The following is a 60,948-nucleotide window of genomic DNA, read 5'->3' as shown; positions in this document are numbered from 1 at the left end:
GCCATTTCTGTGTGTGTGTGTGTGTGTGTGTGTGTGTGTGTGTGTGTGTGTGTGTGTGTGTGTGTGTGTGTGTGTGTGTGTGTGTGTGTGTTAGTGAGAGTGCATTAGAGGGCTCCTGGAGGGCCCGCAGGGCTGAGCCTCTGAGCCCAGCAGCTCTCTGTGGCAGAGCCCTCTCTCTCTCCGCCTCTCTAATTACGCCGCCCCGAGCCGGCTCTGCCCTTAGCCACAATCTGTGGAGGCATGAAATAAATACATGCTCTCCAACAATAAACAAGTGCCTTTTCAAAATGACAGCACCTCCTTGTTCTCACCCCCCACTGCTGCTCCAAGCTTTCATAGAGCTTTTTTGGCTTTCGTAATGTGCTCTCACACACAACATGCCTGGCAGGCATCCTTCTGTAGAAGCGACAGGGCATCTAAAGTCTTCAAGCTCAAATAGACGGGGACATTATTGTGTGCAACGGGTTTCTGTGATGTGGTAATTGAACATAAGGGCAATAGCATTAAGCGTGCTGGCGGTTTCTATTGTTTTGCAATCAACGAGATGAACCTTCTTTCTTTGTAACAAAAGGCAGCAGATCTTTAGTTTCAACATAAGTCCACAGATTTTGTGATTGTGGCTGTGGATTCCCCACAGTCCCTACAGGCCTTAGTCACAGTTACTCAACATCAAAAGATGATTATAAAAATTAAAAAAAGTCCACTGCAGAAACACAAAGGTGTGCATATCCTGTAGTTTGCATTCTGGACAAATGCAGCATTTCCTTCTAAGAGAACTGTGTATGTATGCACACACACATTCACACGCACAGTACACAATAAAATTGTCAGTTTTCATTTTTTTGTTGTTTGAAATTGTAACCAAATGAACCCGTAAGCCGGTCCACAACTAAATTTCCCACACGGCCCTTACAGGTCTATAACTCAGTGTACACAATTGAATTGAACCAAATGGTTGCATTTGTACTCTCAAGATATCACAGTACAGGTGGCACCAGGCCCCTGCAGTGAGAAATGTCTTCTCCGTCACGGTCGCTGCGTTCCCACACATTCTCTGCGCCGTTATCCCAAAGGGCTTGAGTGGTAACAGATTCCCTGATGCATCCTTAACGCCGGCCGCACAACTGTCTCACACAAAGTGATGACAGGGTTCCCATGTGCTCCACATCGGCCCCACATGCTTTGATGAACCTCTTCAATCACAGAAAGTGTCACAGCATCAGGAATGACTTAAAGCATTTAGGGCTGACCTCGAAATAAAATAAAAAAATCTTCTAAATCCTCCAGCTTTCTGAAATAAATATTTTCACGATTTTTCTAAAATAGCAGACCTACAAGCTCATAGCTCGCCAGCGAGTGTCGCGCTACTAGCTTGTAGATCTGATATTTTTCAATAGCTAAATTATAACATAATGTTTAAAACACCAAATGGGGTTCCCGCCCAAAATGGGTTAAAGCAGCCTCTCAATGCTTTATTACTGGTAGTTAAAAAATAAGCCTATACAAGTATACAATATCACATACAGACTTTCACATTGGTGCTGAAGTAGTTCAATGGTAACTATTAATAGAGGCAACACTGCCGCCTTGTGGAAAGAGAACCACATCCTGCTTTTGTTTTCTGTCTTTAGATAAATCACATAACTAAAATACTGAATGCAAACTGTATATTTTTGTCTGTAGGCTAGTACTAAGGCTAGAATGATAAGACAGTTTGTGTAATTCAAATAAATTTATTAAATACAAAAGACTCTTTGGCAGTGCAGCACAGAAAAACCGAATACACATATTTGGTAGATTAATAAAAAATAAACAGGTTGCAGCTCTCAAGTTAAACCAAAGGGTATATACGCAAAGTCATTAATTAAAAACGCATTTTCCTGTAATGTTTTTCTTTGAGTGTGAAAGAAAATATAATATAATATATATAAATGTACTAAAATTGCATGCCAAATAATTAACAATGAACCCAATGGAATATCTCAGCATTTCTTTCTTTCTTTTTTTTACAATAAAAAAAAGGCGATATTTTTTTTTAAAGAATAAAAACCAAGAACAACTTTGTAAGTCTTAAGAATACTATATAAATTGTAACACACTCTAAACCGAAGTTACCAACTCCAAGACACTTGAGATCTAGTCGAGTTTGTTTCATCAACAAGCGCCGTTGCTTTTTCCTCTCGTTTAGATTCTCTTTCACAACTTTGGCCCACACAACGAGGCAAACGGAGGAAGACCCACAGGAAAGCAGAACTGCAGCACGTGACAGTGTTTTCACTAAATCCTTAAGACATCACCATCTCTCTCTCCTTTAGCTCCAGTGAGCCTCAGGTCCAAGGCATAAAAACGAATAGCAACATGTGTCTCTTCATTAGCTAACCCGATAATGAGGAGAAAGTCTTTTGTTAGCTGACCCGACGTGATGAGAAAAAAATAAAAAGAGCTGAATACAGCTTCCAAGGTACATAGTTTAAGTCAATATAAATAGGACAATAAATATTTCCTCCATCATGTACATAGTTTGAGCTACAACGTACTGTAGTGTGGACTAAAAGGTGTAAAGATAGCCTCACGTGTTTCCAAGTGGAATCTTAACAGATCCAGGTCTGAGTTTTAATGCACTCTAGTGTTTCATAGTGTTATTGTGACCAAAACAAACAGCAATATTTGGTTCAGTGGAATACTGAAATGGAGGTCTCTAAACAAAAACACTGCTTTGAAAAATACGACGCTCGACACGCTACAAACATGGAGCCGTGTGCGCACGTCTTTATGTAAAGAAGGGTGCAATATGCGTGGCCACGTGATGACGTTAAAGGTTCACAGACACCACAGCCGTCAGCATGCTAGGGTCGACACCCTACAAAAGGAAAAAGTGTGCATGTGTGTGTTCCGGAGAGGGAGAAACAGTACTGACCACTATATTTACACACTTCTCTATAAGATTAACAGGTTGTACTGGGATGCCTTGCTGTGCGCAGGTCGCCCCAATAAAGGCATATATGTGATGCAAGTGTTTATAAAAGCATTAACTAATTAAGAAGATAATACCGTAGCTATTCTGCTGCGACACGCATCACGCTATCGTCTGCTCTAAGCCTCAGAGCAGGGTGCTAGTCGATGCTATAATGTAGAAGAAATTATATATAATTATTCATTAAGAAAAGCTTATTACTTATTGTCCATTTGTTATTGAAGCAATCTGAGCAGCACTCCAATCACTGAAAGCAGTACATGGATGTGTATCTAGTGTGTATAACTGTGTTATGTCTGACTACCTAACAGACAGGGAGTGTGCATATATCAAGTCCTCATGTACTAAACTAAATAACAGACTGAACCCATGCTTTGAGACAACAAAAAAGTTTACATTCCCTCCATAAAGTGTTTTGCGTGTCGGGCTGGGCAATATATCGATGTATTATATAGATATTGTTTGTGATACGAAACTAGATTGGATCAGATTTTAAACTTTAAAAAAATTGCCTAAAATAGCCCACCTACAAGCTCAGAAAGTGTCGCACCCCGGTGGCATTGTGAGCTCGTAGATGTGCATCAGCTACTTTTGACCATTTTTATACAAAAATAAAAAGGACATTTGCGCCCCAATAGGACATTATCATCACAATGATATCCGATTCCTCCTTACTGCCCAGCCCTATATACTGACCTCTCTGAGTCTCTTACAGTCTGGTGACTAAATGATAGTCCCTGTCTGACAGACATTGAGAGGGCTAAAATTGTCAAAGTGAGTCTTCAGGTTGGTCTTTGGTCTGTTGGCCTGATAGTATTGGGCACAGGTAAACAGACTGAGGAGCAGGCTAGGATGAGAGCCCTGTCTCAGCCACAAGTCCAATACATCCATGACTGGTCAAGCCCAGACCAAGACCCACAGATCTTATCCTGAGGACCCCTCTGTACATGGGGTCAGTTGTTCATTTCAAACAGTAAGCTCACAAATATTTGTCGCCAAATTAAAAAAGAAATAAAGAAGAAAAGAAATAAAGCTAGGTTATGCCACACTGTGACAATATCAACTAGGCCCAAATCCACAAATGATGCTCATTTCAAGGGAAGTTAGCACATTCCTTTGGAACACGTAGTAGATACACCAAGATGTGCTTGAGTCATAGTTTATATACAGATCTGATCCCCAGGATAATCACCAAGAGGTTTTGGCCTGGAAAATAAATACCCAACTCTTTCCATGTCAAGGCCAGAGCCTTAACTCTTTCAACAGAATTAAGGCCAGGTCAGGTTCACTTTCTCAGCGGAGGGGAAATCCAACAGTGAAGAGAGGTTGAGGCTGTAGGCCTGCGAGGTTACTTTGTATCCCTTAGAGCCTGAGTGTTTTTGATGTGGTCCTTGTTTGACTTGGTCCATTATGCCAAAAATAATCTGGTCCATTCAGTACCGCTTGTCTTGGCTCCAGTCCGTGCGCCCCAGTCTCCTTTGAACCCTCATGGCCTCAAGGCTGCCAGGGTTTCCTGTCCTTGCCCTTCTGATCAGGAATGTGCTTGTAGCGACACTTGTCCCCAAAATGGCACCCAGTGGTTCTCCAGAAGTAACACTCATCTCCGTTCACCGGGCCACGGCGCCTGGGTCTAAGCACAGAGGAGCGTTACAACTCACTTGCCTAACATCATCAGGGCAGCATTGAAAACACATCTCCAAAGTAAGAAGCTTCGTGTTTCCATCCGACGCGGCATCTGCGGGCATCAGCAGCACTTCTAAATGTAAGACCTTTTTTAACATCGGGTGCTAAAGATGAGTAATCTCGTTTTAAGGCGTTTTATATTGATGAAGTTAGAGATCGTGCTATGCTACTGTCTATCAGCGTCTGTGTTGCGCAACAACAAACCGGAAGTCAATGGTCCGTCAGTAGATTGGTTCCCCCCATTGACTCCAACGTTTGCCGAAATCTTCCCACCCCTTTATCTCTGAATCTGATCACAGATTTTGATTCTGATCAAAACAAGCTTTATTGGGATTTGGGAGCCGATCGCTGGTCGCGGTAAAATAATTCAAGCCTCGGGTGGTCCACGACCCTCCCGCGATAAGATTGCTCATTGAGCCAACTTCCAGTTAAGCCCCTGGTATTTTTTCCCTTGGAAAAAGGCTATAAGGCTCTAAAACTCTTACATCAAAATGAGCCATTGTTAATCCAGCAACCAGCAGCCATATTTAATACCTTGTGGTGAGAACTGAATGTGTCAGGCATATGCTGGAACATGTATTCAAGTTCATTCAACATTGAAAATACCATTAAAAACACTGAAAACTCGTTAAAAACATTGACAACAGCTGTCAGAAGCGGGTTTGAGCCCCATGAGGCATAACTAAGCGAGCAGTAGACTAACAGGAAATGGGGAAAGAGATAAAAGCCCTTTGAATTGAAATTGAATTGAGATGGAGGGGGGGTGACACGCAGCAAAGGTCGTGATCGGGAGTCGAACCCGCGACACGCTGTCAAGCCGGATTTCCAGCCTAGTTGCCCAGACGGTTACGCCAGTCGCCTGGGCCGAGATTGTACGGTTAGGTGTCATCTGCAATCCATAACAATAATTGCAATATTAATGCAATATGTATTCGTCTATGATATACTTTTGAATGCCTTAGACACCAAGAAATCGTTAGCAGTCAAAAAGCGTATGCAACCCCAGAGTGTAGGATGAGTCATCAACATTTATTTTTCCCTTGAGTATGACGTTAAGAGCAAAATGGCCACCGCGTTACAAAGGTGCGAGTCAAGTATCAAGTATGAAAGCCAGTAGCTTCAGCACCATGGAGAGGGGGGGGGGGGGGAGAGAGAGAGAGAGAGAGAGAGAGAGAGAGAGAAAGAGGTGCGATATCCTTACCCAGCAGCTGCCCCCATCTGCTGTGTGATGGACAGGCTGGTCTTCAGCGGGATGGGGAGGACCCTCTGGGTGCGACGGTCTGGATAACGCACCACCAGCCGTGTGTTCTCAATACTATAACCCTAGGAGTATTAACACAAGTTGCAATCACAAGGAAGTCAACCCTACAGGGTGAGAGTACAGTAAGGCACAGATTCTCAGCCTTTTTAACCACCTTATTTAATGAATTGAACAATGTGGACCCTCTTGTAAACAAGTGTAAGGCTTAATTGGGTCGTCCACTCACAGTTAACAGTCTTTGTATTGAGTTTGTGCCATAGACTGTAAAAAATATGGACAAAGCGTTCCGCGGGTCTAACATGAACGTAAAATGAAGCCTGTCAGTCCTTGCAATGGAAGTCGCCATCTTTCTAGATCCGTTTGGGCCCAGCTGGCCATTGGCTGGCCCAGACAACGAGGCGGGACTTCCCCCCTTCTTCTTCGTTGGTTTTTATTTTGACTCGAGTGGGTGGGGGATCCCGTTCATAGACTGTAACGGTAGCCACGCCCCTCAGAACATGCGCGACTTTATGGTCATTTTTTTAATACATGGGACCATAATTTTCCAAAAAGAATATTATGACATTAGAAATTAGACTTTAAACTAGTGACTGGAAGCAAAAAGAATTCATGACCATGTTTATTAAGGTAATACAGTCTAGGTGAAGTTGGGCCCAAATACATGGACTTCTATGGGGCTATGGGCTTTTTTGAGCCCAATGACAGCGCCACAACAGGCCATTATATGAACTTTCATTTCCTTAGTGGCTTCACAAAATATCTGTCTGACTGCCCCCCTGGTTTGTGCTTGAAATGTACTGTAATTCTGCAAACTGTTAATAAATATTTCAATCAATCAATCAAACCTCATTGCAGTCCCCAGACTAGGCCCACTCCTTTTCCCCCTCTGCACATTAATGTTCTTGAATCTTCACAAAAAATGGCCAATCTAGAAGCTACCACGTGACACGATTTGCATCTAGGGGACTCGTACTCTACACTGAAAAATCCAGTATGGGTCCATTTGGTCCATATCTATCAACCATCAGCTATAGATCCCCTGGAACCCCAGCCACTGCAGTAAAGGAACCAATCCAGTCACTCACATTAAGTTTCTCCATAGCGTGAGCTGCCATGTTGGCATTCTTGAAGTTGACAAAGGCACAGAAGCGCTCGTGCAGCACACGAATGCTCTCTATCTCCCCATACCTGCCAAACAAAACAAAGACAAATCAGATAATGAATTGCATTTTTTTCCTTTCGTGTATCGTCGTCATATGTCCAGCTCAGTGTCAGAAAGCCACGCCATTGTCTCTGGTCCCTCGTGGAAGAGACCAGCCTCTGAAGGAGGTCTGTACAGAGGACAGGTGGTGCATTCTACGAAAGCGTTAACGTAGATTGTGATTTGGACTCATGGCTGCAACAATCGATGATCTTCTTAGAGATTACTTTTTTGATTAATCGAATAATCAAGAAGCACTTTCTATATATATACGGTATATAAATTCAAGCAAGAAATGTTTTGAGAAAAAAAAAGGTTTGCATATTACGACATGCCCAAAATGGGGATTAATTATTATTAATAATAAATAAATAAATTCTCCTTTTTTATTTTTATTTTAACTGTTATGTTTCTTGGACTGGCTATTTGTAAGGTTTGTAATGTTGATGCAGCTTTGTACTGAACCTAGATCTTGTACGATTTTGAAAAAGAAAATACAATTTTGAATTATAAAAATAATAACACTATTTTATTCAATTATTTTGTATATGTATAACTGCTGCACCCCAAGTAGACATTCACAAATAGTTGACTGTAAGAGGCTCGTACATTTTAAAAAGGTCCCATAGATGCTTCTCAGTCAGTTCTGTTGTCACGTTTCCCACCCACAGAGACGGACATGGACTTCTGATGGAGAGAGAGAGCAGGAAAAGATAACGGTAAAACATTCGCTAATAATGTATTGTAATCAATTCTACAAAGAACAGAAGAGCAGTTGCATCCATAGTTACATAAAGCCTGTCAGTGAAGTCATTATATCCTAATTGGCTTCAGACTTTTACCGGACAAACATAAAAGGCAAGTGGTCACATACCCTGCCTGACCCGTGAACGAGTACGAGTCCTGGCTCCCAGCTGCAAAGAGACGATGCACACACACACACACACACACACACGCACGCACACACACATGCACACACACACACACACACACACACACACACACACACACACACACACACACACACACACACACACACACACACACACAGTGTTAAGTCATGCTTTACAATTCATCGTACGACAGATTGTCAAAAATAAGTGTCTACAAGCAACACATTGCGACCTGAAAAATGTACATCTTTACATAATTTGCCCAAAATAGGGACGTTAGGGTTCATGTGGTTACGTAGATACATGTCCGTGCACACATTGCTTTTTCTCGGTGCATGTGATGGGAGGAGACATCAGATGAGCAATCAAAACAAAGATTCCCCACACACAGGGAGGCTGAATTTATCCAAATTCACATTAAACCACAATGTTTTTAAACTAGCATTTGAAAAGGCAATTCAGCCTCGTGTGAATTGATTTTTTTTTTTAGTTAACTTGCCACACACACAGATACACATTGCAGAATTGAATTCCTTACTTCTCACTGTGATTTCTTTCATGTTAAATCTAAACATTACTGCCCTCCAGTGTTAAAAAGAGAAACTGCAGGTCCTCCTCACCTGCTAAGTGTAAGGTAAAGCCCAAACAACACCAATGATTCGCCATGCAACAACGTGCGACAGAATTTGTCCCAAAGTAACTGCAAACGATTGCTGTTAGGCTACTATACAAATATATGCGTTTCCAAAAACTGCACCATCTCAAATCATTGGTGTGGTTTGGGCTGTGTGTGTGTGTGTGTGTGTGTGTGTGTGTGTGTGTGTGTGTGTGTGTGTGTTGTACGCAAGTACTTACCCCTGGCAGTCTCTGGATAAGAAGCTAGAACAGCCTGTACAGTGGAGCCTTTCTCCAGTAGGACAACACTTTGCATCTCTTCAAAGCCAAACTCCTGGTGAAACAAGAACACATGCAGACAAATATTGAAAACAACAATTAGGCTATCAATCAAAATGTTGTTTGCTTATAAGTTACATCTTTCAGTTCCCATTTTTCATTTGTTTTTTTCTTTTACAATATATACAATTTCATACCCCCAAACATCTAGAATCCATAATTAGCATGCAGACCTTATGAGGAAAACGAAAAGAACCATTTTCTTTTACCATTAACTGCAGCACTTTGCAATTGAAGAGATCATTGACCGCTTCCTCGCAGTCCTTGTCCAGCTTCAGCACCTGCTCCATGGCCTTCTCTGCCTCACTGTATCTCTACCACACAAACACAATGATGGCCAGACCTTAATACCATCACATGCCCAGCCTTTATTTGCACAGGGTGAGGGGAGTGATAAAAGGGCAGAGCGTGATAACCGATATAACGGTAAGAAGCTGATACAGCAGTGACTGACTGATCACTGCAAGCTAAAGCATGCCCTGCATGCTGAGCAAACTATCGCCTCGTAGGCCTCAGTTGAATAACCTCAGGCAATGATGAATGGCCCCCAGTGATGATCACCACAGACAAAGCCTTATGGTCATTCCTTTGTGGCAGTAGCCATCAAACTCCACAGCCCTGTGAAGACTCCTACTTCACTCTGGCACATTCACAGTCACACACTTCTGAGATGTACTACTCAGATGCCTGTTAAGGATAATAACTGCTGTAAACAGTTTATTGTTGACCAAGGGTGTGTTCACACCGTCTGCCCGTTATGGGAAAAGAAAAAACGTCGTTGTGGATGGTTGGGCCAGCAACCTTGGGAAGCAAGTAATCATGATTGGTCAGCTGATTCTTTTTTTGTTTCGTTTTTTTAAATAAATAAAAAAGCGGCCCACGTCATATGCACTTTTTTAAAGACAAACTATTAATGTTTTAAAGTGGTCCACTGAGCAAAGAAATATATAAAATTATGTTGACCAGCGCTTTTGCTGATTTGTGACTTTTGGTCACTTCAAGTTCTCATACCGCACTGACGACAGAGGCTAGTAAAGGTGGAACTCCCTTTAACTGCATTGTTAAATATGCCATGCCCACCTTCATGCCCATGAGAGCACTGCCCTTGCGGAAGTGTCCTTTGGCCCAGTCCGGGGCCAGCTGGATGGAGCGCTCTGCGTCACCCAGGGCCTGGGGGTACTGATCCAAACAGCTGTAACAGTAGGAGCGATTCCCGAAAAACCTTGTTGGCAAGACACAAAGACAAAGTCACACGCCTGCTCCAGCGGCCGATGTGCCTGTGTGTGTTTGTCATAAACATGTCATGACCTGGGTGGTCATTGATGTTGATGTACCTGTAATCTTTGGGGTCATATTTGATGGCCTCTGTAAACATGCTGGCTGCCTGGGAGTACTGGCCCTCCTGCACCAGCTTTATCCCTTTTTCTGCACAACAAAAACACAAAAAAAGCATTTGAGCCAATCTATCGTTCACTTGCCAACAGAACGAATCTACATAAAGCACATTTATGGATTTGCCGTCATCATCAAGCGGTGCCGTCGCTACGATGAAGTAAATATTAAGCATAAAGCCTGATTTATACTTAGTTACAAGCCAGGGTCGTGCGCCGAAATGAGCAGATCTAATATGTTGTGAGCTTGTAAATCGGCAATTTAGTATAGCTAAATAAAGTATAATTAAGTATAACTCAGGCTTAACTTTGTCAGGTTGCCTATGGGGCTCAGTTCTCTTCTGTACTGTATGTTTGTATAAAGGGGAGGGGGCTGGGAGTTAACAGTTAAGACATCATTCCTCAACATTTTTGTTTCAATTTTAATCAATGACTTATTGGCTGGTAGTTTGTGTGCCCTCCTCACCTGTCAATGAGGCACTCCTCTTACTCACAGTGTCTGATCCATTCATCTGGAAGAGAATTGTGACCATTGTTATCAGCTCGTATTCACAGCCACACTAATGCCTTTCATACATTTCTTCTCTCTACATTATCCCACCTTGCCCAGATTTTACAAAAAACAATTGCCTAAACTCCTGTCTCAATGACAACTGAACAATGACAAATGAACCCGACTACATAGTTCAAAAACTGTACGAGTGCTCGGGATATCCAGCACATGCCGCCGTTTCGTTTTTCTAGGATATACAAGGATATACAAACTTGACGTCTTTCCATGACTCAAGCAGTTCATTGGCCTTAGGTAATGCAATGCATAAGGGCCAGGCTATACTGTACAACTGACATAAAAGTGGGACAATGAAGACAAGAATTCGAACAAGCATTTTTCATGCCTCCACAGTGCAGAGTCCATCTTTGCTTGTATTAGACTTTGCACCTCTGCTAGAGCAGCCAACAAGAGGACATGATTCAGCTTGAGGGATAACTCTTAGCTTCTGATTCAATAGGAAACACTAGTTACACATTTGTACAAAAGATCCTTTGTTCTTAGAGTGATCAACCGCCCAAACAGAAAATGTGATTTTCGCTTTTTTACTTGGTGTATCTGTCTGTAATTGTACAATTATTGTAGACAATGTTATGGCAACGATTGACCATTACAAATGTTTCATCTATCCCACAATATTAGATCAACATGTATTCACCTCTCTCCTCGCCTCATTCTCCTTGTTCTCTTTGGAGCGGCGACTTGAGCCTTTGGGTTTGATATGGCTAGCAGCATTAGCAAAGAAGGCACTGCTTATGTCCCACTCTGGTTCCTGAGGACACAGGGGAAAAAACACATCCTTATTCACTTTAAACCTGACCTCCCCATTTGAAAATGTCATTATATACATTACGTAGGTGAACATATAAATAAATAAATCTAAAACTTTTTCAAACTAAAATGGTGAAGCATAAACATGACATTGGCTGGGTTCTTGCATGGTTGATATACGTTCTCCCCCTCTGATCGAGCTGATATAGGCAAAATCGATCATAAATAAAATTGGTTTACCACTTTAACCCCCAGCGTCCATATTCCCGGGGGAATATTAGCCAAAAAATAGCTGATCTACAAGTTCACAATGCTTCATGCTGTGATGCATTGTGAGCTTTTACATCAGCTATTTTTGGCGAAGAGTTTGAGTAGACAGAAAAAGTGGTTAAAACACAGTTGTAACTCAAGTCCAGTTCTCTAAAGACTACAGGGGTTTAAGTGATTAAAGGGATAGTTCAGATGTTTGGACTTAGCTGTAGGAAATACCATTAAAATACTGGTTTGCAACGGTATTAATTGATTGCCCGAGTCCCGTGGTGGGTGGGAGTTCTGGTCTGGTTTAGGTGAATATCAAGTAGTTACGGTTATTTGGTGGTCAAATTTTGGGTCACTCATTAAAAATTAATTAATTCACAAAACTAGCATAATTTGTATTGTTGACTTATTTCTACCATATTAAACTTTGACCCCTCAGGACAAAAACATTCCATGTGACAGAACGGTGAAAGTTGAACGAACTTTGCGCTATAAGGTAGAAATAGGTCAACAACACATATTTGTGGATTTGTTTATTTTAAATGAGTGGCCCCCACCCCCAGTACCCCCCACCAAATGACCGGAACTACTTCATAGTCACCAAAACCAGACTAGAACTCCCACAACGGGACTCAGGCAATCAATTAATATGTGGTAACCACTATACTAATGGCAAGTATTTCCTACAGCTTTAAGTCCAAAAATGTGAACTAACCTTTTAAGAGGACATACAAACCTCTTCAGTGGGTCGTCTCGCTTGAGTCTTCTGTGGCCCTCTGGTAGCTGGGGGAGCTATGGCTGAAGCAGGGACATATTTCATGGCTGGTCGCTCAACCTTTTGGACCTCTTTCGCCGATTCCATGGCAGCTTCTGCCTCCGAGTCACTCCCATCCAGTTCAGAGTCCGCACCACCATCTTCATCGTCATCGCTATCGTCGTCATCTTCCTCCTGTTGTGCAGGCCCGTGTAATGAGAAGACATTCTGAGCAGAACCAGAGGAACGTGCTGCGGGTGTGTAGCACTGGGCCACAACATTATGGCTGACTTAAAGCAGCATTGTGTGGGTTCAAATCCCATTTGGGAGACCAAACATCTATTTTGCTTATGAGCTTCAGGCATAACTAAATTGTCAAACAGTAGTGGTCCCTTATCCCAAAACTTTTGTTTTTCAAAATAGTAAAAAGGGCAAATAGGTTTAGGGATACAGGGTAAGGCACTGGTGAAAATAGAGCCCTAGGTGTCCTACCCGACACCACGGTGGAGTTTTCTCAGTGGAAGAGTAGGGAGACCACCTCCAACCACTGCAGATGTACTAGTGATATTGTATTAACATACTCTACCATACAGACTAATATACTCTTTTAGTAGTACATCTCTCACAGTTTGTCTGTCTGTCAACTTCCTTCATTTGACAGTTGCGCAGGCTCAAGTTTAAAAGGGGAAGCCACAGGCGGAGAAAAAGACAGGACGTGATTTTAGCTAATCATCAGAAAAGCTTGAATAGGCCATGTTCTGCTATTGTTTAATTACCTGATCAGCATTCCCACTCGGTTTAACCTGCTCCTGCTTCTTACGTGCCCGCCGCCGCTGAAACAGCGCACACACACAAACACACACACACACACACACACACACACACACACACACACACACACACACACACACACACACACACACACACACACACACACACACACACACACACACACACACACACACACACAAAGATTATATTCTTTACCTCTGTTAAGTCGAATTGAAATAAATAAAATAAATAAATAAAATTATGAAGGCTGTAAGTGTGTGCGTGTGTGTGTTCACCTTTCTCTTTGCTCTGCGCCGCTCTGCTCGCCGTTTCACTTTCTCCTCCTCGCTCAGACCCTCCTCCCCATTCAGCGTGTCCTACAAACGCACACACACACTTTTATATTGTATATTCTCAGTGCCGTATGACAGCTCCTACACTAGTATGGTTACTGTAATTCATTCATATTGTAGAGAACGTTTACCTGTGACAGAGTGGCATCATGTACAGGTTGATGGGTAGCAGCGCCGCAGTCCATCTCCTCCTGTTGCTGGACAGGGGGGCCTGTTGGATAAAACACACACCATGTTTGAGTGCACAAATGGAACCAAATGGACCAATTGGTTAAATTTAACTACCAGTTAACTACCAATCATTAAGCTGGACACCACCGAGGCTCCACCAGTCATTTCCTGAAAAGATTGTATACAATGTAAGGACCCCAGCAACATTTGAGAAAATATGGGATTCCTTTGTCTATATTACCAACATATCGGGTCACCGGAAGTTACAGACCACAGGAATGAGCCCAGGGTACCGGCCCAGTTCCGGCGAGCCGCCCCGTGTCCGAAACGGTCGAGAAATGACAGAGTTACCGTGTGGGGGTCCCTCTACTATACTGTACTGTCACACCCAAAATCACGTAATGGCTGCTAAAAACTCAGCTTCCCATCATGCACCTATGCACAGCACAGTGTGAAGCTCAACAGCGACACTTTGTCACCTGTTGGTACTCTAAACAGACATACGTATATACGCGTATATACAAAGGAACACACATTGGTGGGCAAGAATTAAGCTATGCAATAGTGAAACTTGACAATTCAAACATTACATTTGGTCAGCTGTCTGCTCAATTACACAAGTATTTAGTTGTGCAACCAACACATCTCCCCATGGGGATTTAATTGTGGCTCACATTGAGACAATAAAACCACAAGAAAACATTACAAATACCATAAGAACATATTGGCAATGATAAACATTGTGAGTGACTACTTTAAGAAATTATATTATCAATAATTGTAATTAATTGTAAATATTATTATTATTGGACAGACAGACAGACAGACAGACAGACAGACAGACAGACAGACAGACAGACAAACAGACAGACAGACAGTAGTTGGAGGGGCTAGCACCACTAAAACAAATAAGAGAATATTCAAGAAAGAAAGCAAATGAGATTCAAAGCTTGACCAATACATCTCAAATGCTGTATCCTAGCATTCTAATCTTAACCACTTAAAGGCTCATGGCATGAAGTGGCTAAGAGACTATGTCTCCTGAAAGTTAGAAGCTCACAACGCATCATACGCGCAGAGAGCTTAAATATCTGCTAGCACGCAGAATAGGGATGGTTGAAGTGGTTAAAGAGGAACAGATTACAACCTAGTTCCTGTAATGGGAAATGAAAGTAGAATGGATCAGGATTGGAATGAGATGTGATAGGTACATGCGATCCGCGATAGAGCAGGCTACTCCTCTACCTAGAACGCAAACCCTTTCACTGGTCGCCAGCTGAATCAGATGATCACAAAGGAACCGTATCTCCCTACAAAAGAGGCAGCGCCGTGAACAGAAAGTAGGCTACAGCTTAAGAAAGGGCTGTTCTATTCAATACAGCATGTCCTTGAAGTGAACATGTAGCCCCTACTCGGGCAGTAACATCAACCTCTGAAAGTCCAATTCTGTGTATTGTAGTTACGTATGCCTAAGTACTTAACCACATGAACCTCTAGTGTACCTATTTTGGGGTGAACATAGCTAAAATATAGACGATCTACAAGCTCACGCCGCTACGTAGGGCAAAGAGGTTTGATATAGAGGGGGAAAAGGAGCAGACAAAGTAGAGAGCCCTGGGGGACCCTGGTCAACTAATGTGCTGTTGTCCACCCATTGACTACAACCTGAGAGAAAACACAGAATTTTCTAGATGAACGATACATTGAATTACCGGTATACAAAACTGTACTTCATCTGAAGGAGGTGAATTACAGTAAAGCTAAAAGCTCTTCCGGCCTAGCCTACATCCATGAGTAGATGACAAACTTCAAACAGGGTAGAAACATGCAGACAGGAAATACTACCAATTGACTGTTTGTATTGGCAAAGACCACCTCTATTCATAATTTTTCGTTTTCATTCTCTATTGATTTATTGAATCACAAACATATCATGTCATATGATCCATAATTGGGTGGGGCCAGGAAAAGATGATGTAATGGTTCCTTCCTTGCAAAAGCACCGTCTGAAGAACAACACAAATGCACAAAGAACAGAAACTACCGTACTTGGGTCAGACAAACTCTAACTCTATGCCACTCTTTGGTCTAAAAGAAAGGGGGATGCGTTTACTTTTTCCACTGCCGTAAGACTGAGGTCCAGTCTGACTATCTCAGATCTGAATTAAGCTATATCCAGTGGTGTAAAGTAGCTAAGTACATTTACTTAAGTATTTCCAATTTCCAATACTTTTACTCCACTACATCTTGGATCGAGATAGTGTACTTAGTAGATTTAGATTATTATTACAAAACATACATTACCCACTTCAGCCCCATTACATTTCGGCCATTTGAAAATAGACTGAGTGGTGCAACTCCCCTCTCTCTCTCTCTCTCTCTCTCTCTCATTAGCAGGCAACAGTACAGCACTATCTCTCTCTCTTTGTTTCTGGCACAACAGTGCCATTTTTGCCCCTACTGGTACTCTAAACATAGTAACAGTCACATAGTCCCATAGGGACATTGCTGTTCCTTGGAGTGGCTGCACCACTCAAAAATTTAAACTTTAAACGGGACATTCTGCATAAGGAGTACTTCTTCCACCACTGGCTATATCAGAACACACCGCGCCTTGTCTCAGCCATTTCAACAGCTGAATATGGACATAAAAAACAATCAGCGTCCTCTGGTCTGGGCGGGTGTGTTTGTAGCAGGGAGACGGAACCAGAACACTGCAGCTGACTTAAGCTCCCTCGTGTGATGGTAGCCCAATGAAAAAAGGGATCCGAACCATAGCAGTTTGGGGAGTGGCTTTGCTATAGGTCAATTCAATGAACATTAAGGTTACAGTGGGCAAGCAGGAAGCATAATAGTGTCAAGTTTCTTTCTCCTCAGCCAGAGATTTCCAGATGAGGACAAAGTGACACATTCGTACTCTCAGCCCGTGACTCATCTCACAAGACAATGATGGGGTAATAATCACAGCTCTCCTGTCTGTGGCCCAATGCAATGTGTAGGCCTATGTGTGAAAGCCACTTCCGTTTCGTTCTCTCACCTCGTCTGCTTCAGTCTAGAAATACAGTAATGATGGCATGCAAAAAAGACGCTGAAATAATGACTCAAAAGGAACAGCGGTACTCCACAAACATGAATGAATGGAAGATGAGCACGATTTTCATTCATTTAAATCTTCACGTCAACAATAGGGCTGAGCAGTTGAGACGAATAACAGTCTAAGTCCACACTAATTATCCATAATGTATAAATGATGGATAAGGGGTCAGGACAACTAGGCCTCTTCATCTAAAATGTTTCACAATTATGTACCCCAATTGTAAAATTTAGCTGACAAAACAAGATGTCTCCTCACTGTAACATTGTACAACTCTTCTCTCCATCCATCAGGATCACAGAAACACTAATATCAGAGGCCATTACATGCCATAATTGCTCTAAAAGCTCACAAAGCTTTGTGATGTGAGCCTGTAGATTGAATATTTTTGCTATTTTGCAGTGATAATTTTGTTTACTAAGACTAAGACTAAAGACTAAGTCGACAAATGTTTTCAGAAGACTAAATAGGACTAAGACTAAATGATGTGTTATTCAAGAGATTAAGACCAAATGAAAATATTGTGGGAAAAAATGAACATTGAACACTGCTATTTTGAAAACAGTTAAGCAAAATATGCTTTAGTCATTATCGTGTAGCCTAGTCAACACTCAACATTGCACCCGACCCCACCGTTCTACCTCACTTTCTTGCTGGGGGCCACAGCTGTAGACTTGAGTAAATACAGTGGCTGCTGTCCCCCCTGGCAACAAGATAAGAGTCTCCAATCTTATTGACAGGGGAAGGAATTTCAGCTGTCCTTGCCTGGCCCACTACTTGAATGTCTCGGAGACACAAGTGCTTCAAAAAGCAATCAAGACTTTTCTTACATCTTCATCACAATGGAATGCGTCTGATGATCCATGATCTGTGGACAAAAGAATCTTTGTCCCCTTACTACTCCCCTTCAGAACTATGGCTAAATTAGTGTTGGGCTGAAAGGTGAAACCTTTCCAGAGGAATGCAAAATACAGCAACATACAGTATCACCAGACCCCATACTGTACCTCCTCCTCTGCTACAGTCCCCCTCGAAGGAGAACATGTCTACATTAAACATGTTATGAATCTCATAGCTGAGTGTTCATGTTCAGTGTACTGCAAAAACTAGTGCTTTCATGCACAACTAGTTAAGCAACCTTTTAGTCACTAAAAGGATGTTTAACTAGTGCATGAAAGCACTAAATAATATGCACTAAAATGTGTGCATATTACAGGCTAATAACTGACAAATAAACGCTGGTCATTTAAAAACAAAGTATTGCAATGCAAGCAAGGTGGAATTTTGAGCATGCTCCCAAGCCTTTACAAAGGCATCAGACATCAAGGAATCGTAGCGGTGTCTTGGAAACATCAAAGTTTAGGGAGGGGGCCTGAAAGGAGTTCTACAAGCTGCCTGGAAGGAACCACCGAGTGAGGAAATTATGCTGCAACTTGTCCTCTACTAGCCTATTATGTCTAATAGTCAAAAAGTGACACTACAAGAATATCAGTCTATTAGAAGAAACTCATTCCTGTAAATATTTAACATTCAACATGGTAACAGTCAGGTACGCAAACACATGAATGAATCGCAGCCATTGATGTGGATTTAAGAATGAGTCATTTAGAATATAACCTGTTCCACGGTCTCTATCTATGGATGTAAACATGAAGCTATGCCCCTATCGACCAATCTGTGTCTCTCAAATAATGACAAATTTAAAGCTGTGCAATCCAGAACTGATTTGAATGATAACTAGCACATCTGCAGTGGTTACTTAGAGGTGGTCTCCATACTCTTTCATTGAAATGAAGACCCTGGCTACTGTAGGATTACTAGGATACCTTCTGGTTGGCAAGTAGTTTTGCCTGAAGCTCATACATCCAATATCTCTCCTGGACAAGAGGGATTCCCTCTTGGGAGAGCAGTAGACGTTTTCTCTCCAGGGTTCAAATCCCGGGTCGGACATGAAACTCAACAGACCGCAAAGCAGCTATGGGGCACGTTTGGTGTGAAAATGCTTTTGCAACCATTTAATAATAGCCTGGCCAATTTCCCACACTCTTATTGTGGGGCTGAGATAATTCAACAGTACAGTCATACAGAGTTGTACAACAGTACAGATTTGGGGTTTTATACAATTATTTCCCCCCATTCAAAATATGTTTAGTTGTCTACAAAGTAAAATTGTCCATTTCACCGATAGTATAAAAACCTGTATGACATAGGGGTTTATTTGTTACATTTGTACACTATCAGTGAAATTAACACTGACAATTTTACTTTGTAGACAACTATGTTATACTGTAATGGGTCTGTCTAGTGTCTACTCAACATGGGTGTATTCATCCAGTGAGATTCAGATTCAGCGTAGAGGCTGAGGAGTGGGGACCATGGGTGGGGTTCCAGGGGGTCCCCAGTTAAATGACTGACAGTTAATCTTCTTCACCATTATTACATTAAGTAAATACAACTAGAGAACGTACAAGAATGTCTATTTTGATGTTATCTCGACCAGCAGACTACACAGACGGGAATGGAATTCTGGACCAAATGAGACAGCCAGGCCATATCGAACAATCAAACTGTCGTTTGGAAGTAAACAATCTGATCGACCGGTGGCCTAATAATGTAGCCTATATCAAATTATGGGTCCTTGATAGCCTACGATTTCTCTCGTAGATGTATTTATCGATTCTGACTACGAGAGTCTAAATCTTAGGCTAGGTCCTTGAAATGAAAAGGGTTGACAATCACTGGAATCAGTATGACTGGTCTAACTCGTTGCAGTGTAACTCTGAGAGTGTAACAAATGTCACCAAAATACCAAATGGACAGGGTCTATTTGGTTACATTACACTCTGGGTCATTAGTTTAACTGATCCAACTTGAGCATGGTGTAGTTTTTTTCTTTTTAGTTCGCAGCAATGTAGTTCAACGGAGTTTGCATTGTTTCACCAAATATGAAGTAAACTTTGAAAGCAACGTTCCGCTCCATCAGAACAGAACCCAGGGTGTCGAGGCCTGTATTATCAGTGACACGGGAACAGTTACTGTAGTCTACTCTGTAGTCTGTACCAACAACTTTCTTTCTTTTTTGGAACTGGTGAAAGTATCTCAACTTGTGAAAAAAGTGGGGAAGAAGTTTCTTTCCTTACCGCTCCCCAGTCCCAAGAGCCGGCAAATGTCTCTGGTGAATTTCATGAGTGCAACCATCCATCCAGCATTGTTGTCTCAAAGGTAACAAGTTAAAAAATGTGTACGTTTTTTATTATCTAAAAAATGGGGACCTTCGTGAATCGATTTCGGCCGCATCGAATCTGCGGGAATCTTTCGGTAGGTTATGCTTCCTCCTGAGCGACGACGTCACTGACGTTACCACTCTGCCGTCCCATAGCCCGGAGGGACTGCCGCGCTGCGATTGGCTATTTGGTTGCGTTGGCAAGTGATTGCATAAATGTTTATTTTATTAATAAAGTAAGTACCGGTATTAAGTACAAAAAAAAGTTAAGTAAAAATATTGTTATTCTTCGATTGGGACAAACATTTTACTTGAGTCTTCAAACATGGTGTTAATTATGAAGATGAAGATCTGATTCCATTTTGGTTTTTATTTATCATTAAAGAAATAGTTGAACAAAGTTACAAAGGAACATTCCCATAATCATGCTGTGATATGTACATTGTTGGTCTCGTTTCAGATCATCTTTTGTTATGTTGAATTCATTCATTCATAAAAAGTATCAAATATTAAGACAATTATCAGTTCTAAAAGTAAACGCTTTATTCTAAACTTAATTCCCTTTGTTATGACATATTTGTTAGATTGTTTTATATCAATGAGCCATGACTGTAACTGGGGTCACACAAGGATTTAGTGCAGCAGTAATTCCACCAGTCATGGTATTATATCAATGATAATACTGGCTTCATGGATGAGGTTTTTAGACGGAGGAATTCTCTGAAGCCTAGCAGGAGTGTTAATGATTTTTTTTCTTCACGCTTGTCAGATGTTTATTTAAAGTTTAAACAGAGTCATTTACCCATCAGGGTTGTTGTGACAGTCAGAGAAACATTTTAATCCTCCACATAATGTTTAAATCAGTGCACCTGCCGCTGACGTCCACAACAGGGGTCATCGCCATGCTGGCTTGTGGTGGACATTTTTGTCAAAAAGTCTATTTTTGCCATGGACATACAAATGAGTGGACAATAATATTATCAGAAACACATAAAGACCTAGCAGCCCTGAATGAGCATTACAGGACTGTAACTCTGAGAGTGTACATTGGTTCCATTTTGTACACTCTCAAGAGTTATGGTGGTCCTTGAAAATAAAAGAAGTTTGAGAAACCAGTCAAACCACTGTACTAGACTAGTGGACTCCTAATGTGCCATAGTGTCATAGTAGTTTATGTAGACATAGCACTATAAAGTATACATGCATAGTTTCATTATATAGATATTCCACTGTTACGTTCTTAGCTTACGTATGATTCTTGAATCTTGATAACTACTTTTTTATGTATGTGATTGCCATGCTTTTTGTTCTTGCTTAATGTAAGTCAAGGCCCTCTGGATTAAGAGCGTCTGCTAAATGCCTAAATTGTATATTCAAATATGCATATTCAGAAGAAAACCTGGAGACTGACATTCAGTAATGCGGTCTGGTGATCAAAATAAGAACATTATAATGTTATGTAAAAACAAAATCTAGAAGTTGCCATGCACGGACAAGGACAAGTCTCGCCACGGAGACATTTGTCCGTGTACGGACATGTTGTTGTCCACAAACGGCAGGTGGAGGTGATGTGATGATGATGATGTGTGATGAGGTCTCATCGTCGTTTCAGGTCAGCTATGGCAGTGAGGGCAGCGTTCCAGCCCGAGGAGCCCATCACTCCACCACCTAAGAGCAGGGGTGGAACACGTACTGGCATTATTTACTTAACCCATTTTAGGGCGGGAAGCATTGGTGTTTTAGCTATTGAAAAATAGCAGATCTACAAGCTCATAGCGTGCCACTTGTAGGTCTGCTATTTCTTTTTAAATCGACTGACAGAAACATAGCTTTTTCAGAAAACTGTCTGATCTCAGGTCAGAATGGGTTAAGTATCAATATTGCAATGTAGAAAGGTATATGAAGTAAAAGGAATTAAAATTTGACTTGAGTAAAAGTACAAAATTATCATATTAAGTACCAAAAGTTTTCAAATGTATAAAAATCTTTTGAAACTGATCTACAATATCTACAGTATGTACAGTATTCAAAAATGTACATTTTTTGATGCTGCTATATAAATATTTGAAGTTTTTCAGCAAACTTAGGTCAGGATTTAGAAGCCGTTTTTAGAATTGGCCTCAGTCCAAAATGGGTTAAGTACATGTACTTATAGTTACTTTTTAGTTAACCCATTCTGACCGGGCACCCATTTTGGTGTTGGCATCATGTTATGCTTTAGCTATTGAAAAATAGCAGATCTACAAGCTCATAGCGCGCCACCGAGTGGCGCGCTATGAGCTTGTAGGTCTGCTATTTTTGAAAAATCGAAGAGCGACTGACATTTTTAGAATCTGATCTCGGGTCAGAATGGGTTAATCAGACCAGTGTGTGTCCCGTGGAAACCTCGTATGAATCTGATCTCAGGTCAGAATGGGTTAAGAGATCATTAAACAAACACTGAGCTATGTCTTTCCTCAGCCATATCCCACCAGGTACATATGAGTGTGACCAACCCAGAGCTCCACTATATGAAACATGGGGCTGTTTAAAAATATTTAAGACAAACCTGGATGACTGCCACTCCCACAGAGGTATAAACCTTTAATTGGTGAACGATAATCTGACAAAGAAGGCAAAGGTCGTGCAAGGTAAAGCTGGTCCAATGACATTGATCCATGAAAGATATTCTGTAAAGATATAAAAAGAAAGAAAAGAAAAGAAGAAAACATACATCAACATTTATGTTTAGGTAATGCTTACATATTTCCTTTTCTTGTATTCCTTTCTCTGTGGTTAATAAGCTGTCTTGAAGTTATTCAAGACAGTTACTCCAGCTGTTGTATAAATGTGTGTCATAAAGATCTGAGCAATAAGCAGTAGCTCAGACCGTACATCAACCGGTTGAGTGACTTTGCATAGCGGATAAGAACATTGATTGTGATTGACGATGTGTTGTAGTAAAACGAGTCTGTAACCATTAACAGCTTTAACAGCCCTGATGTTACTGCTATGTGAAATGCAAAAGAAGGAAGATCCAGGTCCAGGATATAAATGACTTCCTTTTTCAGACAATAGTAGGGTGTGATGGTAGGCAAATCAGCTGCACAGTGCACACCAACCTTTAAATCCCTGCTCAGTGTCACCGTGAATACATACCCCTCCTGTAAGGCCAAAGATTCTCTCCAGATCAGGGGGAGCCAGGATGTCCCTGCCTACAACAGACGCTTTGAAACCAGGAGCGTACTGTTCCACCCAGTCAAACGCTAAAGAGACAGACACACAAAAACATGCAATGTTCATTATGACAATGACCAATGAGAACAACATTTTAAAACCATGTTTCCTATACTAACACAGATGATGAAGCACAGCGTTTATACAGGGACACGTGAGTCGCATGCCTAAAGCTGTAGTCGGCTTCAGTCAGTCATTCCTATTTTCATTCACATCTCAGCTGATCATTACGTCACACATTCATACTCCAATCAGAATTTACGCGCAAGCATAGCGGTCCCCTTAAATACGGCTTGCATTCACTTCACCCCTGCTTGTCTTGCTGCCGCCTCGCATCCACTGAGCTTAGCGCCTCCTCCACCCCAGCCTCCACCTTTTGATCAGAGCCTGGCATAGGCTGTTCAAATGTCAATGTCTGATTTAAGTCATGTCAACATATTGCTTATGTATCCCTATGGGGGTTTTGTTATCGTTCCCTGATTTAGCTTAGCATGCTTGCTTCAACAAAATTCAGGGATCATCTCTCCAAAACTGTTTACTGTACATGTTTTTATTTTTGATTACTACTCGCTTATACAGTATATTTGTCTGTCATTAAATGTTTCAATTAATTTAATACACGGGACCCCAAAGGGGTCTTTGGCTCAATCCTTTTAGCATTGTGTTTGTATTAAAGTTTAATACAAAGTACAAACACAATGCTAAAAGGATTTAAACTGTACTTTTTGTGCTTTTTTTCTTTTGCAAACTGTTATTAAAGTAATCAATCAATCAAACTAAATGATAACACAGCAGTGCAGTGAAATCATTGCTGTTTGACTGTGTGGTTAAGCTCTGTCTATTTTCTGTGTCTCACCAACGTCAGCATAAGCCTCCCGGTCCTGGTCCGTCCACTCCCTGCCTTCCACACGGTATGGGGTGTACTGGGTGAACAGTGACACTACATGACAACCAGGGGGAGCCAAAGTAGGATCCAATACAGAGGGGATGGTCATCTCAAGCATGGGCCTAAAAAATAGAACATAATGGAGTTGAGGCTGAGTGGTGCGTGCGTGCGTGCATTCGTGCGTGTGTGCGTGCGTGCGTGTGTACCTTGCTGAGGGGCGTCCATTTACAGCGTCGGTGTATGCCGTCTCCAGGACCTCCACATTCTCACAGTTCAGGTGGATGGAGCACTGATGATGAGGGCCAGGCTTCCCGTCAGGAGTGGGAGATGATAGAAAGTTGGGAAGCTTGTCCACAGCCACTGTGTTTGCATTAGGATTACTTATTTATACTGTATGTATTTATTGTTTTTGCCATAGCATTTCTTTTGCCATAGCGATTCTGACCATAGCAAAAACAATAAAGAGTTACTACAGGGGTGTTTCCAAATATTTGTGTAATAGGAATAGTAGATCTACAAATAGCAGATCTACATCTCTATTTTCGGTTTGGTCGAGGAGTACAGAGCCAACGGTCAAAGTATTGAGGGTTTAAGTGTCTGTTGCTGTCAAACAGGTCTATGAAATCTATGATTTTTTAAAGATCTGCGACACAATTTTATACAATATGTAGTTGTAGGGGGTCCCGTTTCATCTCTCTCTCTCAGCTAGGGGGTCCTTGGCTTGAAAAATGTTGAAGACCCCTGATTTAACAGACACAGTGGGGTTAAGGGAAATGGACTGTTTACCATTGATCTTGGTGACAGGAGAGGTGTAATCAATCTGATCAACAGCTCTGATGAAATCAGCAGACAGGGAACCCTACAATGACCAAAATGATTACAAAACACATTAAACACCTATCAGTTCACATTACAGTGTTGGCCTCCTTTTTGTCAAAATGCATTATATATTTATTATATATTGTCAATATAAACACAAAGATGCATCTCTGATTAAAGTTGCATTCAAAAATACATATGCCCAATATGTGTGCTATAATGTGTTTATCGTATAGGTCAGGGGTTACATGTCTAATACATGATACATCCCGGTCAGTTTATGGGCCATAATGTTCGTAATCCTTTTTTTTGTTTCTTAAATCTATTTTAAACTGTGTTTTAAGCATAACCAAATTTCATTCTGCTATGCATCCCTGATGTACAGATATTAAAGACAACAAAGGAAACTTGAACTAAAATATAGTCAAGCATTTCACATGTAAAGATTGCTATATAAATAAAGCATAATTATTAATCATTCATTAGCGCATTGTACACTTTTCTACCTGTGGCGCAAGCTTCTTAAAGGTGACATATGGTGTAGCGTTGGACAGAACCACTTTACTGTGAATCTCCGTGCCATCTTTCATCACCACGCCCTTAGCAGCACCGTCTGAGCCAACCAGCACCTGCTCCACCTCCTGAAGAATGGATGTAGAACACAAAAGACCACATTGCTATTGGATAAAATACACCCAATTCGCTGCTGTACATAATGGTTCACTTAGAATTAATTGTGTGTATTGTAAATATGAGTCATCACCATATTGACATGTAGAGTCCAGTGATAAACATGCCGTCTTCACTTGGACGCTATAATTTACTGAGGACTGATGGAGCTAGATCAGGGTTCCCCAATTAATTAATTAATTTGAGGGGGTTCCAGGTGGTCCCCAGCTAAATGATGGAGAGTTGGTAACCAAATGGGCCCTTGTAGATCTTTAACTCTTGAGAGTGTAAAATGAATTCATTTTCAGGGCAAGACCCCATTTGAAATGATATGGAGGGGCTCTAGCAGTTTGATTCTCATTTTTATTTGAATTATGCCCAGTTTGACATGCATAGGCTACTGACCCCCATTTAATTTATATCTGGGACCTCAATTTATTATAACTTTAATTTATTTATTTTGATATTGTAAAATCAATGTCAACTTAACTCTGATTGAGTACAAATGGAACCGGACCTGTTATGGTCCAATTGGTTCCATTTGTACACTCTCCACTTGTACACTCTCTACAAGTGCCAAAAGCCCTTGAATATGATTAAGGATTACTGTCATTATGGTAATCTCACACTTCATATCACACACACCATACCTGTAACTTTCATTAGCCCTATTGGGGAACCCTGAGCTAGATGGAGCTTTAAAACATGGTGCAATAACCTTCACCTGAAGCTCAATGTCAGCTAAGCCAATTAAAGGTATTTAATTGTCCCATTGTCCAAAAACTGTTTGTACATAACCTTATGATGTTATTTTGGACATAAAATGTCGCTACTATGATTTTACCCTATTAGACAGTTATGTTGAAATACTAATAATGTGTTTTGTGAGTTCACGGTGACCCTGACCACCAAATTCCATTCAGTTCATTCTTGAGTCCAAGTGGACGTTTGTGCCAGATTTGAAGAAAGACATTCCTGAGATAACGTGTTCATGATACTGGGACGTATGGTTGGACAACAGCTGTCGGTGGAGCCATAAAGACATCATCATGAACACCAATAAATGAAAGCAGCAATGGACGTCTAGAAATGGAGACAGAATCACCTCACCTGTTCAGTGAAGATGTGCGCACCATGGGAGCGCGCAGAGCTGGCAATAGCCTTCGACACACCTCCCATGCCCCCCTCCACATAACCCCATGACCCTTGCTCCTTCTCCAGCTCCCCCATCACATGGTGCAGAAGAACATACCTTCAAGTCAAGAACATTACACTTAAAACTGATGATTTGAACAGATCACATGGTGTGTGTGTGTTAGGCATGTGGAAAATAATCGATACGTATCGATACATCGATTATGACGTGCGCGATGCGAGTGAATCGGTTCATTCACTGTGTGTCGGTAGAATTGACGGGTGAAATCTCGATGGATCGTTCGCGGAGTGCTTGTATCGGTAAAATCCGTGGTTGCACTGTTTTTTCATGGTAAATTTCACCCTATCCTGTGTTTCCGAGGCGCATTCAACGTACCATCAGAAAGGAAGAAAAAAAAAGGTCTCTCGCGAGTCGCAGCGCAGACACAGGGCGCGTTCGGAAATAGCGCACTGAGCCCACTGTGCAATGCAAACTAATAGGAGAGTGTGCTCCGGTGTGGTATTTCCGAACGTGCCCAGTCAGTGAACAGACGTACGACGGTGCAGAGGGTGCTTCCCGCAGAGGAGACACGTTGAGAACAGACAGACTCAGACTATAATAGCACCCGCGACTAACAGAAGTGAGCCCCACGCATTAAACAAGAAGCACCACCTTTACTCTTTAGCTTTATAAAATAGCTGTCCGAGTGTCCGAGTAGCTTTGTCCGTCGATCAGTTGACTTTTCACTGTAGCGCTGCGTGCTGGACTGCTGGTAATGAGCCACACTCCACAGCTGTGCTTGCTGATTATCCGACGCAAATCTGCGTCGCGATCATTATCAATTTGTAATTAAAGAAAGCTTCTGCAGTCTGCACACACGTGTACAACAACAACAACGCCACAGCAACTTTCCACTGTCCAGCTTTCCCCTGCTGTTCTCTGGGATAGAAGCCTTATTTATATTCTGCAGCAAGACGGTGTCGCACGCCTACAATTGCAGATCCACAAGCTCACAGCGGGGCGTGGATGAGACGCGTTGTGAGCTTGTACATCTGCTATGTATTTATAACGTTAATAATACATGCAGGCCAGGGTCTTCAATGTTTTTCAGGTCAAGCCAAGGACCACTTAGCTGAGAGTGAGAGATCAAGTAGGGACCCCCATATAGGCAATTATATTATAAAACTGTTGCAGATTAAACTAGACATAGACTTGTTTGACAGCACTACAAGTGTGACCTGTAATTTTTGTTTTGTTTATTTGTTTCTTTTCTATTTATATGTTGGTAACATTAATTGATGAACGATAGGCTATTACATTTTAATCTCTTGAAACCTCTATACTCAAAACCTCAAATTGACCTTTGAGATATAATAATTATACTATAGCCTATGATTATTAGTAATCTAACAATTCCACAATAACCAGCAGAGAGCAGACCCTTTGTTTACTTACAGAATTCTATAAGTTGGGTTGTTTGAGATGCAGAGCTATAATACTAACCTACAGTAAAACAATAAATTGCTTTGAATTTAAATGTAATGCATTTTTACATGTTTTGGGAAATTAATAGAGCTTTAATATAAATCCTTTCTATTGTGATGAATCGCCATCAAATCGTATCGGTAGAGGGGTGAATCGCATCGTATCGCATTGATTTGAACTAAATGGTTATCGCATCGCATCGCATCGGGAAGAGGGAGAATCGTATCGCATCGTATCGCCAGGGGATTCCATGTATCTCTAATGTATCGTATCGCTGGCAGTGCATCGAGATGCGTATCGAATCGTGAGATGAGACGAGATTCACATGCCTAGTGTGTGTGTGTGTGTGTGTGTGTGTGTGTGTGTGTGTGTGTGTGTGTGTGTGTGTGTGTGTGTGTGTGTGTGTGTGTGTGTGTGTGTGTGTGTGTGTGTGTGTGCGTGTGTGTGTGTGTGTGTGTGTGTGTGTGTGTGTGCGTGCGTGCGTGAGCGAGTGCGGCTGCATGCGTGTGTGTGTACTGTATGCTTGATGTTTGTCTTACCCACTACCAGGATTGTTAGGACTGGTCATAGCTCCTATGACAGCATCAGTAGCCAATGTTGCGATGAGTGGTTCGGACTCAAACCAGCGATTCAGGATCTGAAGATGTAGGTCAGGCAGGCTCAGTGGTCTTGAAGCAATCGTTATGAAGTTTTAATCAAAGCTAAATCATAATGTCAGGAATAGCAAACCTTCATTGCTGGTGCAGTCACAATCTCATAGAAGTCAGGAATACTCTTTCCCAGTTTCAGACCTGTCAATAAGATATACCGGTAGTTATTTAGAGTTAAATGAACAGTTCAATTATTACGGTAAATACATGTTCCATCTGTAGTGGACTGAATGCAACTATCTGGGTGATGGCCCTATATATGTCAAACAAACATGGGGGGGGTCGCTGAAACAACATTTTTTCACATGGGGGTCGGCGGCCGATTACCATACATATCATTTCTGTGGTCCTTGACATGAAATAGTTTGATAACCACTGACATAGAAACATGGGTTTTCAGAAAACTGTCAGGATTTAAAGGCATTTGTAGAATCGATCTGTTTTTCTTCTTCTCATATCATTATTTATTTATTTACTTATTTAAATGACTACTAATCGCTCCACAGCCTGGGAGTGCCTGTTGCGCAACATTGATGTTGTGCAACAGTGGGACGTCATCGAAATATTTTCTAAGTGGTTGAGTTTGGAAGTGCTCGTTTGATAACACTCAACAGCCCTGCGTACCACCCGTTTTGAATTTGCACATAATGCAGGAGGCAGCAGGATGATGCTTTACTGAAAAAGAGTGCTTCCAAACTCCAATGGCAACATGGCCACTGTCTGCATATAGTCAATCAGAGTCAACATACCACATTTAACCACAGGCATCAGAGTCTTGGCTGCGGCCAGCCTCTTCCTCAGTGGTCCTGTGTTGATGATCCCTGGGATATCGACAGGAGGGGCATCCAGGAGAGGGTGGATGGCCCCTGCTAGTTTATCCAGGTATGAAACAAATCTCGGAAATGCCTGCGTAGAGGTCAAAGATCATTAGTGTATCGGTTGGGGTGACACACCTTTGTGTGAGAGAAAAGAAGACAGGCTAAGATATTGATGGAGAGGAAAGATTCTCGCTGAAGCGAGTTGAACTGGAAGACTAAAATTGAAGCTGATAAATGCACTCTGTCCTGATTGGATGAAATTGGCTACCCATGTACATGTACACCCAACCAGTGTAATTCTGAATTATTAAAAGAGCTGGAGAGACATGGGGAGACCCTACTGAACAAACACTTTATGGCAATTATGTCTGAGTATAGAGCTTTAAAAATCACACACGTGTGAAGTGAGGGGCGCTAATATATTAAAGTCTAACTCATGTTGATGTAAAACCATTGATGTAATGGTGATGTAAAACAAACGGTGCCAACACAAACTCAACACAAATTCTCTTCATTGTTAATGGCATTTAATGTTTGTGTTAGGGACAAGATGACGTACATTTTCCCATCATTGTCAATGGCGTTTTTAAAACAAACATTGAACTAAAAACAAACATTAAACCTGTATATAGGTGTATATATGTTTAACCAAAAATACCAATTATAGTACATTTAAATTGACTGTAATTGTCATTAGTTTCTAGTTCGAATAGCAGTTCAAGTCAGCCACTTGAGGGCACCAGTGTACAACATCACACTGCAGTGCACATGCAGCTCGCTTGGTCTTCAACCAGCCAAAATTCTCACATGTCTCCCCCCTCCATTGGCTCCCGGTCGCTGCCCACACAGAATACAAAACTCTGATGCTGGCATTCAAAGCAACCAAAGGTATGGCTCCCCCATATCTTGCAAGTCAGATCGAACCCTAGTACAAACACTCCTGCGCACACAGCCAACTCAAAAACGCTAAAAACGCCGGGACAATGCTCCCAAACTCTTCTCCCTTCTGGCTCCAAAACTATGGAATGCACTTCCCATTACAATCAGAACAGCAGCCTCACTCCCAATCTTCCACGTAGTCTGAAAACCCGACTCCATCATGGCCCGTAGCACTTGCCCTAGCCCCGACGACCTTACAGGCATATGCGAAGGCTCAACTTATGTAACTTAGATAGCATTTTATGTAGACTTATAGCATTTTATGTAGACATAGCACTATAATAGCATTTTATGTAGACATAGCACTATAAAGTATATATGCATAGTTTCATTATAGATATTCCACTGTTACGTTCTTAGCTTATGTTTGATTCATGATAACTACTTTTTTTGTATGTGATGTATTGCCATGCTTTTTGTTCTTGCTTAATGTAAGTCGCTCTGGATTAAGAGCTTCTGCTAAATGCCTAAATTGTAAATTCCTAAATTGTAAATTGCAGTGTAGGCTACTGTAGCAGTGCATCGATGAATGACCTAGGAGTGATCTCCGAGTAGGACCATCAGTGGACTACTACTAGGTATACATTTCCTTCAGTACGGCCAAAATGTCTTTCAGGTAGGCTATACTAAAAGTGACCAATGATTATGCACACTGTACCTCAGCATCCTTCTGTGAGAACTTGCCAATCTCCCTCTGGTTCATGGCCAGGTCTGCACCCAGGGTGAGAGACCTGGGTGGAGCGCCTCCCACCCCCTCCTCCAACATGGGGGTGAAAGCATGGGGGTTCCTCGTGTACACCTTGAGTCCATGTTTCTAAAGCACCCAAATAAATAAAGGCAAATCCAAAGGCAACATTATTGTATATTGTACACAGCTTTTTGATTTGATGCAAATGTATGAATTAAAAATATAACACTTTGGACACATTTACCTTGAGCTCTAAGTCTGCGTAGATGTGGGGTCTCAATAAACTGAGCAAATATGAACATCTGGAGAAGTGGAAACCTGCATATAGGACATTTAATATAATTCATTTTTGCTTAAAAGTTATGTATGATTTTTACCATATCCACCACCAAGTCAAGTACAAGACAACACACTGCCCAGGTCCTGGGCCTGGTGAGAGAAGGAGGGGTATGCTGTTCGAAAGACCCGAAACCCCGATGACCTTGGGGTACATCACTGAGGATACGTCCCAGGTGCATCCATGCGATGTTTTATTTATATAAGGAATAATGGTAAATGTATCCACTCACTACTGTGTATTTTTAAAAGGAACACACTCACACACCACTTGTCTAAATAGATTAAAAAAGTGTAATCACCTCTGCCATTTTGGCCGCATGATCATTTCTCAATACACTGAGAATGGATCATGAGACCAAAAGAAGTGATCTTGTGTGTGTGGCTGTGTGCTGTACCAGGCTCTATGCACACAGAATAACTCTTCCTATTTAAGGCCCCTTCCCTACTTCCTTCACTGGAAACACTCTGCTACACCAGACAGTGGGTCTCAAAACATGTCCTTGAGTGGGTCCTTGATATGCGCCCGTAGCCTGCCCTATGGGACCTACTGTATGGGACATAGGTGAGCAGAGTGTGTACAGTAACTTTTGGTTCCATTTGTACACTCTCAGAGTTATGTCCTTGAAGTTAGAAAAGTTTGAGAACCACTGTGCTACACTAAATAGTCTTGCGTGGCCATATAGACGGTTGCCTCCTGCAATTTTCAAATGCTTTCGTCATTCGGAAATTGTGGAATAGTTGTCTGCAGCTACGCGAGACTGTACACTAAATGTAACAAAGCGTTAATAAGTAGCCTATTGGTAAGACCTGTGAAGGAAAGTTGGGAAAGGGCCCAAGTTATTTCCAAAATGGTTGATGCGTGTAGAGCTTAAAACCTATTGAAATGTTACTTCATCATCCAGACCCTGGTTGAACCACATGATGAGCCCCAACAACAGGAAATCATCATACCTGGAAAGATCTCTTCTGTCACAGCTGCACCTCCCAGCACATGTCTGCGCTCCAACACTGCTGTTTCCAAACCTCCCATTTGGAGATAGGCAGCCTGCAAACCAACAAATGCGCGCGCGCACGCGCGCACACACACACACACACACACACACACACACACACACACACACACACAGCCATGCATATTATAGAAAGGAAAGGAGTTCACAGATATGTTGGGATATTGTTGGAATATAAACAGATGTCATTACTCACTGCCACCAGTCCATTGTGACCTGGAATTTAAAGATAATTGTTAATTATTGTTCAATCTGAAAATCCCATCGTCAAATATTCGGGAAAACAGCGACCCTGTTGTTCCTCGAAATTTGACTGTTGTTCCTCGAAATTTGAGTTAACGTGAGTCTACTCTGTCTTGAGAGACTACTTATTATTTGTTACTGACATGTGTAATATTACTGTAACATCGAGGTTAAAGTCCGTTTAGGAGGGAAATGTATAATATGAGTATATTAATTGGCAAACTACAGATGTACCTACCGTATATTCTCCAATGGCTATGGACAAAGCAATCTAATCAATGATTAATAATGTATTAGGCTATATTATGGAAGGTCTGTAGGACAGGACAGGTCAGCTTGCTTTGTGCAAGCAAGCTGGTGACTTTTATAGCCTGCTGTAAGGTCGGGGAGTCCAAAGTTGACTCAGAGTCATAACGGATTACGGACAACATATACTGCAGACTACAACTACATATTATATTGATATTATAGCCCATTCAAACATCAACAGTCATTCAGTGATTTCAGGCAAAGATGATGCAAAGTCACTATAGGCTATTCACCAGCCATCACAATTGTAGCCGTGATAGTTACAATACAAACGGAAAATATAGTACATTATAGTAGACTACTCCTGTTAGCGTTTTAGGCTGCTTTTCTTTCCATTTTCACTGACCTACCTCCTCCGATGATCAGTGCATCGTATTGTGCTTTGATCGCAGAGTGGCAGGCTCTCGTCACTGATGTCACCAGAGTTAGAGCAGTCCGTCGACCTCGTCCCTTACAGATCGCCGCAGCCATAGCAAAAACTTTGACGAGAACAAAACCCCTCCCACTTTCTTACTCCCAGGCCGGGTTCAGCGGGGGTCAAGCTGATCTATCGTCCGTTTTTGAACGATAACAAGACATTAACATTAACACAGATATCATTCAATATACTTTTACTCAGTGGTGGAAAAAAGTTCTCACATTTACTTGAGTGTAAAAGTATACGCCGGCAATATAGAAATAATAGGCCTTCAAAATGTACTTGCGTAAAAGTACAAAAGTATTGGCATCGAAATGTACTTAAGCCTATACCAAAAGTAAAAGTATAGCCTACTCGTTGTACAGAATGTCCCATTTCAAAAATAGCCGATCTGACTACAAATATAAGCTCATAAAGCGTCGCATCTATTTTCAAATGGCCACAGTATAGGGCTGAAGTGGTTAAATAATGTAGGCTGTGAACCTCAACTCAAATTAGCATCCGCCTACCTACTCCTAGCCTCGTTCCCACAGACCCACAGTCATCTGGCGAAGAGAAAGTGGTGAACCGTGAACGCACATGCGCAGCGAACCTAGTCTTAACACTATCGTTTCTGATTGGTGGAGCTGCGCGTTATAACCATGGTAGCGCCGCAGCGCGTTATTTAAGTTGGGCCAGTCAGGCTGTTTCCACACGCCCCGTTCACACTGTAAAAAAGGTTTTAGCACAAGTCGTGGGTGGGCGATCTCAACTTGACCGTGACGTAGCCCTGAGGCGCCGCGTTGCCATGGTTTGTCAACAAGACACGTCACGCTGTGAGGCGCCGCGTTGCCATGGTTTGTCAACAAGACACGTCACGCTGTGAGGCGCCGCGTTCGCGTTGCCATGGTTTGTCAACAAGACACGTCACGCTGTGAGGCGCCGCGTTGCCATGGTTTGTCAACAAGACACGTCACGCTGTGAGGCGCCGCGTTGCCATGGTTTGTCAACAAGACACGTCACGCTGTGAGGCGCCGCGTTGCCATGGTTTGTCAACAAGACACGTCACGCTGTGAGGCGCCGCGTTGCCATGGTTTGTCAACAAGACACGTCACGTTAAACTGCCATGCAGTTTTTTAAACGTGACGTGTCTTGTTGATGGAGTTCGATGTTACCATGGTTTCCACTTAGTTTTTGTTGATTTTGATTCACTTAAAAAGGCAAGTGACAGGATACCATAACTCATTGTGAAATCAGCAGCTGTATGTTAGAGTTTTACACTAGCACCGTAACCTAACCTACAAAGTGAGCAGAATGATCAAATCAAAATCCCACAAGTTGGAGAACAGCAGAGATTATCCTTCTGGTTCCAGTGAAGAAGGGGAGACAGGAGAAACAGCAGGGTTCCTGAGACGGGTGAAAAAACGTTTGTTCAAAGTGCAGAACAGCCCCGATCCAGTAACGCTACTGCGTTTCTCCAGAGTGGAGGACATCATCAGCACAGACACCCATGGTTCCAGTGAGGTGGAGGAGGGCAGAAGAACGACAGCAGGCTACCAAGTGAACAGATCGATGATCAAATCAAAATCGTACAAGTTGGAGAACAGCACAGATCATCCTTCTCCTGGTTCCAGTGAAGATGGGGGGACAGGAGAAACAAGGGGATTCCTAAGAAGGCTGAAAAAACGTTTGTTCAAAGTGCAGAACAGCCCCGATCCTGGCGATCCAGTAACGCTACTGCGTTTCTCCAGAGTGGAGGACATCAGCACAGACACCCATGGGTCCTGTGACTACAAAGTGAACAGCAGGAAGGAGAAGAAGAGTTTCTTTGGAGCATCAAAGAGTACAAGCGGTTCTTCACTCATCATCAGCGCTCCAATGCAATCACCTCAAGCCCAGGATGAACCTTTTGCTGAAGATGGCTTCAGCAAAATCTGCACTCCACCACCATCTGATACTGAGCAGCCATCCACTGCCACCAACATCATCACAACTGAATCATCCATCCAGGTTGTAGCATTAGTTCATGCTACTGAGCATCCATCGTCCACCGCCATCAGCATCATCATCACACCTGAATCCAGTGAGGGAAAGCCAGCAGTAGTTCAAACAGACCATTGGGAAGAGGGTGCTGATGGAAAAGACAAACTGATTGAAAGTCTCCTCACGCAAGAAGAGATGAACGAGATGACGGCGACAACAAAGAACAACAAAAAGGTCCTGAAAATGGAAGGAGAGAAGAATGGGGTGTTCAAGAAGAGAACAACATGCCCCAAGTCTCTGCCCAGAATGGTGGATGAACCCTGGGCTGGAGATGCAGGGACCTTCACTTCAGAAGATGATTCAAACCTCATCAGCACACCACCTCAGGCCCAGCTTGAACCTGGGCCTGAGGATGAACCTGCTCCAACTCTATCATCGTCACCTCAGTCACAGGATGGACCTCATGCTGCTGAAGATGCAGGGACCTTCAGCACCTCAGAGGGAACTCCTAAAAAGAAGAAGAAAACCTGGAATGTAGTGAAGGAAAGAATCAGGGACACTGTTGCTAGATGCATCATCACACCTGAATCCAGCAAGGTGAGGCCAGAATCAACACATTCAGACGAATGGTACGAGGCTTTACTAGAGATACGACAGATACTACAACTAGATGAGTTGGAACGCCAAGCATCTCAACAAGCCCAGGAGAATGGATCTCCTTCACCACCTCAGTCACAAGTGGAGGTACCCTGGTTGGCGGAACCCTGGTTTGTCCAAATTCATCAAAAGTTGGTCAAAGTTGGTCAAAGCATCTATGACGCTCAAGATATGGCATTTTTGGGCCTTTTTGAAGATTTTTTAACCGTAAAAGACTACCTATGCAGAAAAACAGCAACAAACGAACCGCATCTTTCAGAGTCTGTAATAGAAGCATGAGAATGCTCCGACCCGTGGGCGCCTACTGGCACAAGAAAAACTGACTAGCATCTCTCCCAGCCTGGTATCCTATCCCAACAAGTCTCATGTTTTCATGTGTCTTTATACCTCTCTCCCAAGCCAGGCACCCAGGGGTCCCATGGACAAGAAACAATAGGTGTGGCAATGTGTAGCTCTGTGTACACACTGTTTGTACCCCCTCCAACTGTATATATTTTCTCCATTTTCAACAGTTTTTATATTTTGACCCTTGCTTTGACAATGTAAATGTATGTTTTCTCGTGCTAATAAAGCTTCTTTGAGTTTAATTCAACTGAATTTAATTGCTGTATTGTGTATACAGGTGGGGGGTGTGCCCCCTGAAAGGACGTCAGGCAAATGACAACTTGTGATATATGCATACATTCAAGAAATGGTAGATCAATAAATGACAGAAATTGCAATAACACTCCCTCCTCTTGGCACCTTTTGCATACATGAAAATTGGTAGATTAGTAAGATAAACAAAAAGAAAATTGCAACATAATAGGCCTACAAGAATACACAAACATATTACATATCCATACGTTATTGCGCACAATGTAAACAAATAGCCTATAACCGATAATCAAAATTGAAACATACAGTACATGTTAATGTGATAATGTGCCTGTGTTTTTCTATATATGCTTGTTTTGCTTATTTTAAGCACTTTACAGTGACATAAAGTGTGTGTCACATGTGTGTCACACCCCCCCCCCCCCCCCCCCCCCCACACACACACACACACACTGGTGGAGTAACAATGTTCTGATTTGAATCTATACAGGTTTTAAGCCCAGTCCTTGCAGGCAGTCCTCTGACCCTTACTAAACAAAAGCAGCAGCATTTTATCAAAATCTGTTTAAAACCTTATGGAGGAATTTGACAAATATATGAAACATTTATTCATTCTCGAAAAGAGCACTGAGGTAAGGTTTACCCTCATTTGCAATCTTTAAGATTTTGAATTTGTGTTTTATACAGTCTATATAAAACACAGAAACGACAAAAGACCACAACAGAAAATGAGTAAGTAAAAAAGAAAACTATTACATAGTGAGGTCCCTAGAGATTTAAGAGCAGGTTATTACATTTTCCCTATGTTTGCCTAATTTAAGACTAAAGGCTTACATTGTGAGCTTTTTCAATCATTCCTCCAGGAGTTATCTAAAGCATAAGGTTGCATTTCCTATAAGTGGGGATTGAATTCACACAACCTTTGACAAGAATCTTCGAATGCACAGAGCCATAACCTGTGCTAAATGCAGTGTGTGTTCACTTTGAGTAATTTTAAGCAATAGACAGACAGGTACCATGGAAGTATATAAAAGAATCACACCTGTGTGAAGTGAGTGGTGCAACTCTGTGTGGGGCCCCCGGAAGTTCCAGACCCACAGGACCACAGCCAGGGTGCCGGCCCGGTTCCGGCGAGCCGCCCCACGTCCAAACCGTTTTGCCCCACGTCCAAAAAGTTCAGACAGGCTGAAAGTCAATAAGTCAATTCACTAGTTGGAATGAACACACCATTGTGGAAGGTTTAAAGATTTTATTGAATTAATTAATGAATGATGAGGAGGAGAGTGGGGGGAGCGGGGCGTGGGTTCCGGGGGGGTAACCTGGAGTCTTTGGGGAGGGGGTCGTGTGGCGGTCAGCCCGCGGTACACGTGGAGGCGTGATCCCCCCGTGGGAACTGCGAGGAAGGGAGGAGGTGAGGAGAGAGGGAGGAGGAGATGGAGCAGTGGAGATGCTGCTGGTCCTGTGGTGGTGATGGGGATGGTGGCGGGATAGGAAAAGCATAGAGGATGCTGGGTTGTATTGGGCGGGTATAAGTAGGCTCAGGTAGATTGGCGTGGAGGGCGGAGGATGGCGTGAAGGTATGGTCAAGGTGTGTTCCTCCGCCTCCTGAACATCTGTTGTTCCAACTCCATTTATTTTCTTATGACAACTAATCTTTTGGGTCTCAAGACAAAAGGTTTAGGAACCAGTGCTCTCACAACACTAACTGAGATCCAATGCTCTACCTGAGATCATATACTACCTATTTAAACTAGGAAGTGTATGGCCTGGTCAGCCTGCAATGACATGCATAAGATCAGGTCATCCCAGCTTAGTAAGAGGTTCAGGACGTTAAGCAGATTCTACTCTATGGCTTGAGACATGGACACTTTCAAAGAAATTAGAGAAACGGCTGGATGGCACCTTCTGAGACACCTGCCTAATGAGAGCGCAAAATCTCTCTTGAAGAGCCACCCAACGACTTCTCTAATATACGGCAACCTTCCCTGTGTTTATTCACTAGTACGATCCAGTAGAACAGTTTGCCAGCCACTGCTACAGAGCTGATCATGAGGTTATCTATCTTCCCTTCTTCTCTGGAATCCTGCCTCAAAGCAGACCAGAGGTAGAAAACTGCCGTTCCCTGATGTCATCGCGAGGGACACATGCATCAGTAAGCAGGAACTGGGATGGCAATGAAGGACCGGGACGTCTGGCATGGCATCGTGAAATCCATGAAAAAATAATTATGATGTTACTATGTATTGTAGTTGATGTGCTGTTCACCAGCTATTACCCATGCACAGGCTCCTGTCCTGGATTTACTGCACCAGGAGAATAACTTAGAGGTAGTCATTGGGAAATATGACTTCCTCCTCTGTGGTAATCCACACATCATCATGGCCACAACTAAACTAAACAAACCATGACACTGTATTTGTATATCATACTGGTACTGGTTCTAACATACAGCCACTCATTCACAATAGATGTTGTTGGATTGTTGATTCATGTGATCAACGGTAGCTACTTAATTGAGCCTGTCAGTGACGGTGACCAACCGCCATGAGAAGTGATCCATACCTACTGTATATAAAAGGTATAGACATAGTAGGCTAAATCACCCTACTTAACGTATTGCCAAGGATATCATAACCAGTGGATCTTCATAACACACAAATGGCCCATAAGGTTTGATCACATCCTCTTCCGTTTGACACAGAAGCACAACTAATGTCCAGTCTATACATGTTGTTGTTTATGTCCATTCCTATGTACCTGAGCTAAGCTGGGGATAGAACTGGGGCAAACTGGGCTAAAGCAGTGGTTCTCAAACTTTTTAATTTCAAGGACCCTCAGTTTGATATTCATTAGATTAGACCAGTGGCTTTCAACCTTTTTCATATCAAGGTTTTATATATATCAAATTATATATTTGTCATTTGAGCCACGGACCACCCTGTGACGACATTTAGGCTCTCAGACACAAAACTAAAGAATATTTTGTTATCGTTGGATATCACCTGGGCGTGGCGTGTTTTGGATCTGAATTGTGTAGACTTCTTGTAAATTAACAGTAATGTACGTTCGTAGATGATTCTTTCATCATTGAGAGCGTAAAATGAAATGGTTTCATTTTACACTTTCAAGAGTTAAAGATCTATGAGGGTCTATTTGGTTACCAACTCTCCATCATTCAGATGAGGACCACATGGAACCCCCTAAAGGACCACTGGTTGAAAACCACTGGATTGGACCATGCCATAAGACAGTGTACTACGAATGTTCCATTCTTACACTGTCAGAGTTACAGTCCAATAGTATAAGGGTCCACTTGGTTCCCAACTTCAGTATCAATCATTATGCCTTTGAAACCCCCTCAAGGACCACTGGGCGTTCCCGTACACGTACAGTACATACCCTACTTTGAGAACCACTGGGCTAAAGAATGATGGGAGAGCTACAGTACAGCCAGGTAGTAAGCCGTAGCAATGGCACAGGCAGGGTGGGGTGGGGGCAGGGTTACGCTAGCAGTGATGCCAGTGCTGGCTTTGCTCTGTTGTGGCTATCTTGCAGGACGGAGTGTGCAGCTGCACGTGTGGAAGACCTGCTATCTTCTTTTCCTCACTTGTCTTGTCATCAAACAGTCTATGTTGTCCGGACCTGGGCGTGGCGTGTTTTGGATCTAAAGCGACAGAATATTAGGAAAGGATCACTCATCAGTGAAGGAATGTGGTAGGAACAACATGAAAACAGGTCACTGTGTGCGTGGGTGGGTAAACATTACTTGGCTGTTTTCTCAGAGCTCTGTCTGGTTTGAGATGCACTTCTAAATTGACCCTCCAATCTGCAGTAGATTCCCCCTGCAGGCTGCAGACAAACGAGAGAGACACACACACACACACACACACACACACACACACACACACACACACACACACACAATGCATCATTAGAAAATGCTAATTCCTACCCCTGTGCAGTTTGAGACCACCACACGTTTTCATATGAATAAAATTACTAGTGTAAATATCACTTCTTAAAATCATTTGTAATATACACATATACAGTGTATATATACTGTACAGTATTTATCTGGTGATATTGTTTTGGTGATTGATCATGAAAACAATAAAGATCGAACCTCCTTATTATCTTTAGATTTACTCTGGTCTTGATCTCCAAACCTCATCTTGGTCAGGTGATCAGTGATTTCCACCATGCGACGCTGGTCTGAGACACGTAGGGAGCAGAGAAGAGAGACAAAGAAAAGAAGAAAAAAAAGATTGTTGTGTAATTATATGTATTGTGGAGTCTGTCAGGTCTCGCCTCAGGGGGAGGGGCGCGTTCCCATGGCAACCAGGCACGCCCACGGCCGTGTCATAGATTTAGTGTACTATCCCAGAGCAATTCTAAATCAGCTGCGGCTCATTCCGGCCGCCGCCCGGGTTAGCAATTAACGACAGCCGCAGCCTGTCAGCCGCGCCCTTTATAAACAACCTGCGCACCTACCAGTATCAGATCCCTGCTACACACAGACGCGCACGCAGCATATGCCGTCCACTCGGCGTTGGATGGTAAGTCCACACTTCTCTCACTTATGGACCCTCCCGTGTGAACTATGCTTATTGTTTGATCGCTTGTACCAGCACTCAATGTACTCTTATATTTCCACATAATCAGGCTTGTAGGAGTGGGGCTGGAAGCACACGCAGGAGCGTGTGCCCCCCATAGACAAGTATACACGGAGAGCCGCATGCATACTGGAGACCCACCTGGCTCGTATCGGGGACGAGTGCGGAAGACGGGACCCCCGTATGGAAACGGCAGCCCCACAGCTCCATAAGGTCGCAGTAAGACAAACCGTTCACTATCTATCACCCGTGTTATTAAGAAGAGGCACTCATAGTGGCAAATGAGCAGCTAAGGATAATAACGAAGATTGTGAATGAAGGAAGTCACCCTGTCGATGCTAAATGAAGACTGTGAATGAAGAGTGTCACCGTGGTGTTGTACACTGAAGATTGTTGAAGGAAGATAACCCCGTAGAGACTAATGGAAGCTAGCAGGCTCTAGATAAAGTGTCACGTACACCCTGTGAAAGAAGACAGGCCCGTGTTATGTTTATTTCACCCTTTGAAGAGACTTTAAGTTGGCTTGCGCCGCCAGGCCCGGTGAAAGAAGACCGTTAGAAACTAGAGCGCTTACTTTATGTTAACCCCCTGACTGCCGTTGTCGTACCGACACGGCCACCCAGTAGATAGAGAGAAATAAGAATATAAATGCTTGTGTATCTTCCTGTTGGCCGAGCCTAAGGGGCCCTCCGTACCATACTCGCCCGGTACCATACCAAGTACTTTTACTCTAATTACTCACCACCCCGTATCCGAGTACTTCTACTCTAAAGTACTCTTCTGTGCCTTGTGGATAGAGAAAGATACGCACCCCCCTTACCTACCTCCGGGGAAGCCTCCTGGCCTCCTCTGGAACCTGGAAAAGAAGAAGAGAAAGAGTTATACAAAGGTCTAGTTGGTAGACTGCCTAGACCGGGTGTCTCAGGCCCCAACTTTGTACTTACCTTGTGCTCTGACCGTATGCTAACATCCCCTCTCATCCTCTGCAGTGACGACTCCCGCCTCGGAACCGGGACCTCATGCAAAGAATATTACTGTCTGAGTTCTGTTTGTGAAAACTGACGTTGTTTGAACCTGTTGGAGAAATAAAGCAAGGGGCGCCATCGTGTGTCTAACCCCTGAAACTGCACTCTGAGTTGTATTTCCCACCCGACCTCCCACATATGGTGGAGAATGTGGGTATTCATCTGATCTCAACCACCGCCTAAACATGGCCAGCCTCGAATTGGCCGCCCTTCTCCGAAGTCAGACTGAACTACAGAACGCTGTGCGTGAAGTTGTCCGCAGGCTAGACCGACACGGTGATGTCCCTAGGACCCCCAACGCCGTCCTCTCCAAGCAGACCCCCGAGGATGACATCGAGGCGTACCTCGAACTCTTCGAACGCACCGCCGACCGCGAGCAGTGGCCCGCCGCCGACTGGGCCGGCATACTGGCGCCCTACCTCTCGGGAGAGGCTCAACGCGCATGTCGGGACCTTCCCGCCAGAGACGCTCGAGACTACGAGACGCTGAAGGCCGCCATCTTGTCCACCCTCGGCTACAGCCTGCCCGCCCGGGCCCAGCGGTACCACATGTGGGCCTATCAGCAGGCCCAGCCCCCTCGCGCTCAGGTCGCCGACCTCTACCGCCTGACGCAGAGCTGGCTGACCACGGGCGGAGAGACCCCGTGGATTGAGAGATTAGTCATAGACCGGTGTGTCCGTGCCCTGCCATCCGACGCCAAGAAATATGTTGCCCGAGTCAGCCCCACATCCGTGGACGCCCTGATCGCCCTCCTGGAGAACCACCACGTCTGCTCGGATATGCTCCGCCAGACCAAGAGCGACGCCGTCCCCAAGACAGACGACCGCCGAGACCGACGCCGACCAGCCCCGCCGACCCCGCCGGCCCCGGTCCGGCCCCGTGCCTCCGGCCCCCCCGACCGCAGCCCGCGGATCCGCAGGTGCTACGTCTGTAATCGGGAGGACCACCTGTCCTGGGCCTGCCCAGAGCGGCCCCCCGGCCCCGATGTCTCCATGCCCTCCGCGGACAGCATGAGAGGCCCCCGACCCTGTCTCCACACCGGAAGCAAGAGCCGACGACAGACCACCCTCCGGATCGGGACGGACTGTCCCCGGTTGGAGAAGTATTGGAACCCGGGACGACGAGGGCCCTCCAGGACGCGGCGCCGCCGACGCCGCCGAGGTAGCCCACCCCTCGTCGCCTGCCCCGCCTTCCGTGGAGACGGGACCTCGTCCACAAGCAGCGGAGGAGGAAGTCCCCAGCCAGAACCCTGGCCTGAAGAGGCGGAGGCGTCCGACGCCGACGAGACGCCGGCCCGCGGTGAAGACCCCTCCCTGGAGTTCCCCAGAGTAGACGCGCCGCCCCCCCGGCGGCAAGGAACGTTCGCCACCACTCAGTGGGCCGACCCCAACCTGGCTGGCGCCAGGCGGAATGTCGTGGCCGTCGACGGGAAGCTGAACCCGGGGACAACCGGGTCGACCGGATCAAGTTCCACAGGATCCAGTTCTGACTCTGGAGGGTCATCCTGGGGGAGCAAGTTTGGCACTGGTGGGGGATCCTCCAGCACGTCTACCGGCAACACAGGCAGGACGGGGTCGTCCAGCGCAAGCTTCGGGTCGGCCTTTGGCTCCGCGAGTAAAACGGGGACCAGCTCGAGTGGACTCGGCCTGAGCAAAGGGTCCTCTAGCTTCGGGTCGTCTAGTTTCGGATCCAACAAAGCGACCGCGGGGTCTACCGGATCCAGCTCAAACTCAGACTCAACCGGGCTAGGGTCGAGTAAGCCCACTTCGAGCTTGAGTAGCTTCGGTAGCAAGTCTAGTTCTAGTCTAAGCTCGAGTAGTTCGTCGAGCCTGGGCTCGACGGGAACAGTGAAGAAGACAGGCTTTAGTAGTAGTAGTAGAAACAGAGAGCGCCGGTGGGAGCACAGGCCCGGGAACAAAATGAACCACGTGGACGCGCTCTCAAGACTCTACGAAGGTGAGGAAAGTAGTCAAGCTCCTTGCAGTAGCAAGAAACTTAGGGGGGGAGTGTGTGGAGTCTGTCAGGTCTCGCCTCAGGGGGAGGGGCGCGTTCCCATGGCAACCAGGCACGCCCACGGCCGTGTCATAGATTTAGTGTACTATCCCAGAGCAATTCTAAATCAGCTGCGGCTCATTCCGGCCGCCGCCCGGGTTAGCAATTAACGACAGCCGCAGCCTGTCAGCCGCGCCCTTTATAAACAACCTGCGCACCTACCAGTATCAGATCCCTGCTACACACAGACGCGCACGCAGCATATGCCGTCCACTCGGCGTTGGATGGTAAGTCCACACTTCTCTCACTTATGGACCCTCCCGTGTGAACTATGCTTATTGTTTGATCGCTTGTACCAGCACTCAATGTACTCTTATATTTCCACATAATCAGGCTTGTAGGAGTGGGGCTGGAAGCACACGCAGGAGCGTGTGCCCCCCATAGACAAGTATACACGGAGAGCCGCATGCATACTGGAGACCCACCTGGCTCGTATCGGGGACGAGTGCGGAAGACGGGACCCCCGTATGGAAACGGCAGCCCCACAGCTCCATAAGGTCGCAGTAAGACAAACCGTTCACTATCTATCACCCGTGTTATTAAGAAGAGGCACTCATAGTGGCAAATGAGCAGCTAAGGATAATAACGAAGATTGTGAATGAAGGAAGTCACCCTGTCGATGCTAAATGAAGACTGTGAATGAAGAGTGTCACCGTGGTGTTGTACACTGAAGATTGTTGAAGGAAGATAACCCCGTAGAGACTAATGGAAGCTAGCAGGCTCTAGATAAAGTGTCACGTACACCCTGTGAAAGAAGACAGGCCCGTGTTATGTTTATTTCACCCTTTGAAGAGACTTTAAGTTGGCTTGCGCCGCCAGGCCCGGTGAAAGAAGACCGTTAGAAACTAGAGCGCTTACTTTATGTTAACCCCCTGACTGCCGTTGTCGTACCGACACGGCCACCCAGTAGATAGAGAGAAATAAGAATATAAATGCTTGTGTATCTTCCTGTTGGCCGAGCCTAAGGGGCCCTCCGTACCATACTCGCCCGGTACCATACCAAGTACTTTTACTCTAATTACTCACCACCCCGTATCCGAGTACTTCTACTCTAAAGTACTCTTCTGTGCCTTGTGGATAGAGAAAGATACGCACCCCCCTTACCTACCTCCGGGGAAGCCTCCTGGCCTCCTCTGGAACCTGGAAAAGAAGAAGAGAAAGAGTTATACAAAGGTCTAGTTGGTAGACTGCCTAGACCGGGTGTCTCAGGCCCCAACTTTGTACTTACCTTGTGCTCTGACCGTATGCTAACATCCCCTCTCATCCTCTGCAGTGACGACTCCCGCCTCGGAACCGGGACCTCATGCAAAGAATATTACTGTCTGAGTTCTGTTTGTGAAAACTGACGTTGTTTGAACCTGTTGGAGAAATAAAGCAAGGGGCGCCATCGTGTGTCTAACCCCTGAAACTGCACTCTGAGTTGTATTTCCCACCCGACCTCCCACAGTATAAAAACATTGTACACAATGGTGTCGACTCAGTTTTACTTTTGACTTTGATTCAATTCAACTCAAGCTAAATTCATGTTAACACATGAATATAGTAATACAAATATCCACACCGTGGCATAGCTGTGTAAAGCATAAGACAAAGGCTGGACGTGTTTTAAATTATTTCCATGGCGGTCCTTGATAAGAGAACAAACAATACCTTCTTCCCTCTGAATATCCTGGTTGTATCTCAGCGCACGAGAACTGTCCCATTTGCTCTTCTGAAGGCTCACTCTACAAAAACACAGACCACAACCATCAGGGTATGGGTAACACATACGCAACACGTTAAACACTATGCTTGTAGATCTGCTATTTTTCTATTTGAGGTATATAAACTAAGTCACTCGATATCTGTATATCACTCATCCAAGAAGGAATCCCTGCCTGGCCAGGGATTCTATAGGAAGTACAGTGTCCTATAAACCTTTAGGAAGTGATAGTTTACTCAGAGTAACTCACGTGAAAGGCGTGTTGTCCCTTGACAGTGCCTGTGAACATGGATAATATATATATTTCTTTAAACTCTGAAACCACAGCAGAAAGTACAAAGGTAAAGTATGTACCAATACTCTACCACTAGAGTGAGTCAGACTAGATTATACAGTGTTCTACCATATGACAAAACAAAGAAAATAAATAATGCATTTTGGCGTGTGAAAGGAACAGAGGGACTCACTCTGTCTGTCTTTTCTTTGCGTAGAACATTCGGTGAGGACACTTGCCTTTTCAGTGGCCTGTTGGCCCTCTTTGCTTTCTTCGCAGCTGGAAAACAAATATACAAATACACTTGTTACTGTTAAAGGACCACTTCAGTCATTTTCAAACTATCTTCATATATATGGTCCTCATTAATGCGCATAAAAATATGGTACCATTTTTGTCTACCCCGTCTGTGTCTCGGAGGACAACTGTGGACAGTTCAGAAACCTGCCTACCAGTGGCATTGTTTCGCAGGTTTCTCTTTTTCATATATGTTTGTATTAATAATTAGCAATGTTCCATTATAGCATTCTAACTTTCCAGGAATAGAAAGCCTGCAGTTTCCATTAGCTTGGATTCCCCATGGATGATGATGGCAGGCGGGTTTCTGAACTGTCCACAGCCCAGAAATAAAAAATGGTGCCATATTATCATAAACATTAGTGAGGACCAATTATATGAAGATAGGTTGAAAATGGGTGAAGTCTTCCTTCAATGAGCATGGACTGGACTGCTCCATCTTACATGGCCTTTTCCTCCATCTAGTGGCTAAATAGAGCAAATCCACCCAAATGTTCTGAAAACTAAATTTTAACTCCTGAAATTTTATTCACATGTAAAAAACAAAGAAAATAAATAAAGAACTAATTATAATGCGATTCAACACTAAACCAATTAGATGATTGTTAATTGTATACTGTATGTAAACAACAATGTAAAAGAACTAATCATAATTAGCACTTCACATTGATGAAAGTCTGTGACATCATATGGGTGTAACAACATACATTTATTACACTACAATGTATCACATTATCCGTGATATTTCTATCCCAACTACTCTACATCAATCATAACTAATATGGACACTATAATCACTGACCACGGTTCAGAACACAGAATAGAATAGAATCGCTTTTCGGTGCTGACCCTAATGTAACCTTGGGAATAGCAGCTGTGGAACTACTAATTTCCAGTTTATGATGTTAACTCTACTGCAAAGGGGTTATGATAATTACATTACTGACTATGTTAACCACTGTGATGTTTTGATGAGTTAGTATTTATAAAACCTTGTTTTTTGTACAGCTCCTCTTCATCGCCCACCTCATCCTCGGTGACCTCTGACCCCGTCGTGTACTCCTCGTCCTCTGACAGGAGGGACTGCTGCCTCTGGCAAAGGTCAAAGGGTAGAGGTCAATGTGAATACGGACACAACAACTCAGCGAACAACACCAATCATGTAAATATTTGATTCAGCTGATTTTTCTGAAGCGACGGGGTAGAGAAGTTACATTCAAGTTACGTTTCATAAGAGTAGACAGGTGCAAAACGACACTGAATAGAGCAGTGGTTCCCAAACCTTTCAGGTCGAGACCCAAAAGAGAGATTAGACTTTTTGCCTGGACCATTACTTCTTAATTATTTATTTGTTTATTTTAATTTATGGGATTTCTTAGATTAGTTTATTTAAGGCCCAATTGCTTCTCGCCCATTGACTTGCATGTTATATACAGACAGACTTTCCCATGTAAATAATCGATCATTTCAGGAGCAAAAGCTTCAAAATCTCTTTTAAATCTATAGTCAACAAGGCCTGCAGTAGGCTAAGCACTGGAAAAATGTGCATGACATCATTTCAATTAACTAAGTCTAAGAACACGGGGAAATGTTAGCCATTGTTCACATGGTGCTCTAACATCTGTGATCTGTGTAATGTTAAGCTGTGTAATATATGTATATGTTCAACAGGTGCACACCTTGCTGTTTAACCCATTCAGGCCGGATGTCGACATTAAAAAAAAAAGTCTTCTAAATCATGACAATTTTCTGAAAGATTTGAGGCACATTTTAACGATTTTTTAAAAATAGCAGACCGCGCTATGAGCTTGTAGATCTGCTATTTTTCAATAGCTAAATTATAACATAATGTTTAAAACACCAAAAGGGGTTCCCGCCAAAAATGGGTTTTCTGGGTATGTGGAATCTGTCGCTGGTTCATAGACACCATCACGTTATCCTGGTATTCCCATTCTTGCTAATAATGTTGCAAATGATGTGTGTGCAGGCAAAATAACATTTGGCAGCTATGGCAGGAGATGGAAGCTTGTTCAATTTAGCAACGGTTGCCAAGCATTGGACAATCGCTTTTGGGGAGGGATTTAGCAAAAGGTCAAAATGAAGAAACGTCATACAACATAATTTATACACTCCAGGAGTTAAATTAACGAACTGTGTTATGCAGTGTTTCTCAAACCTTTTCATGTCTAGGACCCCCAAATTGCTATGTATTTGGCCGTGGACCCCCAGCTGAAAAGGTTTTGTACCGGGGACTCCCAGAAGAGAAGATTCATGTTTAAAAATAGCAGAAGCATAATCTCGCAACACGGCACGAAGTGACGCGCTGTGAGTTATGTGTGCTATTTTTGTATAGCCAACATATAAATGGATAAAGTGGTTAAAATGATTGTGACGCTATGTTAACTACTTTTGCTAGGGACCCCCTGGAACCCTCCCCAAAAGGACCAATGATGTAATGATGAACATGAAGGGAGAATCCTACCAGTTGCAGACTCCAGTTTTTCAACAGGGAGAACTAACAAAAGAGAAAGTAGGTGAAGTTAGAACCGGAGGATAGAAAGAGAAAAAGAGATAGAGAAAGAGTGAAATAGGAAGAGGAGGATGAAGAGAAGAACCTACAGTGCTGCCATCTCCTCTTAGCGGTCCCAGCAGACCTGGCTCCAAGAAAACGTCACTGTCCAGAGCCTTGGTGGATCCACTGGACGAAGACTCTTCAGTCCTGACCAGTGGTGGAAAAAGTAAAACAAAATATTTTACTCAACCCATTTAGACCTGTTGTAACCTATAGGTTGTCATACCTTTCAATCCGGGAGCTTCCTCTTAGTTTTTGCTATACAAGTAGCAACATAATTATTATTATTTTATATTTGAATAAGAATTTCTAGGTTTTCAGAAAAGCTTCTGGTCTAAATGTAAAAGTATCAATACTGCAATGTAGAAATACTGTGTTGAAGTCAGTAATCCGATTTCCAATCACGTGATCGGATCGGGACAACCCTATTTTGTAACTAGTCAAGTAACTAAAGTTTTCAAATCATTGTAGAATAGAAGTACAATATTTGCCTCTGAGATGTAGTGGACTAGATGTAAAAGTATAGAAAAATGGAAATACAGTAATAAAGTAAAAGTATATCAACATTTTACTTAAGTGCAGTACTTGAGCTAAATGTACTTAAGTTTCCACCACGCGCACGCACATGCATGCACGTGCACACACACACACACACACACACACACACACACACACACACACACACACACACACACACACACAGAGAGAGAAAGAGTTGAAAATCACAAATTGAGGCTTTAACCTTTGCTTTTATGAAATTATCCAAGACCATTAGGGGTTTTAGAAGATTCTTCTGAACTGAACATGTATTCTATCGATAGTTTTCATTTTAAAATAACAAACAATCGAAAATAGACGATCTACAAGCTCAGTTTAAAAGAAATTGGGTGCACGACATGTTTGTTTACATGGAAGACTTCTATGGAATGAAATCAATTGTGGCGACTGAGTACTTTAATGTAGCCAGAATGACACACACACACACACACACACACACACACACACACACACACACACACACACACACACACACACACACACACAAAAAACAAATTATCTTGAAATAACACGCACACGCACACACCCCTCTGGTGATGTAGCGGTGGACACACACACCGCATCTCTGTGCAGAAGGAGGTCGTTGAGGAGTTTAGTCTGGGCTGAGGTCACCTGGTCCCCTTCACTGGTCTCCTCATCTGGTACACTCACTATGTGGTCTCGCATCTTGCAGCCCTGAAGATGGAAATCACACACACACACACACACACACACACACACGCACACACAGGCACACAGGGGCATTAGCATGCATGATCCCCTTTTCCAAACAGGAAATTAATTTCTTAGTATTTATCCGCTGGTAACAGTGGCTGGAACATCTAAGTTCATTGGCGACTGTCAAGTAGACTGTTATTGCGAACGCAGTGAGCACTTACTATGAGACCTAGCAGATCATGTCTGTGTGTGTGTGTGTCTGTCTGTCCCGCTTTTGTGCCCATATATGGAGCCGAGTGATTTGTTTGTGATTGATGCAAGTGTCTGTCCCGCTGTTACGTCACCATGACTCAGCCATAACCATATAAGGAGTCCCCAAAGCAGCTATACGTCCAAAACCCAAATATGTACGAGCTGCGTTCGCTTCCCGCGTTTGCGCGTCTTACTTGTTGCGAACGCAGTGAGCACCAACTATGAGACCCAGCAGTCTGTCTGTCCCGCTGTCCAAATATGGAGTGTGTTGCATCAATCACAAACAAATCACTCAGCTCCATATATGGGCACAAAAGGGGCCAGGTCCACATATACAGTAACAGCGGGACAGACACAGTTAGTGCTCTCGCAAAAACTTAACTTAAAAAAAACTTAACTTAAAAAAAAAAATACTTTAAAAATAAATCTTAAAAAAACCCAAATATGTACGAGCTGCGTTCGCTTCCCGCGTTTGCGCGTCTTACTTGTATTAAACATGTAATTACTTTTCCAGCTCGTTAGCTGGTGGTCCAGTCTGTGTGTGCATTTTTACAGACCACGTCCAATCACGGACCACAATTTAACATCAGCTTGTCCGTACGCAAGGATTTAACATGGTTTTGTAATTATTTCAAGGTTAAAGAAATCATATATGGCTCAATTACAATGGCTAACGGGTGGGCGGGCCGGCAGGCAGACCTCAGACTCAGCCATAACCATATAAGGAGTCCCCAATGCAGCGTGTTGTCTAACCTCAATGTGTTGTCATGGCATCGGCCGGAAACAAATCACTTCCATATATGGGGCAAAAAGGGGCATGCCCATATATGAGCATAATACCAGTGGCGTTTCCAGGAATTAAATTTTGGGCAGGCAAGATGTGTTAAGTGCCGTCTCCCCGCGTACAATCGTAGCACTAAAGGTTTTCAAAGAGATATACCTGCCAGACGAGTAGGATACAAAGGCTGAAAGGCATTCATTTACATTCCAATGGGTGATTGAGGGTCGCGCTCTAACCAATCAGCTGTCCAGTAATAGTTCTCAGGTCTTGTTTTTGCGAACGAAGTGAGCACTTACTATGAGACCTAGCAGATCATGTCTGTCTGTCTGTCTGTCTGTGTGTCTGTCTGTCCCGCTTTTGTGCCCATATATGGAGCTGAGTGATTTGTTTGTGATTGATGCAAGTGTCTGTCCCGCTGTTACGTCACCATGACTCAGCCATAACCATATAAGGAGTCCCCAAAGCAGCTATACGTCCAAAACCCAAATATGTACGAGCTGCGTTCGCTTCCCGCGTTTGCGCGTCTTACTTGTTGTATTCTCTTTTTTCTCATTGTATGGATTTTGGCCAGGCCAGAAATGGATTTGGACAGGTGGACGCCTGTCCTCGCCTTATTGTAGATACGCCTTTGGCATATACTGATCAGCAATCTCCATATGTGGGCATAAATATATAGTATAACAATTATTCGTCATGTAAAATGTATGACCTTGACAGACCTGTGTGCGTGCGTGTGTGCGTGTGTGTCTACCTTGGGCATTCCTGTGGGGTCAAAGCGGAGCACCCTCTGGTTGCAGCAGGGGTAGATGCCCGTTCCATGCCAGCCTTGCTCTGAATTCATGCCAGGATACATCACACTTTCTGGGTGGTACTTGCAGTTGGTCAGTTCTGCACACACAAAGACCTATATACACGCACACACACACACGCACGCACACACCACACAGTGACAGAGACGAAATGTTTTTATAATCGTCATGGGGGCCCGCCCAAACGATTGACCTCCATCCCCTATGCCACACACACACACACACACACACACACACACACACACACACAGTGTGTCTTGGAAGGAGTCTAGGGATTCACATTTCTTAATGGCTGATGGTAGGACGTTCCACATTCCACACATAAATTAATTGAACCCCTTTTAGCCAAATCTGGGTTACATGGTAACTCCATCTGTTGTTGTGATTGTGGACTTCGTTGACGTTAAAGGGAAACTTCACCCTTTTTGCAAAAAAATATATGTTAATGACGTTTAGAAGGGGTCTTTATGTGTGTAATATGTGGTTTTAGATATTTTAGATGTTAGCAGTGTCTCTGATGTCATGGACACTGGGCTCACTTACTTCCTGGACTTTGTTGTCTCAGTAAGACAGCCCTCCCCCTATCCACAAGGAGAAGTGCACCAAAGCATTATGGGAATTGTAGTCCAGGAAGGAAGTGAGCCCAGTGTTATTTTTGCAAAAAGGGTGAAGTGTCCCTTTAAGTCAGTATTTTAACTTTTAAGTCGGGTAAAGACGAAGGTGGCCGCACACACTCGTAGCCAAAGTGCCGATACTTTATTGGAATAGAAAAGGAATAAAAACGTTTCAGCAGATGCAACTGCCTTCTTCAGGGTGGGTACTTTCACACATACACACTCTGTAAGTTGTTCCCATTCCTGACTATCTGGAAGTACAGTACACTGCAGAACCATGACAGATGTCTGTTAAGGATAAGAGTTGTAAACATTTAACATTTAATTATGGACACATAATTCTGTTTTTAGCAGACAATTTTTTCTCTCGCAATCTCTCTCTCTCTTCTCTCTCTCTCTCTCTCTCTCTCTGCCTAGAATCGGCCTAAGGTCTCAAATGGGTTCAACACAAACACACAAACACACACACACACACACGCCTACCTGCTGACAGCGGGAGCAAGTGAGGTAGTTGATGGTACCCCAGATTCTCCAGTAGACCAGGACCCAAGACTTGAGATCCTCATACAGACCAGTGATGTAATCGTGCACATCCCAGCTCCTCTGTCTGAACACACACACCCACACACCCACACACACACACACACGCTCATGTAGACACAGTTTGAAGTATTTCACATGCAACTAGAGAAAATAAGAAAAGGCACGATAATACTACAGTGTATTACTGTGCGTATATTAAGCGATCCAGCACCTGGTGTGAGAGTAGACGACCTCTCCATGGTCATCGATGTTGATCTTCCCTGGTACACAAGAGATCTTCCTCTCCGTGTCTTTGTTCAGCAGCTTATGGCACAGACCACACCTGTGTTAGGAGACACAAACATACAAGAGTATTACACCGGGGCTCCACCGGGCGCGTCAGCGTCGCGTCTCCGTCACTGCCAGGGAATGTTCCCTTTTTAATCAATGAAGGGTGGCTCCACTGCCCGCGTTGCGTTGCGTGACTGCATTTAAATTGCCCCGGTTCGTTTTTTGACGCGCACGACGGAGACGCAGCGCGTCCAGTGGAGCCCCGGCATTAGGTTTTAAAACACTTTCAATCTAGCATCCCTATGTATATATTCTGCATCCTGTCTCACACAATAGCAGATCTACAATCTACAATCTGTTCACAGTGCACACAAAATAAACCTGATAATTACATTCACACCACTTGAAACTGCACACCAGTAGCACAACAAAAACAAGAACAACAACAATAATAATAATAATAATAATAATAATAATAATAATAATAATGCGTTTTATTTACAAAGAGTGCTACAGGATTAAAAGCATGGCAGAAAAAATAAAACGGCATATGCAATGGAACCCAGCTCGGCTAAACTAAAAGGGTCAAGTTAAAACTAGGTAAGAGAAAGTAGTCATTCAATCACTAACGCCATAGAAATAACAAAAATGATGGGAGCTTGCACAAAAACTAATTTCACAGACTGTTTTATACCTGTGATGTGAGTGTGGCTATAAAGTTGATACTGATTCTTGTCGTCCAGCAAACCAAACCAACACGCTGGTTTTTTTCTACATATAATACAAACATACGATGAACTCTGCCTCTACTCACCTGTAAAGAGTGGAAGCATTGCCGGGAGAATCTCTGTTCTGGTAGTTGGGATCAAAAAGATGTTCAATCTTCTTCTGGAACAGCTTGCTGTTGGAGGTTAAGCAAACACAAGAGATGGCTGTAACTCCACACCCTTATGTATACACATGCAGTCTTTTAGATTGTGTCACAAGGCTACTAAAGGATATTTCAATATTGTGTCATACACGCTACACAGTAATAGTAATCTCCTCAGTGTTCATTTAACTCAGAGTGTACAAATGGAACCAAATGGAGCTGCCACGTAATGTATAAGCAACATTTTTCATTACCATTACCTAATTTAGTTGCTGCCAATTCTGTCACTGCCGTTAGCTTGGGGAGGGTAATAATAATAATCAATCTTTATAGAGCTCCGAAGTCTGACGTAATTTAAACATTCTTCCTGGGGCGCTTTTTTCCTACCCATTCTGAATTCCCATTGACTTTTCTTTTATCATGTCAAATAAGAACTGTGTTCCAAAAATAAAATAATGATCCCGGTGGTTTCACTCAAGAATCAACTGAAGGAAATTGCTAATGTTACTGCTGCCAAATGTAACTTTTTGCTAGAAACTGACCGTATAAAAAATGAGTGACTGACTATTGTAAAGGATACAGAGACAATATCCCAGAGACCTTCTTATTCTTTTTACCACAATGCTTATATGAGACGATTTTAAGAACCCAAATATTATTCTCCATAGAGAACATACTCCCAGCAACCAGGGGACGAGCGAGTGACGTCAGGACTTCTGTGCTATATTGTCCCCAAAGGCCCAAAGGGACATTAAGTCTTCACAGTATGTTCAACACCAACAAAAGAAACAACACACTTTCCCCACTGTACACAGAACCATCCTATTGGCGGGGCAGCTTGTTTAATGGAGCAATGGATGAGGGGACAAAACTGCTACTAGTGCAGAAAACGACACGCTTGTGAGACACACATGGAGCTCCTCCATCGAGAAAAGATACAGGCTAAGTTCCCCAGAGCGCTGCTGCCCCAGAATTGAACCTGAGCTCTGCAGTGGTGGATGTGAATGTGTGTGTGTTTCTTAACATTTGCAACTGTTATACTTTATCAGGGGAAGACAAGTTATACAAGCTCACAACACGTTGCAATGAGACACATTATGAATGTAGATCTGCTATTTTCACAAATAAATGTATTTAGAGTAGGGGCGGGGGGGGACGACGACCGGTGTTAGTATTGACCCCTGGGTTCCTAAAGAGAAATGTGCAACATGGAATATATTTGACTCGTGATAACACAGGATTAAGATTCGGGGTGATCTCTTTGCTGTGTCCTGTCTATAAAGGCCAGTCCACACCAATGCAACTCCTTGCAACCATTATCCCCAAACTGTTTTGTTGCAAGGAGTGGCGACTAGTTGCATTGGTGCCGTCTGGCCTTTAGAGAAAGACCCGTAAACAAAAACGTCAACCAATTGGCAAAAATGAAATGGCAAACGAGCAGTCATGTTAATCACCTGGAATTCTAATAATTGTGGTTGTTCATAATCCTGTCCTCCTACCTTTTGAACTTGTCTTTTCTGTCCCTGATGTCGTCTGCCTCGTTGTGGGTGAAGAGATGGGCAATACGCATAGCCAGGTTGCTGTTGATGCAGTTCATGTTGCAGGGTGTGGCCACGATGGCACTCATATGTTTGTGGCAGTACTGAATACACTCCTCCACCTGATGACGCACAGACAAACACAGGTGTACACATAAACATATACATACTGTATGCATGAATGTACAGAAACACACGGTGTGCTCACACACACACACACACACACACACACACACACACACACACACACACACACACACACACACACACACACACACACACACACTAATTTTGAATGGACACCTTCATTGTTTATATACCTTAGTGTAGTGGTCAAAAGGTTCTAATATTGACTACAAACTCACTGTCTAGTGCTAGAACAGTCGGTATGTTTATATATTTTGCAACAACCATGCAACATTGACATCACATACTGTAGAAGCTATCTATGGGCCTATTGTTTTTCCCAGTACAGGAGAGTTTATCCAAATTATCTGCTCCAAGCATACAGTAAATTCATTTGCAAGTTAAGTTAGGTGAAGACATTGATACACAGGGCCACTTTTTGGACTGATTAGTCTGATTAGCAACATTGCTGTACAAGTTGCCTCATTTTCTTTCATCTTGGAATCAGATTCAGGATGCAATTGGTTTCTGACATGACATATCACCCTAACAATAGTATATCATCACCCTTACAGAGTAGTGTGTGTTTAAGAGGCTCCAACAGAATACAGCCACATTTACGATATATTTGACATGCTCTCCCTGATACATGAGGAAAACCAAGGGCTTCAGCTCGTACCACAAAACCAGCTCACATCACAACACTTACTAACGTATCCATCTTCAAGAACTCGGAGGAGATCAGGATTGAGATCACATTGCTGGGCTCTGTAAACCGACAAACACCACGTGACCAACCAAGCAGAACCCCACAACAAACAAACAAACACTGCAGGTGATGACCCACCAGGCACAAACAGTAGCACCTTTAGTGAACAGAAGTCAAAACACCACAGGTCCACACGCACAAGCATACACAGTATTTAACGACTGTAATTTAGCTGTCAATGTGGTATCTGTTGTTGGTCAGGAGGACATTATTCCCAGAGTTTTACCGAGCCTGGGCTTCTCCTTGTTGCCTGTGTCCGTGGCCGCGTTCCTCCGCACGTAGTTCATGAGCCAGTCAAAGATCTGTACATCACAGTGAACGGAGATGTCCACCTCTTCCCACCTCTGGGCATCAACGGAGAGATACTCTGCAAAGTAGCGCATCTCTTTGATTAGAAGATCTCTGGGACATGTGAAGTCCTGCTTCAGGTTTTTGGCTTCGTCGCACACGTGGATGACCATGTTAGGGCTGTATGAGAGATAGATAAGACATTGAGGTTTCATTCCACAAAATGACATAAAAGTCTAGCCTCATATTTGTCTGGCTACATTTTGTCTTGGATTCCTGTTGAGATGCAACTCATCCTTTGCGTTGGTCCTGCATTTAATTACTTGATTTCTTGTGCCTTGAATGTACTAATGACCGGCAAGCCTCACAGAGAGTGATATGCATGGATTAGAGTTGCCTTAGCTGAGGGTTTGATGTGTCCAGTGTACTGATGAATTCAGGGTATATATTATATACAGTATACAGTGGTTCTCAAAGTGGGGTCTGGGGACCCCCAGGGCTCCTTGGAATAGTTCATGGGGTCCCCAGCAGAGTTGTTATCGAGGCTATTTAAAATGGCATATATACAAGCTCACAGGGCCTCACTTGGTACCGAGCATGTATGCATGCTATTTTTTAACATTCTTAAAAAAAATGCAGCAGTCTGGTACTTTGTAAAGACTGTTGTCCTGAAAGCACTTTACTTAAATGGGTTGTGAATGTGAACTGCTGGTGGTGAGACAGGCTTTTGCACCAGGAATTGTATTTTGAGCATCCAATGTGTCGCTTTGCTCCGGATGCGAGCCAGGTATTTTTGTTTTTCAGGTATATGAAGAGCCAAGGCAAATAGCAGAGAATGACCAGCAGAGGGCGAGTTGACATTATAGCGTTATATACTGAATAGATTGTGTAAAACATCTGCTTCCTTGCTCATTTCCTAAGGACAGCCTTGCCCTTTACCATAATTAATCAATTATATCAATTAAATTCAGATGATTGGTTGGGCTGGTTTCACTGCAGAGGTGAAGTTGACCGGGGTCCACCAGAGGTCTCTTCTCTTCTCCCCTCCTTTTTTCCCTCTACACCAAATATCTTTGCCGAAAGTGTTTGTGAGTTTGAATATGCCCAGAATAAGGACGCCATCGTTCACGTGGTTAACTTACTCTCGTGGTTTCTGAGGTCTGTCCTCCTCCCCTGCTGGGATGCTCTTCTCTTTCTTCTCCACAACTCCAGTCGTGACAGAGGGAGATGTTTTCAAGCCTGCAGAGTGACAGCAATAAAGGAAAGTGACAGCAATAAAGGATAATTATTGTCGCTCAACCCTTTTGCTTAACAACAACTACATATTTTCATCGAGCACTACTGAGCACAAAATGATGGTGGCCATAGGGTCTGATATAATAATGGATTGCATTTTTATAGCGCTTTTCCAAGTGCTCAATGCGCTTTACAATGGTTCATTCATTCATAAATTTGGAGGTGAAGCGGTGAACAGTCGACGCCAGCGTCCTCACTTCCCACATTGACACACCAATGGTGGCAAGCTCACACCGACCATTGGAGGCAATGTAGGGTTCAGTGTCTTGCCCAAGGACACTTCGACATGTCGACAGGAGGAGCCGGGATTCGAATCGCCGACCCAGGGATCATTGGACGACCTGCTCTACCTCCTGAGCTACAGCCGCCCTGTTATATACCCTGAAGAAGGCATTTTATTTGTTGGTAAATTAAAATAATGTTGATTGCATTGTGGCTACGAGCTCGAGCTGTGCTTTCTTTTCAACAGTTTATCTCCCGTGGTCACTGGCCACCACCTCCCCATGTTGGTGTGCGCTCTACCCTATTGTTTTCAATAGGGTATGATATGACATGATACACTACTGACTTTGGCCACCAAGTGGCTTCAAAATGTTGACTTTGACTGAAATGTAGAATTTGGTGTTGAAAAGGCCCCAACATAATCCGCCCAGTCAGAGATGCTCTTGTAGTTAACTTCCTTCACCCTGATGTCCCTACTTTGGGCATACAGTATATAGGTGAACATTTTCCAGAAATATCTACATATTTAAAAAAATAAAAGCTAAATATAGGCTATCTGTCGCATCTTGACATTGTAGATTAAAGATGTGTATGTTCACTATTCCTCATACCACAAAGTATACTGTATAGGGCTTAAGCGGGTACTTCATAATATAATCACACCCGTGTGAAGTGAGGGGCGCTCTTATCATACATCATCTCATAGTGGCCGATCACAATTTGCGTCCTGACTTTTGTCTTCAATGTTTGTTTACACACTTTTGTCTTCAATGTTTGTTTACACACTTTTGTCTTCAATGTTTGCGTTTACACAGACCCTCAACGCTGTAGTCATACTGTAGTCAGTGTACATGCACAACCCAAGGTGGCACTCACTCACCTATAGCTTTGCTGGCACTCTGATTGGCTCCTGCCTCCACCGTGTCCAATAGCGTGGACTTGATGTAGGAGGACAGTGAGGACAGGCTGTCGGAAGGAGAGGAGCCCCCTGCTGTGAAGACATTACACTGGTTGTCCACGTGAGGGAAGCCCCCTGTGCTCTTCAACTCCTCGAACCGGTGAGCGCACTGCGAAAAAGCAGGGTGGTTGATCACTTGATTTATCCCATCAAACCTGAGGCCGATTCTACAAATGCCTTCTAAATCAGTAGCTCACACTTTCAAAAATAGTAGATGTACAAGCTTGTGTGAGCTAGTACACTGTTTGTATGTCTGCTATTTTTTTAATTGGCAATGTAAAAATCACACCGGTGTGAAGTGAGGGGCTAACTCATGTTGATTAGATGCTGTAATGGTGATGTAAAACAAACGGTGCCAACACAAATATTAAACGCCATTAACAATAAAGAGACAATATGACGTAATGAGGCACATTATGACATTTTCCCTTCATTGTCAATGGCGTTTACAAAACAAACATTGAACTAAAGACAAACATTAAACCTGTGTATAGGAAGCTGTCGCCCCTCAAAAATCTAGAATGACACAGATACATTCCTGGTTTAAGAAAATAATATGGTATACTGTATATGCTCTTCACTGAAAATAACACATCGAGGATATATATAATTTAACACTGAGGACTTTGTGGCATGATGTGATGTGGTCCACGAAGGATTCACATCTACAAATTAGATAGTCATATTGGTGCCCACACGTGTGTCATCTGCGGCCGAGC

At 43.3% G+C, this 60,948-nt stretch overlaps 3 protein-coding genes across 4 annotated transcripts in view; all 3 read right to left on the bottom strand.

Moving 5' to 3' along the window:
• Positions 1-1,613: 1,613 nt before the first annotated feature.
• On the bottom strand, positions 1,614-20,409 carry LOC308328162 (uncharacterized protein). Its single transcript, XM_080781893.1, has 16 exons — positions 20,220-20,409; positions 13,946-14,025; positions 13,758-13,838; positions 13,467-13,523; positions 12,673-12,885; positions 11,566-11,679; positions 10,824-10,869; positions 10,301-10,391; positions 10,047-10,188; positions 9,176-9,280; positions 8,868-8,961; positions 7,994-8,033; positions 7,729-7,806; positions 7,004-7,106; positions 5,859-5,980; positions 1,614-4,604 (listed from the first exon to the last, which is right to left on the bottom strand). Exons 1-16 carry the CDS (start codon positions 20,275-20,277, stop codon positions 4,469-4,471), a joined length of 1,560 nt encoding a protein of 519 aa, XP_080638019.1. The 5' UTR covers positions 20,278-20,409; the 3' UTR covers positions 1,614-4,468.
• Positions 20,410-20,660: 251 nt separating this feature from the next.
• Positions 20,661-33,982, bottom strand: pyroxd2 (pyridine nucleotide-disulphide oxidoreductase domain 2). The gene is made up of 16 exons (XM_080781652.1): positions 33,859-33,982; positions 33,153-33,172; positions 32,898-32,991; positions 31,852-31,925; positions 31,578-31,733; positions 29,912-30,068; positions 29,242-29,303; positions 29,052-29,149; positions 27,003-27,144; positions 25,730-25,864; positions 25,191-25,263; positions 24,611-24,764; positions 24,375-24,526; positions 23,441-23,547; positions 22,851-22,971; positions 20,661-21,970 (listed from the first exon to the last, which is right to left on the bottom strand). Exons 1-16 carry the CDS (start codon positions 33,977-33,979, stop codon positions 21,900-21,902), a joined length of 1,737 nt encoding a protein of 578 aa, XP_080637778.1. The 5' UTR covers positions 33,980-33,982; the 3' UTR covers positions 20,661-21,899.
• Positions 33,983-38,321: 4,339 nt separating this feature from the next.
• Positions 38,322-60,948, bottom strand: part of sanbr (SANT and BTB domain regulator of CSR) — a gene marked incomplete at its 5' end in the record, with an annotated part of 22,944 nt that continues 317 nt past the window's right edge. Inside the window, 18 exons of one of the 2 annotated variants that reach the window (XM_080782317.1) lie at positions 38,322-40,806; positions 40,909-40,991; positions 41,266-41,354; positions 46,483-46,556; positions 46,785-46,813; positions 47,002-47,087; positions 48,098-48,197; positions 49,725-49,824; positions 50,762-50,910; positions 52,677-52,829; positions 53,832-53,955; positions 54,103-54,213; positions 54,976-55,062; positions 56,532-56,692; positions 57,406-57,464; positions 57,692-57,933; positions 58,896-58,992; positions 60,152-60,338. In XM_080782317.1, the coding sequence (XP_080638443.1) occupies positions 40,770-40,806; positions 40,909-40,991; positions 41,266-41,354; positions 46,483-46,556; positions 46,785-46,813; positions 47,002-47,087; positions 48,098-48,197; positions 49,725-49,824; positions 50,762-50,910; positions 52,677-52,829; positions 53,832-53,955; positions 54,103-54,213; positions 54,976-55,062; positions 56,532-56,692; positions 57,406-57,464; positions 57,692-57,933; positions 58,896-58,992; positions 60,152-60,338 (1,968 nt within the window). In that variant the 3' untranslated portion in view covers positions 38,322-40,769. The remainder of the gene's footprint in view (positions 40,807-40,908; positions 40,992-41,265; positions 41,355-46,482; positions 46,557-46,784; positions 46,814-47,001; positions 47,088-48,097; positions 48,198-49,724; positions 49,825-50,761; positions 50,911-52,676; positions 52,830-53,831; positions 53,956-54,102; positions 54,214-54,975; positions 55,063-56,531; positions 56,693-57,405; positions 57,465-57,691; positions 57,934-58,895; positions 58,993-60,151; positions 60,339-60,948) is intronic. The other variant, XM_080782316.1, reaches the window with a different exon arrangement.

This window comes from Protomyctophum bolini (genome assembly GCF_963924005.1).
Source record: "Protomyctophum bolini genome assembly, chromosome: 14".
Classification (NCBI taxonomy): Eukaryota; Metazoa; Chordata; class Actinopteri; order Myctophiformes; family Myctophidae; genus Protomyctophum; species Protomyctophum bolini.
This window is presented reverse-complemented; position numbering and strand designations above follow the sequence as displayed.

What these genes read in the sequence shown, in the direction of transcription:
- LOC308328162 (XM_080781893.1), bottom strand. Translation starts at nt 20,277, where the DNA reads ATGGTTGCACTCATGAAATTCACCAGAGACATTTGCCGGCTCTTGGGA. An exon ending in CTATGGGACCTTTTTAAAAT is followed by an intron (nt 7,107 to 7,728) that starts GTACGAGCCTCT and finishes TTTGTTTGGCAG; the next exon opens with GTATGGGGAGATAGAGAGCA. An exon ending in ACGCTATGGAGAAACTTAAT is followed by an intron (nt 5,981 to 7,003) that starts GTGAGTGACTGG and finishes TAATACTCCTAG; the next exon opens with GGTTATAGTATTGAGAACAC.
- pyroxd2 (XM_080781652.1), bottom strand. Translation starts at nt 33,979, where the DNA reads ATGGCTGCGGCGATCTGTAAGGGACGAGGTCGACGGACTGCTCTAACT. An exon ending in AATGGACGCCCCTCAGCAAG is followed by an intron (nt 24,527 to 24,610) that starts GTACACACGCAC and finishes TCTATTTTTTAG; the next exon opens with GCCCATGCTTGAGATGACCA. An exon ending in GGAGGCTTATGCTGACGTTG is followed by an intron (nt 23,548 to 24,374) that starts GTGAGACACAGA and finishes CTGTCTCTTTAG; the next exon opens with CGTTTGACTGGGTGGAACAG.